The 72089-nt window shown below is 40.4% G+C and overlaps 2 protein-coding genes and 2 pseudogenes across 4 annotated transcripts; 3 read left to right on the top strand and 1 right to left on the bottom strand.

Annotated features, from left to right (window-relative positions):
- The first annotated feature begins 8337 nt into the window (after positions 1-8337).
- Positions 8338-23024, top strand: SRGN (serglycin). Its single transcript, XM_006106757.3, has 3 exons — positions 8338-8477; positions 19121-19268; positions 22086-23024. The coding sequence occupies exons 1-3, from the start codon at positions 8402-8404 to the stop codon at positions 22327-22329; spliced, it is 468 nt and encodes a 155-aa protein (XP_006106819.1). The 5' UTR covers positions 8338-8401; the 3' UTR covers positions 22330-23024.
- Positions 20939-22054, bottom strand: LOC106695151 (annotated as a pseudogene).
- Positions 23025-34900: 11876 nt separating the features above from the next.
- On the top strand, positions 34901-67365 carry VPS26A (VPS26, retromer complex component A). 3 transcript variants are annotated; one of them, XM_006106756.3, is made up of 9 exons: positions 34901-35112; positions 41119-41268; positions 52345-52420; positions 53620-53776; positions 54388-54552; positions 56228-56334; positions 60898-60966; positions 63059-63201; positions 65655-67365. In XM_006106756.3, the coding sequence occupies exons 1-9, from the start codon at positions 35110-35112 to the stop codon at positions 65766-65768; spliced, it is 984 nt and encodes a 327-aa protein (XP_006106818.1). In that variant the 5' UTR covers positions 34901-35109; the 3' UTR covers positions 65769-67365. The 3 variants fall into 3 exon arrangements, with proteins under 3 accessions (XP_006106818.1, XP_023603306.1, XP_023603307.1); XM_023747538.1 differs by lacking the exon at positions 63059-63201 and having other exon boundaries at positions 34969-35112; positions 65655-65815; XM_023747539.1 differs by lacking the exon at positions 52345-52420 and having other exon boundaries at positions 35000-35112.
- LOC111824088 lies at positions 57467-59117 on the top strand (annotated as a pseudogene).
- Positions 67366-72089: the final 4724 nt, after the last annotated feature.

The raw sequence follows: 72089 nt of genomic DNA, 5'->3' as shown, positions 1-72089 counted from the left end.
GGCTCTCTCCTTGGACTGGTTATGCTCCGGACGATGTCACACCTCGGGTGTACACAGGGTCCAAAGCAAGCCGCACTGGGGTCCTCTGCTCCTCAGAGTTTTATTTTAGCTGAATTTATTTTCATATTTTTGAAAATTTAGGAATAAAATAAAAGTGTAAAGAAATAGAAACCCTGGCCAGTGGTTAGAGCGTTGGCCAAACACCAAAGAGTCTCAGATTCCTGGTCAAGGGCCTGTCCCTGGATCCCTGGCCCCGGGTCCAGGGCATGTAGGAGGTAGCTAATCAATGTGTCTCTCTCACATTGATGTTTCTCTCTCTCTCTCTCTCCCCCCCATCCTTCCCTCCCATCCTTCCACACTCTCTAAAATCAATAAAAAAAAATATCCTCAGGTGAGGATTAATTAACACACAAACAGAAAGCAATAAGGAACACATGTTCCCAGGACACTTTATGCATTTTAGAGCTGACACTGAACCCGAGGGCCTGCCTGTGTGCTGGCACTGCGTGAACCGGTGGCAGGGATACAATCCTTGCCCTGAGGTTCTTACAGTCTGAGCTGGTGAGCACTGAGAACAGCTATGAACAATGTCCCTTCCCACCAGTATTTACTGAGCATCTACCGTGACCAGGGATTCTTCTTCGCACTTGGGGTATATCAGGGAACTAACTAGCTTACATTCTAGTGGAGAGGCAGACGGTAAGTTGATAAATGCTATAGGGAGAAGAAAAGGAAGGGGGCTGGGGTACAGGGTATGTCGGGGTAGACTGCAGTATTATTAAATGGGGATCAGGGCCTCCTTAAGGTCAGATTTGAGTCAGGACTTGAAATAGGTGAGGGAGTTAGCCATGGGGTACCTGGGAATAGTGAGTTTCAGGCGGCAGGAATAGCTAAAGCCTCAGAGGAACCAGATCCAACACAAACATCAGGAAGGGGCCACCAGAGATAAGGAGTCTGAGAAGGGCCCGTGGGAGGGAAGAAGGGGGGCTAGCATGCCTATGCTAATTGCATTGTGTGGCTGCCTGCTGGGTGGCGTAATTTACCCAACTCCGAGATCAGGCTCTGCCCAAACCTCTGGGCTAACGGAAATCAGCTCTGATCCAGGCTCTTTCACAACGAAGATAAGGCCTTGAGTAAGCTGCAAACTCCTTGGGCCTCAGTGGTCACGTCTGTAAAAGAAGCCAACATCTGGTCACCTCTGGACTCCTGCCTGCCAGTCCCGAGTGCACTTGGTAATAATAATAGTAGAAGTAATAGTAATAACAATAATAGTAATGCTAATCATGTTACAAATAAGCTGGCAATTGCAGCATCTTTCCAGGGTGAATGCTTTATTTATTCTTATTGAGACTTAAAAATAAAAAGTAAAACCACCTCACTTCTGTGGTTTCTGAGGAAAAGAAAGTCAAGAGCATATCTTTTGATCAGGAAAAAAAAATTAGGTGAAAGAGGCAAAGGCTTCCTCTCCCAGCACTTAACCGTTTCCCCTTTGGGGGAGCTGCTCCGAGGACCCCGGCTGCTCCCTGAGAGTATTTCCTTAGCTGAGCTTCAGAACATCCGCAGGCAGCCAACTGTCAGCTCAGGAACGTTTGGGAAGTATTATGCAAAAGGTGAAAAAAACGGTCTTTGACAAATAACAAAAGATAAAACCTGGCAAAGTTTCCTAGCCTTCAGGCTGTTGGGGCCAGAAATGAAAAATTGTATTCTCGCAATCCACTGAGCTGCTAAAAGGAGGGATTTGAAAGCACCATATTGTCAGACACTTGGTTTTGCCCAGACTCCAGGATTTAGGGTCCTGTGATGCTAGGGAAGGGCTTTCCCTACAGACAGAAGTGGTTGTTTTTTTAGTGCCAGCAGAGAGATAGGATGGGCTGGTTGGGGAAACGGGACTAAGAAAATTTAAAAAACCCAGGAAAGTTCACCCAGAAAGGAAAGCTCATGTGAGGGGCCACAGAACTGGTAAAGGTCAGGGTTGAAAGTACCAAAAATCAAATCTCACTCGCATGTCTACCTCTTTGTGCCTCGGTTTCCTCCTCTGCGCAATAGGTATAGTTCACAGGGCAGTGTGACGATGAGTGAATTAATACACAGGGAGTCCTGAGGATGGTACCTACGTCCTAGTGAAGCAGCCGCGAGTGGTTGCTTTCGCCTTTGCTGGCATCGGTTTTTCCTCACCAACATCTGAATGTTTTGCATTGAGGGCTGCCTATGGAGAGGACGTTTTCAGTCCAAGCACACTGTCCACACTTTCAAGTTGTGCATCTCTCTTCTGTCTAACTAACTAAGGGTTTCCTCACTAAAGGAGCCACTGTTTTCTAAGCCAGCATTGGCCAATAGGAATATAATGCAGGACACAAGTATATCTGCCATATGTGACTTCAAATTTTTGAGTAGCCTCATTTAAAAAGTAAAATGAGCCGGAACCGGTTTGGCTCAGTGGATAGAGGGTCGGCCTGCAGACCGAAAGGTCCCAGGTTCGATTCCGGTCAAGGGCATGTACCTGGGTTGCGGGCACATCCCCAGTGGGAGATGTGCAGGAGGCAGCTGATCGATGTTTCTAGCTCTCTATCTCTCTCCCTGCCTCTCTGTAAAAAATCAATAAAATATATTAATAAAATAAAATAAAATAAAAAGTAAAATGAAACAGATGAAGTGGGTTTTAATGTTTTGACCCAATATATCCAAAATATTATCATTTCAACATACATTCAATAATATAAAAATTGTTAATGAGATTTTATGTCCTTTTCCCTTACTACAGCTTTGAAATCCAATCTATATATTACACACGTAGCACATTTTAATGAACACTAGTGTCATTTCAAGTGCAACAGGCACATGTGGGCAGTGCAGTTATAAATGACGGGAGGAAGGCTCTTAGCTGGGTGAGCGAGTCAGGCTGGGCCCTGACTCTCTCCCAGTCACTCCTATGACAACCAGAAAGGCCTCTGAGGTGGGGGTCTTCTGGTCACACGGAACAAGGAGCATCTTGATGCAAGCCCTACAACTCCAAGAGTGTGGTTTTGAACGGAGATCTATTGAGTAAATGCTTGCTTGCCCCTAACGGTCTTCTCCTCCCTCCCCACAAACCCCATCCTCCATCTCCACTTATCTTGAGGATCAAATTCTGAAATCACTTTATTAATGATTATCATCCTCTGTTAAGATGCAAATGTTTGGGTAATAACTTCGTTGAGTACTCACTGTGACTAATGTAGTTGAGAGAGAGATTAGGATGGGAAGCAGAATGCGCTTTGGGGTTCTATTTGGAATCTTCTTGAAGTCACAGTGTTTGAAAGCCAGTAGTGGGCCCTGGCTGGTGTGGCTCAGCTGGACAGAGCATCATCCTGTACACCAAAAGGTTGTGGGTTCGATTCCCAGTCAGGGCACATACTTGGGTTACCAGTTTGATCCCTAGTCAGGCTGCTTATGGGAGGCAACTGACTGATGTTTCTCTCTCACAAGGATGTCTCTCTCTCTCTCTTTCCCTCCTTCTCCCTTCCCCTCTCTCTAAAAAAATAAAATAAAAAAATTAATAAACATATCCTTGGGTGAGGATTAAAAAAAAAAGCCCTAACCAGTTTGGTTCAGTGGGTGGAGCATCGACCTGCTGACTGGGGGGTCCTGGGTTGGATTCTGGCCAAGGGCATGTACCTTGGTTGTGGGCTCAGTCCCATGGGGGTCCTACAGGAGGCAGCTGATCAATGTTCTCTCTCATTGATGTTTCTAATTCTTTATCCCTTTTCCTTCCTCTCTGTAAACTCAATAAAAAAGATATATATATATATATAATTTTTTTTAAAAGGCCAGTAGTGCTAGGAAAGCCCTGCAGAGCTGCTACTACAGGTTCCGGCCTTTCGTGAGCCTTTTCAGCACAAGTCACAGCTCTAGTGGGAACTTCATTAACTAAAGGCAGCAGCTATGAGGGTAAGAGCAGACACCAACATTCTGGGCACCATGGGTCCATATTTTTCCAGATGAATAAATCCGAATCTAAAAGCTATGAGAAGCCCGTTAAAGTAGGACTTTTCAGGCTTGTCCTGCTTATCTGTTCCCAGCAGCCCCGAACAAGGAGAGGCCACCCCTTTCCTTCTGGGGAAATGCCCTCGATCCTATTCAGGGAGATTTCAATTTGGTCTTTAGAGTAGGATGTGCCTTGGAGAAGGCTGGCTTGATTTTGAGGACAAAGTTTCTCACTTTTCTCTCCCCCTCTTTTCATTCTGTTGTTTTAGGGTGAATTTGCATACCTTTCCTCCAGTTCATTATTATGAGTTTGCTTGAAAGGGGTCTCATTTTCCTATTTCCAAGTTCTTGGGAAGAGTGAAAAGAACTTCTTTTACACCCATGTGCTAGTAGTATTTGTACCGCGTGGATACTAAATGTGAAAAGAAATTCTCTTCTTATTTCATTTGTATAAGACTGGAGTATCTACTTAACTCACATTTTTCCCCTTCAGTCTTCCTTCCTACTACTTTCCCCCAATCTATTTCCCAGCTACATTCCCTTGAGGAAAACTACTTTACCAGGCAGTTCCTAAGCACTGATCTCTGACCCAAGTCCTTTAGTCTCATTGTTTCCAAATGGAGGTTATCCAAAGAATGCTCTCCAGTAATAGTGGTTTTTTAAGTTAAATTTTTGTCAACAATCAATATTTTTATTGAGTTGTCTTTTTTTGATTACTAATATATATATATGCTTTTGTTTATAAATTTGACATAGTCTGGAAAAGATGAAAGAAACATGTCATCTTAAGGTCTAGAAAAGCCACTGTTAACTTTTTGGTAATCAACAGTTATTTAAGCCCATTTTATTCTATACTGATCAAAACTATTCCTCTAGAATAATCTAGGTGTGAAGATAAGACTAGTACATGCAACAAAATAGAAGTGTTCAATACAGAATTCATTCATTCATTCATTCATTCATTGCTTTGGGGGAATGTACAGAAACATGCTAAACTAATCTAGAAGATTAATCCAGTTGGGGATATCATCAAATAAAGGTCATCAGATAGAGACCATGTTATCTAAATCAGAAGAGTGACTGGTACCAGCAGTAGATACTATCTTTTTAGATGGAGGATGGGCAGTTCCTTTCATTCTTTTGGGGTTGGGAGGTGGGGTTAGAAGTTAAGATTTCCCATGAGAAAATTTTTTACTATCTCAATGTAATAATTGTGACCAAATGGTTAAGCTTCTAAATAGCATTTTACTAAGCAATTCTGTTCATTTTCATGTTTGTGACCAAGACCCCCAAAAAAGAGCCTAGAGTTTGACAAAAAATAAGAAATAACTAAAGTGTAGTAATTTAATTGGTAAATATGGGCAGCCTTTTTTTTCTTTCTTTCTTTATTGATTTTAGAGTGAGAGAGAGAAACATCATTGATCGGCTGCCTCCTTCATGGCCCCTACCGGGGATGGACTGGACATGTGACCTGACTGGGAATTAAACCGTGACCTCTTGGTTCCTAGGTCAATGTTCAACACTGGGCCACACCGGCTGGGCAAAGATACCCTTTTAAAAGGTTGATTTTTACTACGGAAATTCTCAAACATATATTAAAGTAGGGAGACTAATATCATGAATCTCCATCTACCCATCACTCAGCCTCAGCAATTATCTATCCACTTTTATACCTCCCTTATCCCCCCTTCCTCAAAATGAATTATTTAGAAGCAAATCCCAGCTGTTTTATCATTTCAAATAGAAATACTTTGGTATGTCCCCCTAAAAAGTAAAACGACTAAAAGGAAGGATTCTGATGATTTATAACTCGTAGTCTTGTTTTCTCATCAGTCTTCGTGTGTCACTGGGCTTTGAATTAGGAAATGAGTTCTAGACCTGGTTTTGCCACTCACCAGCTGTGTGACCAGCAGCAAGTCACATACCTTTCTGGACTTGAATGAAGACGATTTCTAAGGTCTCTTCCGGAGACATATGGATTTGGTACAGGATCTGTCTGCTGTTTGTTGTTTTGGTGCAGTGCCCAGTTCAGTCAAGACCCTCCCAGTCTTCATTTCCCAGAGGCTGCTGAGTGGCAGAATCTTTAACTTGGAGCCTTAAGAAGGAAATGAGCCTTGAGGCGTTCCTTAGAGCCATTTTGTGTGGCCATCAGTATCTCACAACCTCAATTCTGACAACCTCAATTCATCTTGTCAAGTGTTCTGCTGAGTTGTGATGCTGGGAAGGTTCAAGTGTTCCAGACAGGTCCTCCTCTTTAAAAGGCCACCCTGAAGCCAATAGCTATGGAAAAGTGATGTTTACATTGTTTGGGGGGAGTGGGGGGTAAGTTATTCTCTTATGCAAGGAACGGATTGGTGTCCTGGTGCAGGGTGATTGTAAAGACATAAAGATACCCATTTTATAGGCAAACCAATGGAGTGTGAAATCGGGTAGGTGCACCTAAGGTTGCCTGGTAAATGCAGGATTAAGTCAAAAATAGAATTTGTCTTGAAATTATGGAAAGCATGCGTATTGTAGAGGCAGAGGTTTAGGGGAAGCTGGGGGTCCTCTTTGGCTAATGGAGGAAACTTTGGGTGAGAAGAAGGTACCCAGCCCGGAGCAGCAGTGCCACTGGGACCCTCACAGTGTGTGCCCTAAGCCTCCATGGGTGTCCTCCCATGGGTTTCACATATCAATATCAGAACTAGGACCCTGGGAGTGTGAAGAGTAGGGGGCCCAGCATCTCTGATCTGGGCAGTGAGGGAGACAAGCTCTGACCCAGGTTTCTGGCTACTGCAGGCATCTGACCTGCTCCTCCACAGCTTGAAGAGAACCAGGGAAATGAAACTGGAGGAAGGCTATTTGAAAAAAGAAACCGTTGATTGTCAGGGAACCGGTAGAAGAATGCTCACAAATGCTGCAAATTAAAAAAAACAAACCGCCACGACCCTAAGAAGAAGAAAAAGAAGTACCCAAATGGAAAAAGCCTCCAACATCGCCATTATAAACACAGGCTCTAATCAGCTCTGACATGTGGCAGGGAATTCATTGGAGCTGTTGACAGGGATTATGGTTTTGGTGCCAGGGTTTAAACTGGGGAGGAGGATTAAAAAGGACCAAAGATGAGGGCTGGTATTTCAAGCTGAAACCAATGGTCCGTGGCGGGGAATTCACTGGGTTTGGGAGTTTGGGGCTGGTTACTGTACTCAGAAGAGTGCCTTCCAGCGGGTTCGGAGGAGGATCACAATGGGCATTCTTTGTAGCCCTGGTGGACGTGCACACACCAGTCAGCGATTAGATTCTGAGGCCTGTCCTTAGCAGGAAATGGTAAAGGAATCTGCAGGAAGCCGAGGCCCAGGGAAGGGAAACCCCTCCCTCCTGTCAAAGGCCAGGCCCGAGTGAAGATGAAATGGCAAGTGGAGCCGTAGGGACGGACGCGTTGAAAGGGAGCGTGGCTGACCCGCAGATGGAAGTAAGGGAAAGGCAGGTGGCTCTGGTTTATTGTGTGACCAGCCTGTGCCTGGTGTTCCTCAGTCTGGAACCTGGGAAAATGCTGTTGCTTCATTTCCAGGGCCAGTGGGTTGTGTGTTTCCTGAGGTCCAGTAAGCAGCCCACTGAGGGGACAACCTCCCCTTGTTTCAGACTTTCAGCTTACTCAAGGCCCAAACCCAAAACTTAAGTTGAAAAATATTACCAGGAGAAAAGATGACAATGTAAATGCCATCCAATCATAAGAAATACTCAGTGTGAAGGAGCAGAGGAATGCAAAAGCATCTTTGTTTCACCCAGTTCTTTATAACAGAAAATACGCTGTTCTTGAGGTAGAGGGAGAGTCCGTGGTCCAACGGGAGAAACGGAGTCCAAGAAGAAGGAACCGGTCATCTGAAATCTGACAACATTTTCTTGTCGTTGAGAACTCAGCTTTGAAGTTTCTCTTCTTGAGCTGGGCTCAGCGAATTATGCTACCCCTGAAGAAAAAGAAAATTAAGAATATTTTATGTGGAAGATGCTCAGTGATTAAAAAAAAAAAAAAAAGCAGTACTTAGCTCCCTTATCTCATCAACAGTGCACTGGACTCAATGCTAGCAATTTTGTGTTCTGATTGTTACTTGAAGAAAGAAAAAAAAAACAAACTCTACTCAATGCTGATTCTACAGGTTTAGTGGAAAAAATTTTTCTAACAGGCAAGTGGCAAACAACAAAGCTTTTGAAAAGCCAGACCTGGGAGAGAAATGCTGTTTCATAATGGGTATGAATAGTTATTTGGCTGCCTTTTTTTTTTCAATCTCTCTGGTTTTTTGATGTGGATCTCCTTCTATTCGTTCAGGAAGTTATGACGTGAGCTCTGGGCAGGGCCTGAGGTTTTAGAACCCTTTCTAAAAGGGACAGAGAGTGCCTTCTGCATTTCCTCACGGTGGGGTTGACGTGCAGGCGGCAGAGCTTTGGGAGGCTGGTCACGATGCAGGTGCTTCTCCCACGCAGCCGGCTGGTCCTGGCTCTCGCCCTCATCCTGACTTTGGACTCTTCAGTTCAAGGTAAGGCCCAGGACTCTCGCTCTCCTGTCATCTTCCGTGTAAGCCCCAGGGTCCACACCAATGATTATATTCACTTTAAAGTACAGGATGCATTATATTGTGGGAAAGTAGGCAAAGGAAAAGGAATTTTGGCGACTGAACTTCTTAGTGTGTGTTTGGTTAAGTTTGATACCAAGAAAAATTAAACTCTCAGACTTGTAAACTCTTTACATTGATTGAAATGCACCATTTTATTTTTGGATGAAAATGTATGGGTTATAAAATTGTTAAAGCTCAGAAAGGAATGACAACCTGTTGCAGGGAGGAGGTGGCACTGTTGGGTGTTTTGGAGGATCTACCCACCCCTGCATGTCCACATCTCTCCCAAGTTTTAATGGATTCCAGTGGTGTCATAATTATTGTAACGCTGGGAAGTGCTAGTTTTTAATCAGAGTAAATTTGACCACGTGTATTTTTCATCTTTCTAAACTTGGTTCTTAGTGAAAATTCAATTATGGGTAAGCCTAGTTCATGAAAACCCTCTTAGACTTTAAAGAGAGACCAAAGAATTTTAGTATCTGTGCTGTTGGTCAGAGAAACATCACATCTGAAAATTTCTTGTTAGGTTTCTCTGTCATTTATGGTTGTTTAGTAAGACTGAATTAAGGTAAAACCTTGAATCACTAAGAAAACAAAAATGTTTGTAAGAAATATACAATAGCTGCTCCTTTGGTAAATAAGGGATCCTGTCTAAATCAGGCAGAGGTCATGGTAGAATTTATAGTAGAAAAACATGAAGTTCCCCTAAACTGTAAAGGAAATATTGAGTCATGGTGACACACATGTCCCAGGTTTGCTTCTTTGCATCTTGTTTTTACTTCTGATGGAAAGGAAGTCATATCGCTGATCTCAGTTACATTACTTATGTATTGGATATTTATAAGATCATTTTTCTTGTGATGCAATTATGGAGAACAAACAGCAAGCAATGTTGCTGAAGCTTTCCCACTGATCTATTGATTTTTTTAAAAGTGTTAAACATTGTTAGTTGTAGGGTACAGGCTTTGACTTGGGTCTTTCAGGGAATATCTTTAGCTTGATGAATAATTCCATGTGTTCTCGCAAGATCCAGAGCAGAAAGGTCCATGTTTGTTGCACAGTGATCAGTGGTGCTGGGTCTTCCCTGGCCAGAGCTATAGACGTCTTTACATCTTCAAAATTTCCCAGAAATGGCATGTTCCCCACCAAGGTTCACCAGGTAAACTAGAATTAAGACAAAAATGTTCCATGTAGTAGGTATTCATCAAAAAGAAGTGAAGAAAGAAAGAAACCATTATGAGATTGTATAGAGTACTAGCATTTATGTCATCACCTGGTAGGTTTAGCTCTTTGCTGGAAAAGAAACCACAAGAGAGACAATGAATGAATTGAAAAACTAGGGTGTTTCCAAAGGAGAAGTTGGAATGAAGGGTTTGTGCTCAATTTTGAATAAGAACAGAAATAGATGCCCACCCATGGCGACATGGTGAGTGACCCACGTGATGCCAGATATGATTCGATAGCATCCTTTCCCCACTTAACCCATCGGTTTGACTGAACTGATCAAATTAACTAGCCTTTTGGCTTGCTCTTACTGAACATTTTCAAAACATCTTAGGTTACTGTATTCCTGTGCGAGGGCTGCCATAACAAAGCACCACAGACTGGTGGTTTAAACAACAGAAATTTATTTCCCCACAGCCCTGGAGGCCGGAAGTCCAAGATCAAGGTGCCGGCAGGTTGACTTCATTCTGAAGCCTCTGTCCTGGGGTTCTGGCTGGCTGTCTTCACTCTGTACCTTTATATGGTCCTTTGTATATGTCTGTGTCCCAATCTCCTCTTCTTTTTAGGACACCAGCCATATTGGATTAGGGATCATCCAAATGACCTCATTTTTCTTTACCTCCTTTTATGGCCTTATCTCCAAAGCCAGTCTCATTCTGAGGTCCTGGGAGTTAGGACTTCAACAGATGAATTGTGGGGGAGAGACACAATTCAGCCCGTATCAGTTACTATGCGTCAAACCCAAGTAAAGACATGGTGTACAAATGTCTACAGAGTCAAAGCAATGGAAGCTTGGCAATGTGTGGGAGATCCAGGAGGGCACAGACGGCTCTCCAGGGTCTTTCACACATTTTAATGTCGAGCTTCCAGGGGCTTATTGATGAGGCCTGTGAATCCTAAGCTCTCTTATTGCCTCTCTTCTTCAAAGATGCCCATAAAGAGAGAACCTGGAAAATCCATGAGCAGGTATGGCCAACGGGGTCAGGGCCAGACCATGTGTCCACTCCATACTGTTTCCTAGATCACAGTAAAGATACTGATTCCACTCATGTGTGCTGCTGTTTGCTTGTAATGGGGTTTCCCATCCATTCTCTGGTACATGATCATCACAGTCCCTGTGAGGAGGAACTAACACCAATTTAAGGAGGAGAAAACTGGATCTTATACTTGTCATCTCATTTGCTCTTTACATCAACCTTTTGCAAATAACTTATGAGTCTTGCTCAAGGCCCCTTACAACTAATTAATAGCAGAACTGCTCGTCTGATTTTAAGATCAGCTAACTTTCTACTGCAACTTGGCTATCTTCTTGGTGTATTAGAGATCTTATTTATTTTAAACAAAAAACCTTGCTTGGACTATAGCCCTTGCTTTAAAGTTCGCCGCTGAGTTGAGGGACAGAGAGGGAGAAATTGAAAGTAAACTTGATACTTGTATAGCTTGTCAAACCATTCAAGGGTGGAGTCTCCTCTCCATATTGTACAGTTGACGGGCCAGTAGGAAGCAACTTCAACTTAGATAGTGAGGTCTGTTTGAGTGCTGCCAAACAGTGAATCTAATGGTCTTTTCTCCTTCCTCCCGTGGCAGTTTCTGCTTAAGTTTTTCTAACACACCTGCTGCAGCAAGTCCCCATTAAGAAGAGGAAATTAGTAAATTGTGATGATGTTGGGGGGAAATTGGTATTACAGTATAAAAGGACAGAGGTTACTGCAGTAAGCTATTTGCTCTGGTAATGTTTATTTATAGAAAGTATTTTTGGTAAAGCAGGAGAGAGAGAGAGAGAGAGAGAGAGAGAGAGAGGAGAAAGGAAGTGGTGGGCAGTGAAGGAAAGGGATTCTAAAGAAAAATCATTCTTCTCCCTGGAATCTATGACAAAATCAACCATCAGATCCAGTAAGTGGGGCCTTTTAGGAAGATAATCTTTCGGTACAAGAGCATACTTCCTTTTATTTTATTTTATTTATTTTTTTACCTTTTATTATTTTTTTGTTTTTATTTTATTTTTAATTGAAATACAATTTGACACAGAACATTGTGTAAATGTAAGGTATACATGTTGATTTGATACATTTATATATTATAGATTGTTGCTATTGTAGTGATAAAACATCTATTACATCATATAATTCTCATTTATTTTATTTTATTTATTTTTATTATTTTTTAAAAATTTCTTTATTGATTAAGGTATTACATTCCTTTTATTTTTTTTAAATATGGTACTCATAAAATATTTCTCTCAAGCAAGAGAGAGTCAAGATACTCCTACACCATCAGGGGCTGAATCTGTCAAATTTTCACATCCTGCCAACTCCTTTGAATAGACATGCGAGGAACTACGGTCTGTAACCACGTTCCTTGTTTTAAAAACACCAGTCCCAACTCAGATCAACTTTGGAGTGGGGGGGAGGGTGACTGCCATCTTTGATTTCTTTATAAATGTTTAAACAGATTTATTGAGATCAAGTTCACATACATACAATTCACCTGTTTAAAGTGTACAGTTCCGTGGTTTTTAGTGTATTCACAGATACAGGCAATCATCACCATAGTCAATTTTAGAACATCTTGTCATCCCCCTCAAAAGAAACCCCCTTTATAAATTTTAAAAGCTGGATTCTGAACTTTGGGGAAAATTTTGTACTTTAGATTTCTTTTTTTTACTAGTTTACCAAAGTTGTATTTGTTATACCAGTGAAAAGATGCCGTCAATCACCTGACTTCTTCCTCATAAAGTGTCAGTTTAACTTTTCTGTTTAACTTCCTACCTATGCAAATATTTCTTTGGCTTGATATTCAATGCATTAGCCACATGTAGAGGACACTGCCTAGACCTGCTCTGTCCAAAATGGTAACCACCAGCCACTTGGGGCTTTTTTTTTTAATTTGTTTTTTTTGGGGGGGGGGGGCTTCTTGAAATGTGTTTAATGTGGCGAGTCCAAATTGAGACCTGCTTTCAGTGCAAAATACACACCGGATTTGAAGGCTTAGTATTAAAAAAATCAGTAACTTTTATATTACGTTAAGTAATAACATTTGAATTTGTTGGCTTAAATAAAATGCATTTAAATGAATTTCACTTATTTCTTTTTACTCTTTAAAATATGGCTGCTGCACCTTGGTTGCAGGTTCATCCCTCCCCAGGTCGGGGTGTATTCAGGAGGCAACCAATCAAGGTGTCTCTCTCACATCGAGGTCTCTCTCTCTCTCTCTCTCTTCCGCCCTTCCTCCCTTCCTCCCACTCTTTCTCTAAAAGTCAATAGAGGAGGTATCCTTGGGTGAGGATTAAGAAATAAATAAGTAAAACATGGCTGCTATAACATTGAAAATTCCATAGGTGGTTTTGTCTTCTGTTACTATTGCACAGTGTTTGTCTAGGCCAGCGATTTCAACCTTTTTCATCTCTTGGCATACAAAACTAATCACTGAAATTCTGTGGCACACAAAAAACATATATTCTATTTTTTGCTAATCTGACCAAAAATGGGTGTAATTTTAATTCATTCACACTGAACAGCTATTGTTGTGTTGGCTGTTGTTTTAAAATATGACAATCTAAGGGAACAGAGGTCAGTGTCCCTGACTAAACAGTCAGGAATTGCATGTTTAAAAAATTCTTGGCCCTGGCCGGGTAGCTCTTTTGGTTGGAGCATCGACCAGATGCACCAAAGATTCACCAAGGTTTCAGGTTTGATCCCCAAGTAGGGGCACATGCAGGAGATAACCAGTGAATGCATGAACGAGTAGAAGAACAGATCAATGTTTCTCTCTCTCTGCCTCTCTCTCCCTTCCTCTCTCTCTTTCTAAAGTAAAGTAAAGTAAAGTAAAGTAAAGTAAAGTAAAAGTTAAAAAAATAATCTTGCTGCACAGCAGTGTGCGTGCTGCTACAGTGGTTGAAAAATCACTGGTCTGACAACATAGGGTGTGAAGACAGCACCCTCTGCTGGAGAAGATGTTGATTTTTAATTTTTACCCCACCTGAAAGCTTAAGACTTCTAAGTAGTACATAATTAGATTCCAAACTTAGGCTGCTTTAGGAAAGAAGCAGAGGAGAAAGAAAGAGCTAAAATGTATTAACTACCTACCATATGCAAAGGCTTGTGGTAGATATTTAACATACATTTACCTTACTTAAACAGGAACTCTTTGGGACACTATTCACACTTGAAAGATGAGAAATTGAGAATCAGAGAGGCATTAAACGATAGAACAGTAATTTAAATTCTGGTCTCTCTACAAGCTATTCTCTATCAGAGCTCGGTCTTTGTTGTTCTCCTAAACAGAGAAACTAGCACTTAAAGAGCTCTGACCATGTGCTATCCTAAACACTTAATATTTATATCTCATTATTAGATTTACTACTTTCCCCCATTTTGTGCATGAGGCAATTGAGGCATAGGGAGGTTAGTAGGTCAAGGTCACACAGCTGGTAAGGGGCGGACATTGTGATGTCATCTTGCCACCTGACCCCCAGCCTCCAGGCAGTGACAGAGCTAACCCTTATTTATTTATTTATTTATTTATTTAAAAATCTTTATTGTTGAAAGTATTACATATGTCCCCTTCTTCCCTCCAACCCATTTTAAATGATTAGCTGTCCCAGACCAGACATTGTATTGAGGAACCATGGGAAAGATTGTGATAGACTAGCAGTTCAGAAGGAAGAGAGGAAGGAAGGGAAAGAAAGAAAAAGAGAAAAGAGAATATTTAGGTTTTTTCTAAATTAAAGTCTTTCTTTTGTTTATAATTTTAAAGAAATATTGTTTATTACAGCAATTTAGAAAATTAAATGAGGGAAAAAATCACCAGAGTCTACTACTAGCTATTTTTGTGTATTTTCTCCCATCTCCCCCCATATCTGTTTCTATGGTTTCCTTAACTGTTATGCATATAAACAACTATTATGCATCACAGTGGCATTCTGCTTTTTTCACTTATTTTAAAACTAGTGGCCCGGTGCACGAAATTCGTGCACGGGAGGAGGGTGTCCCTCAGCCCAGCCTGCACCCTCTGCAATCTCGGACCCTTTGGGGGATGTCGACTACTGGTTTAGGCCTGATCCCAGGATGTCCAACTGCCGGGATCGGGTCTAAACCAGCAGTTGGACATCCCTTTCACAATCCTGGACCGCTGTCTCCTAACCACTCACCTGCGTGCCTGCCTGATTGCCCCTAATTCGTGCACAGGAGCGGGGAGTTCCTCAGCCTGGCCTGCACCCTCTCCAATTCGGGACCCCTCAGGGCTGCTGGCACCTAACTGCTCACCTGCCTGCTGGCCTGATCCCCTAACTGCTCTCCCCTGATGGTCTGATACCCTTAACTGCTCTCCCCTGCCATCCTGATCCTCCTAACTGCTCTCCCCTGCCTGCCTGATCACCTCTAACCGCCTCTGCCTCAGCCCTGCCACCATGGCTTTGTCTGGAAGGACGTCCGGAACCTCGTCTGGAAGATGTTTATTCTAATTAGCATATTACCTTTTTATTAGTATAGATGCCACCTTGCCTAAAAATTCAGGTTGTTAGCAGGTTTTCCCATCATGGAAGGAGAGCCCGCAGTAGCATCCTGGGTTCTGACTAGGGCTTAAGCACTGTACCTTGAACATTTCTATCGATTTTGCCAAATCATCCTCCAAAAATGTTGAATCACTTTAAACTCCCACCAGCAACCATGCGTGTGCCCTCTGTCCTACTTTGATGCCAGTATCATTGATTTCCCCCTAGAAGCTTCCCTCCCCTCAGCCGGGACTGCTTGGCACTTGAGCCAAACTCACTGTTCAGCCCAGGACTTGATTTCCCGAGATAGAATTATGGAGGAGGAAAAATAGTTTTCCTCTACCCTTCTGAGTTCTTAGCGGAGGCCCTTGTAATGAAAGACAGATTACCAAGAGAAAAACTAAAGTTCATTAACATGTGTACCTCGTGTATATGTGGGAGATCCCAGGGAAAAATGAATAACTTCCCAAAGTGGCTTAGAATCCAGATTTAAATACCTTCTTTCTAGGGAAAGGGGACGGGATATATAGGCCTCTTAGAGGAGAGTACATGATTTTTAGGAAAGATGAATGGGGGTGGGGGAGATAGTTTGTAACAAAGTTTGGATGTGATGTCAACTTCTAGTCTCCTGTCCTGTGACAGGAGTCAGTCTTCACTGGCTGATGGCACTTTTCCCATCAAGGGAACCTTTTGGGGGGTCCGATTTTAGGCAGAGAAGGAGACTTCAGTGAAAACCTCTCCTTGCATTTGCTATTTTTCAAGCATCTGCAGGTCAAGATCGTCAATATAACAACATGGCATATGTTGGGGTGGTCTGTTCTCTGACCTTCAGAATAAACCCAACAAAAGCTTGTTTCCTCTCTTAGATAATTTGCCACAGTAGCGTTATTCCCTGGAAACAGTATTCTGACCAGTATTCTGATCACTTCCTGGGAGTGATCATAACATACCCTGTGCTTGTAGAAAGGTGTGGGCCATATCACTAAATAATCAGGGTCAGTTTTCTCATCTTGTGGAAAGGGAGATAAAGTTATGATAGTTTATCTCCCTTTCCACAGGTTTCCTGCAGGTTTGTGTCTCTGCTGCAGCCCCAGTGGCCCCAGTGCCTCTGCGGCCTTGGGGTTAGGGGCTGCTGGGTGCCGGCCCCCCTGCGGCCTGTGTCTCTGCTCCCCCAACCCTAGCGCTGAGGTGGGGCTTGGGGCTTCTGGGTGCCGGCCCCCCTGTGGGCTGTGTCTCTGCTCCCCCAACCCTAGCACTGAGGTGGGGCTTGGGGCTTCTGGGTGCGGGCCCTGTGCGGGCTGTGTCTCTGCTCTCCCAACCCCGCTGCCGAGGCAGGGCTTGGGGTGGCTGGGTGCCGGCCCCTCTGCTGGCCCCCCTGCGGCCTGTGTCTCTGCTCCCCCAACCCTAGCACTGAGGCGGGGCTTGGGGCTTCTGGGTGCCGGCCCCCCTGTGGGCTGTGTCTCTGCTCCCCCAACCCCAGTGCCAAGGCGGGGCTTGGGGCGGCTGGGTGCCGGCCCCCCTGCGGGCTGTGCCTCTGCTCCTCTGACCCCAGCACCAAGGCGGGGTTAGGGGCCACTGGCTGCAGGGACCCCTGCGGGCTGTATCTCTGCTCCTCCAACCCCAGCGCTGAGGAGGGGCTTGGGGCTGCTTGGTGCCGGCCCCCCTGTGGGCTGTGTCTCTGCTCCTCCATCCCCCCAGCAGTGCTGACCAAGCAGGCCCAGAGGCCCTCCACCAGCGTGTTGAGGCAGAACGCCTGCATTGTCACCAGGCTTTGCTCTGCCACTTGGAGCCTACATATGCAAATTAGCCGCCATCTTTGTTGGCAGTTGATTTGCATATCGCGCTAATTAGCCAATGGGAAGGGTAGCGGTCGTATGCTAATTACCATGTTTCTCTTTTATTAGATAGGATAGAGGTTTTCCAATGATGTTACATAGTCTCTTCCCTAACTAACTACTTTTTTACCATTTGGTTAACATTCTTTCATATGAATGCCAAATAATTTATTTGAGCATTTTCTATTGTTTTGATTATATTTTCCTATTTTGAATAATACTAAAGTGGACAGTTTCATGTATCTTTTGTATTTTACCTATTCCTCTATTTCCCTATTGATACATATAAGTATGTATCATGTATATCTTAATGATATAATAACTTGGCAGTGTTGTATTTATAAAATGAATCAGAAAAACTAGCTAGAAAAAAGTTGAGGATAGAGATAATAGTCATGAGAAAGGGGCCATAATGATGAAGAGGATGTTTCGAAAGCGTTCAGTGGTTCTGCAGTCTTTTAAGAACAGAGTTCTTGGCCATCCCATTGAGATGTAAGGGGAACTTGACCTCAGAAGAGGCTCCACTTTCCAACCTCTGAGAGTTGCTGTCAGAAGAGAATGGGACACAACTTGTGCATATGCTCCTAGAAACACAGATACCCAGGAGGAAGAAAAGCAGAACTCCAAAATCCACCATCTCTGGGGAGTTGGGTAATGAGATTAGCAGTAATTTCCCTTTCTTTTGTTTGCTACATTTAAAAAAAATGATTTCAGAGAGGAAGGGAGAGGGAGAGAGAGAGAGATAGAAACATCAATGATGAGAGAGAATCATTGATCGGCTGCCTCCTGCACACCCCACCCTGGGGATCGAGCCTACAACCTGGGGATGTGTCCTGACCGGGAATTGAACCAGCAACCTTTCAGTGCACAGGATGACACCCAAGCAACTGAGCTACACTAGCCAGGGCATCCCATCTTTTGCTATTGCAAAAAATGCTGCAGCGATTGTCCATAGCACTATATATTTTTTTAGTAGTTGTTGTTATGATCTGTACAGGACAACAATGTGCTGGGCTTTAAAACCACCTTTCCTGCTTTTCAAGAATTGCATATGTCAACTATAATTTAAAAAAAAAAAGAATTTTAGGCATGCCCCGTCTTGCTAGGTGATTACTAGTTGCACTCATGTGAATAAACTATGTGCTTGGGGTGGGGAGGAGATGAACCTTTTGAAGGGTCAAGTATTTCTCACCACTGGGCCTCCATCCTTGCTAAATGGAGGAATGAAGACTTTATTTCATGGATTCATTAGAGATCTCCTATATAATCTCATAACATTTTCATAGAAATTAAACTCAAAGGAAGCGATGACAGACTAGGATAGTCCAGCCCGCCTGTCCCTCTGTGGGGAGGAGCCTTGTGGTTTTGAAATCTCTGACTAGGTCGAAGGGCAAAAAAAGAGGCCACGTTTTTAACTGCTTGCATTCCTAAGGGCGCTCGATGGCCCTAAAGAAATAGGACCCTGTAATATGTCTGGTACATGCAATATATTCCTAACCTTTGTGAACGTGATGGGACTCATCTCTATAAGAAGAGCCGGGCAGCACCTGTATGGCCTCAGTTTTCCTTGTGTAAAACGAAGAGAGTAGTACAAGCATAATGCTAGTTAATATTATCAGGTGTTTACTGTGTGCCCGGCACTATGTTAAGGTCTTTACATGCATTTCTCATCTAATTTTTGTGACCAGCTTATGAAAAAGAGACACTGTTAAGATCTTTGTTTTGCAGTGAGGGCTCAGGGAAGAGAAGGTTTCACAGGCCATCAGCAGCAGAGCTCCGACTTCACTCCAGGCAGCTGGTCACCAAGTCCTATTTTAACCTTCAACTCTGGCTACTTTGTAAGGGAGTTGTGAGGACAAACGGTACACGTGTAAAAGGCTGGTACCCAGTGTGTGCTCTGTCCACACCTTACCTGCTACCAGATTTAGACTCTATTTAATTTCTTAGTGACAGAGAATAGATTAGAAGCTGTGTACGAGGTACTTATTAACCACGTGGGTTGCTTGTTTGGGCAGGTTTACCTGTGCGGAGAGCCAGGTACCAGAGGGTCCGCTGTAATCCCGACAGTACTTCTGCAAACTGCATTGAGGAAAAGGGACCACTGTTCGACCTACTTCCAGGCGAATCCAACAGAATCCTCCCGCCAAGGACTGACCCTTTTTTGTAAGTGGTCTTGCTCTACTTTTCCTTTCACCAGTCTCTCTTGAGATCTTGGCATGGAGGTGGGAGGGTCGTCTAGAGTGTTTTTCGTCAGGCTCTTGCTTTGGGGGTTTGATGTCCACTGCACAGTACATGGTAAAATGTATTTACTGGTAGATGAGATGTGCAAGAATACATGGTTCACGTATTCTTTTGCAAAGTCTTTTTATTTTGGCAGAGACAAAAATTGAGTAAAAAATTTGTGAAAATAATTGGTGAGAATATTTTTCACCAACAAGTATTGAAAATGATTGAACATTATTCTATTTATGTAAATAGGACACAATAGATACTAAAATCTAATAAAAGTCCATCAACCTCATAGTTTAAACAAAATGATATATCCCTAAAGTGTAATATAACTTAATCATAAGAAGAGATGAAGTACTGACACAGGCTACATCGTGGATGAATCCTGAAAACATTATGCAAAGTGACAGAAAGGAGACACAAAAAGCCACATATTATATGACTCTATTTATAGGAAATGCCCAGAATAGATAAATACATAGAGGCAGAAAATAGATTAGTGGTTGCCAGGGGCTGGAGAGAAGGGAGGAATAGAGAGTGGCTAATAGGTATAGGATTCTTGAGGGTTCAAAAAAATGTTCTGGAATTAGATAGTGGTGATAAGAAGTCAGGAAAGGAAGAATAAATAGACATGACTTACAAAAGAAAACCATGGCCTTGTCTGCCTTGTCTGGCTAGCTCAGTTGGTTAGAGTGTCGTCCCAGTACGCCAAGGTTGCGGGTTTGATCCCTGGTCAGGGCACATATAATGCATAAATAGGTAGAACAACAAATCAATGTCTCTCTCTCTCTCTCTCTCTCTCTCTCTCCAATAACATAAAAAAAACCAAACCTCTTCTTGATCAAGTAAAACCTGCTTTAAACTTGCAAAAAAGATTCAATAAGAACTCATAAGTAACAAAAGATTGAATTGCACTAGAATCCGTTATTTCATTGAATATCAAAGTTATATAACATACAGCAAAAATGAATTATTAAAAGGATTTTCATAAAAGTTTTAGTCCTCAGAGCTACACCTAGAAAACCACTCTCCTCAAAGCCAGGTAAATCATCATGCCCAAACCAGCTAAGTCCATCATGACTTGGGGGATCCTGGCGACCCTCTTCATCACTGCCTTCACTGTGTAGGAGATGACATCATCGCCACCCTCTGCAGTCCCGTCCTGTGCTTTGACTTGTGTGTTTTTGTCCCTTGAGGCCTTTTATTTACACACTAGAGGCCCAGTGCACAAAATTTGTGCGCGAGGGGGTGGTCCCTCAGCCTGGCCTGCATCCTCTTACAGTCTGGGACCCCCCAGGATCGGGCCTAAGCCAGCAGTCAGACATCCCTCTGGCAGTCTGGGACCCCTTGTTCCTAACCGCCTGCCTGCTCACTGCTCCTTACCACTCAGCTCGCTGCTCCTTAGTGCTGCCGCAGAGGCGGGAGAGGCTCCCGACACTGCTGCTGTGCTCACCAGCCGTGAGCCTGGCTTTTGGCTGAGCAGTGCTCCCCCTGTGGGAGTGCACTACCACCAGGAGGCAGCTCCTGTGTTGAGCATCTGCCCCCTCATGGTCAATGCGCATCATAGCGACTGGTTGTTCTGATCATTCTGCCGTAATGGTCGCTTAGGCTTTTATTATATAGATATGTAATACACACCTAGAAAAAGAATCCCGGATTTCCCCTCCTGGGAGATTTTGTCTTGCTCCTTCACGGTCCATGGTGCCTGTTGAGGTTGTCAGTGCAATGAAACCGAAGTGACGGCACAGAAGTAGGTTGTTCTGCCAGTTTTCCAGACCTTTGAGCTGCACATCAAATCTGGGGCTGATTACTCCACACTTGTCCAACCTGCCGGTGAGGTTCACAACAATTTTCCCAGCTCTGTGGTCATCAGTAATTTCCAATTCCCCAGTGTAACCATCCTTCACTATCACAGTTGGAAACCAGATGGTGACTTTGGAGCATGGCCTAACAAGAACCGGGGCGTTGCCTCTCTCCAGCATTGTTGATACTCTTGGGAGCATCAGCCAGGACAGTCATGCGCCCCGTAAGGCATCACAGGAAGATGGAGGAAAGAGCCCTTATGCTTTTGCTTTAAGTCCACGGCACTAACCTTGAACTGGTATTACAGCATCCTCCATCATTTTAGGTCTTAGGTTTCAATAGCGATTTATTTAAATCTAAAATATTAGAGGAATAACTCAAGTTCTTCAAAACACTTACTTTACACCATTTCTTCTCTCCTCAAATCTCAATGATTTTCCCTCTCCACAGCCAGTAACTTTCCTTCTCACACTTACGAGTGGGTTTTGTCAAAGCACTGTGAATTATTAGAAGTTTTGTCGAAATTTTAAATTAGGGAAGAATGTCATCTATCTAGGCTGCCTTGTTTATCCTTTTTTTTTTTAGTGGGAGAAAATAGATAAAAGGGTCTTTTTATTTTTAATAAATGATCCCGTAAGCCTATTTCAAGTATAGGATTCTTATGCTAGCAATAAGAAAATTAGCATTGTTTATACGAGTTTGCAATGGATAGATGTGGAGTAGATAAGTGCAATGAGTTACATAAAACAAGTGTAGGCAAACATGTGAAAAGGCCTGACTTACTTTTTGTTTTAAAGCATTGAATATGGGAAATTTTAACTTTTAATTTGATCAACTAATTAACTGGGTGGCTGCATTTATTTTCTTACCTTAAAAATGTATTGCAATTATCTTCCTTATGTCTCCAACTTTACTGTGGTTTTTTTTCATTTTTCTGTCTTACTTCAGAATGATGAGATTCCAGAACTTGAATGATGTCTTCCCTCTTTCTGAGGACGATTCTGGATCAGGCTCTGGCTCCGGCTCCGGATCTGGAAGTGGCTCTGGAGATGGCTTCCTCACTGGAACGGAGAGTGAATACCAACCATCATTTGTAGATACAAATGATGCTTTTTATTACAACTTTAAGCCTGTGCCCACAGATGACCAGGACTTGGGTCAAGATGGACCGGAAGAGAATTTTATTATGTAGAAGAGAGGGTTTCCCACCTTGATACCAGCCAATGCATTCAGAATATTTTGTGTCTCACAGTCAAATGATTAATTTTGGGACAAAAAGTTTTATAGAAATTTTAAAACATCTGAAAAAGAAGTTTGTTTTAGCAACTTTTTTTCTCATGAATTATTAAATACTCCTTTACCTATTACTATTGTCCTAGAAAATATTTGCACTTTCTTTATATCATATTCAATCAATATTGCTATGAATTTTTCTAGATTCCCCATGTCTATAAAATGGCTTTACAGAATAAATTATACTGTTTTTCTTTTTTAAAATGAATTTGAGAAGCAAATTGACAGGCAATATTTCATACCTAAGTCTTCAGGAACCTGACTTTGATTGTGAATTATAGATATGCCCTTTTTTAAAGTGAAAAAACAAACAAACCAACAACAAACAGATGAAACACAGTGAATTATAGAGTGGGTATTTGACATGTTTTACAGTGTAAAGTGTGCAGCTCTAGTATTACCATTGGATGTGTTTGCAGAGCTACTGGACATGGAGTGTTTAGATATATGATTGCTATTTCAATTACAAACTTAAGACCCAAAGTAAAGCACAGTTGTGCTCTCCATACCTCATACTGCTTTACCTTTTTTCCTGGATATCTGTGTATTTTCAAATGTTGTTCTATTAAAGCAGAAGTATAATCAAAGGGTTAAGCTGTCTGGGATCTCTTGTCCTAAGTTCAGGATAATAATTATTTTTGCTCAGATATTTTATTAACAGAATAGAAGTCTTATTAACAAAATATACATTTTTTATAGTGAGATCAAACTATGTTTCTAGAATCAAGTCCTATTAAGTAGTAGATGAAGAAAACACTCCTACCACAGCAAGAGGGTTCTTCTTGTCCGAGCACTTCCTCTTTTTGGAGGCCACTCCCGTTTCTGTTCCTCCTGGTTCTGTGAAGCCTGTTGTCATCATTGTCATGGATCCTGTTCTGCACCGTCCAGATCTCCTGAGAACTGAGGACTTAATCTCTGCTGGAGAGAGCCACCTTGCCCAAGGCTAACCCTTCTTCCCAGGGCAGCCTGTACCCCGTGACTGGTTGAGGAAGTGGCCCACACCTGGAGTCACAGATATCAAAGACCTGGCTTCCCAGTGGCTTCTAGGGGATGGGTTAATCATGGTAACTAAGGGAGATCAGGGCCGTGGTCTCTACTGATTGGTCAGCACTAGGGTAGGAGGTAGTTGATCTGGGTCTGATGTCAGCCATGGCATCGCTTCATCTGGTTTCACCGCTTTTCTGGGTCTGGGGCTGAAACACAACTGAGGTCTAGATGTTATCTCTAGTTTGATTGAAACGCTGTCTCTGTGGTCAGCAGACCCCAGGCTTTGTTCGTAAGATTATTTGATGCCAACCTAGGCCTCTCTGTCCCGGGGGCTTAATGATTAAGGGCGTGGATGTGCGAGGGAGAAGGAAGCTGGTGAGTTGAATAAAGGTGTTGACTGAGGCCAATTTGAATCAAAAGGAAAGAAAGGAGAAAAAGTAATATTAAAGAAATAAAGTTTCTGCGTGGTTACACCAATATTGAAGTACACGTTTGGGATACAGGTTTTAATACCCAGGAGAAGGTGCTGACATGCTGCTAGAACAGCTCTTAGAAGTTTGGAAAGAGTAACATCCCTTTTAAGTGAAGTAGAAATGCTAGAACTGCCTTGGCAGGCAGTGGAAGAAGGGAGTCAAAAGGTTTAAGGAAGTGAGAACGCTAGAAGGAACAGACAGTGTAAACCTTGAAAACCCACCAGATGACTGTCCTTCAGGGAGGCCAAAGCAATGAAGAGTATGCGGTGAGAGAGACGGCACCTCTGAGCTATCAGTGGTAGCTCTCCTGTGAAGGGCAGGACTGATGGTAGAAATGTTACAGAACTGGATTCTCTAATAGCAATGGAATGATAAGGTCCCCAAATAATAGAGGCCAGGTGGTAGTCCTCAGCCATTAGAAGCCAGTGGGGGCAATTATCATAATAAACAGCAAAATTAGAATGAAATCCAGGAGAGCTTACTGGATTGGGCATCTCTAGAGGTAAGATAATGGGTAAGAGTCCCGCATCAAATTCCAATGTGTGTTGAAGAGGGTGGGGTGTTCCCCACATCCACCAGGTGTTACCATTTTTTTGGGGGGGGGGTGTTACAATTCAACTCAATTCTGAACTATCTACCTAGAGATAGCATCAGATTCCACAGGTGAAGGGCTCAGCCCCATTAAGCTGCTCTCCACTTCAGATGCCAATCACAATGGTAATTTTTCCAGTCTCCACATTATAATTAGAGTGGACATACCTGGTAGTTAGCACAACTTCCACATTGCTTTCTTGACCTGTGTGACAGGAGCTACTGTAATGAGGAAGACCCAGTGAAAACTTGTAAAGCTAGCCTACTACCCATCCACCATAAATAAACATTTCATCCTGGGGGGAATGTCAGAGGATAATAGTGGACGATCATAAATTTAAACAACTAGTAGTTCTAATTGCAGCAGCTTCAGGTAGGTGGTAGGCCAGCAATGTCAAGAGGAAGACCAGAAACAGTACTGGATTGGACAGCAGTATATACGTACAGTCTTCCCAGTGCCAGGTGAACTTCTCTATTGTCTGTCATAATATAATACAAAGAGACCTGGACTGTTTGGACATTTCACAGAATATCATATAGGTCCACTGTATCTCTGGATCATGAGCCTGCGACCAGACCTTCCATGTCTTGTACCACTGATGCCCTGACATTTCTCCCTCAGCTCACATCTATGGCCATATAGCGGCGGGGGGCGGGGGGGGGCGGTGTTCCTTATGACCAAATGACAGAATAGGAATAAGATCAAGTTTGGCTCACAGAGGGATTGGCTTGGTATATGGGTGCAAGTAAAAAATGCATGGCAGTGCCAATCAGGAGTGGCCTTGGAAATAGCTATGAAAGCAAGCCTCCCAGTGTGCAGAGCTTCCGAAGGTGTGCCTGGTCACATAGTCTGTGTGGCAGGAGAAGTAATCCAGGTTAGAACACATAGTTTTATGGATAGTGGTAAATGTATGGGTCAGTTGGTTAGGGGTATGAAATGGGAAGATGGATTGGGGTCTATGAAATCTGGGGTAAAGACATGTGAATGGACCAGTGACAGAAGATACAAAATGTGAAAATTTTTTTTTCTTTTTTTTTTTTAATTAATTAATTAATTTATTTATTTTTTTTTATTTTTTTTTAAATCTTTATTGTTCAGATTATTACATTTGTTCCTCTTTTTTCCCCCCATAACTCCCCTCCTTCCAGCTCCCACCCCACCCTCCGCCCTCACTCCCCACCCACTGTGTTCATCCATAGGTGCATGATTTTTGTCCAGTCACTTCCCGCATCTCCCACACCCCTTTCCCCCCAAAGAATAGTCAGTCCATTCCCTTTCCATGTCCCTGATTCTATTATAATCACCAGTTCATTCTGTACATCAGGTTATCCATTCACTTGATTCTTAGATTCATTTGTTGATAGATGCATATTTGTTGTTCATAATTTGTATCTTTACCTTTTTCTTCTTCTTCCTCTTCTTAAAGGATACCTTTCAGCATTTCATATAATACTGGTTTGGTGGTGATGAACTCCTTTAGCTTTTCCTTATCTGTGAAGCTCTTTATCTGACCTTCAATTCTGAATGATAGCTTTGCTGGATAAAGTAATCTTGGTTGTAGGTTCTTGCTATTCATCACTTTGAATATTTCTTGCCACTCCCTTCTGGCCTGCAAAGTTTCTGTTGAGAAATCAGCTGACAGTCGTATGGGTATTCCCTTGTAGGTAGTTGAGCCTCTTTCTCTTGCTGCTTTTAAGATTTTCTCTTTGTCTTTTGCTCTTGGCATTTTAATGATGATGTGTCTTGGTGTGGTCCTCTTTGGATTCCTTTTGTTTGGGGTTCTCTGCGCTTCTTGGACCTGTAAGTCCATTTCTTTCACCAGGTGGGGGAAGTTTTCTGCCATTATTTCTTGAAATAGGTTTTCAATATCTTGCTGTCTCTCATCTTCTGGCACTCCAATAATTCTGAAATTAGTCCGCTAGAAGCTGTCCCAGAGCTCCTTACACTATCTTCACACTTTCGGATTCTTTTTTCATTTTGCTTTTCCAGTTGGGTGTTTTTTGTCGAATCTTTGGTTTGATTCTTGTGCTCCTCTGGTCTGCTATTGGGTATAATATTCTTTATTTCAGTCGTGTATGCTTACTTTCTAATTTCTTTATCGTAGCATCGAGGGTCTCATTAGTTTTCGTGAGGCTCTGTTCAAATTTATAGCAAGCCCTCAAAATTGCGATTCTTAGCTCCATATCCTCCATTTCTGTCATGTTTTTTTGTCTCCGCATCTTTTATGCTTTCTTGGTGCACCCCCTTGTGGTCTTTGTGCGCAGTCTTGTTCTAGCCAAGCCTTAGTTGTTGTAGTTAACACTAGAGGGATTTGACCACCAGGCCGACTGGCTGTAGGAATCAGCTGTATGGAAAACGTCTGTCCTCTGGGGAGGCGCTAATCCAGCCTTTGCCTGAGGCGATCGGCAAATGGCTGTGCGCAGGGCTTGGGCGGGGCGGGCTCAACAGGGCGGGGGGAGGGAGCAGCTATGGCTGCTCTCAGTCCGTCCCCAGGGGCTCTGCCTCTCTGTCCCGGCAACCGCTGCAAACCTCGGAGGGACCGTAGCCAGACAGTCCCGCTTCTCCCGTTTGAGTCTGGGTCCCTAGAGACTCGCTCCGATCTGTAGCCCAGAGTCTGAGATTCACTCCTGATTGAAAACGACAACCGCGCCCTCAGCCACCAGCCCGCTTTGCGCGCGCACCACCTCACCACCGCACCACTGTACCTTTAAATTTTCCACACTGCGCCTCCTCTGAGCGTCGGAATGCTGCTGTTTTTCCTTCTAGTTGAAGAGTCTCTCCTCAGCCAGCCCTCCTGTGGTTCTGGTTGATGTCCGTTCTGTCTTTTAGTTGTATTTTTGAAGTGGTTGTTTACGGCGGCAGTCTCCGTTGTTTACCTATGCCGCCATCTTCGATTCTCCAAGAGCAATTTTCCAAGTGTGAAAATTTTTATCGAATGATAATACCCGCCCTGGTTGGTGTGGCTCAGTGGATAGAGCATTGGCCTGCGGAGTGAAAGGTCCTGGGCTCGATTCCTGGTCAGGGCACATGACTGGGTTGTGGGCTCGGCCCCCCAGTGTGGGGCATGCAGAAGGCAGCCGATTGATGATTCTCTCTCTCATCATTGATCTGTCTTTCTCCCTTTCTCTCTGAAATAAGTAAAAACATCTTTTTTTAAAAAAATGATAATACCCATCAAAAAGCATCCATCACTGAGGAGGCACTAAACAACCAGGTGTACAAAATGACTTGGGCAATGTCAGTCATTGTCATGGGCCACCTTAATGCCAGCCCACTGAACTCATGGAGGAGCAGCCATAATGGCAGGAAGGAGGCTATACAAGAGCTCCCGCTAACCAAGGCTGATCCAGCTACTGATGTTGCCAAATGTCCCAAATGCTAGCAACAACGTTCATTTCTGAACCACTGAGGTGGCATTATCCTTCAAGAAGACCTTGGTGGCAAGTTGCCAATGAGGCTCCTTCCTCCTGGAGGGACCAGACATGTATTCTGGGTATGGATTTGCTGTTCCTACCCATGGGGCCTTCAGTAGCATCAATATTGAAGGGCTTACAGAATGTTTGATCCGCCAATATAATTTCATATGTAACATTGCATCAGACCAAAGCACCCTCTTCTTTACAGTAAGGAGATTCGCCAGTGGCACATGACCATGGGATTCACTTGTCTCACACATCATATCATAGATGCCACCAGCATGATAGAAGGACCTGCTGAAGCCACAGCTGAGACACCAGCTTGGGTATGATACACTGAGATTGGGATATCAACTTCCAGGATGCAGTATCATGCTAAATCAATAACTTTTATATGGTGCTGTGTCTTTAATATGTGGAACACATGGTTCTAGGAACCAAGGAGAGAAGTAGGATAAAACACATTTAACATCAAACTTACTTGGGGAATTGGTGTTTCCTATGCCTGTTAACTCTGTGTTTTGCAGATTTAGATGTCACGGTTCCCCCAGGGGAACTTTTCCACCAGGAGACACAGTAAGAATCCTATTGATATGTGGGCTGTAGTTATCATCATTCAGGCACTTTAAGCCATTCGTGCCATTTGTTTTAAAAAAAAATATTTTTTTGCCCTAGCCAGTTTGGCTCAGTGGATAGAGCCTTGGCCTGTGGACTACAGGTTCCCAGATTTGATTCCAGTCAAGGGCACATGCCCGGGTTGTGGGCTCAATCCCAAGTTGGGGGTGGGTGGGTGCGTGCAGAAGGCAGCCGATCAATGATCTCTCTCATCATTGATGTTTCTATCTCTCTCTCCCTCTCCATTCCTTTCTGAAACCAATAAAAAACATATTTATGAGAGGAAGGGAGAGGGAAATGGAAACATCAATGATGAGAGAGAATGCCTCCCGCAGGCCCCCTACTGGGGACCAATGCTCAACCACTGAGCCACAGCAGCCTGGCAGCATTGTACATCTTGATAGAGGCATGGGTTAAATGAATTTTGATCAAAACTGATCAAACTGAACACTTAAGATTTGTACATTGTAAGATGTAAATTATATCTTTATTATGTAAATTATACCTCAATAAAAAGGGGAACAGTGAGATAAAGCATTAAGTATGGGTGCATTAAAAAAGAACTGTATATTGTGAAAGAAAGATTTGTCATTTACAATGGTAACTAAAAAATGAAACAAGAACATTTACCATGATTACAGCAGCACTGGCTGAAGCTGGTAAGCAGGATGTATTCTATCTGGTCTGGGAGGTTAAGAGAAAAAAGTGTTTTTCTACTTGTTCACATGCTTTAAATTCAATTTTCATTTTTTTGAGGGAGCATATTTGTATTTGATTATTTTTTCTTAACCTTGGCTGTCAACTCTGGTAGGGAAGACAGCAAATAGCTGCTCCTTGACACTGTCGCAATTATTAATCTGACATTTTATTTAGTCTTCATGAATTTGGATGGATGGCCGATTTTCTCCTATTTCCTGATAGATAGAGGCTCAAATTATATTCTCACCTAATACTTTTTAACCTGAACCTGGTACTTATTTGTGTGTGAAAATAAACATCTGTTAGTCACATTTCCCACAACCTCTTATTTTGCAAAGGGCAAACGTAGAGATGCCACAGTCCTTGGCTGGCAAGACGATGTACATCTCACAATCTAGCTTTAACTTCTGGCTTAAATAGGTAAGTAGACAGAGAACTCACTCAGCAGTTCTGTGGCTCCTTGCATCTATTACAATAGCACAGTTATTGGGTTTTGATCAGTAGAATAAATATTTAGTACAAATTGGCCTGTGGTGTAATCTTCTTTGCCAGCTCTTATTTATACTTGGCTTCCCCAGTATGTTTTTGCTGCTGCTACTTTTATTTATTCTCTTTGATGTGGTGAAATTTAAGCCCCCAGACTTAGAGTGGGTAGGAACTAGAATAGCTGTCAAGGTAATAGGCAAATCTTCTAAGTAAAAATAAATCATCTTCCTTTTTCATTGATAATGTCTTATTTCATGAAGATTTGCATTGTTTTTACTCTTTTTTTCTCACAGTTTAAATGACAACATTGCCAGTGTAATTACAGTTATGAATAAAATGCTAGTGCCTAATACAACTTTTAAATAGTTTTTAGAAATCACTGTACCCCATCCAGATTCTATCTGGCTTATTAAATGTGCTTTGACTATAGTCTTATTCAGTGATTTTCAACTGGTGTGCCTCAAGATTTTTTAAAACATGCAATACCTGACTATTTAGACAGGGGCACTGACCTCTTTTCCCTTAGATTGTAAAATAAAAAAATGACAGCAGCTAACACAACGTAATAGCTATCTGGTGTGAATGCCCTGTCTTGAACCATAAATCTCTCTCTATATATATAAAACCCTAAGTGACCGGTTGATCATTCAACCAGTCAACCATTTGAGCAGTCGCTATGATGTGCACTGACCACCAGGGGGCAGATGCTCAATACAGGAGCTGCCCCCTGGTGGTCAGTGCGCTCCCACAGCAGGAGTGCCGCTCAGCTTACTGATGGGTGCCAGACACAGGGCTCATGGCTGGTGAGCTGCTGGGCGAGCCTCTCCGCCTCTGTGATAGTGCTACTGAGCAGCAGCGGCAGCAGCAGGTGCAGCAGGGCTGGGATGAGCAGGAGTGGCACCGTGCCTTCGGGCTCCTCCCCGGCAGCCTGTCGCTTCACGCACTACTACATCCCTCGGGGGGATGTCGGATTGCTGGTTTTGGCCCGGCAGTCCAACATCCCCTGAGTGGTCCTGGATTGTGAGAGGGTGCAGGCTAAGGGACCCCACCAGTGCACGAATGCGTGCACTGGGACTCTAGTAGTTCATACAATAGAATTGCATCTTATCGGTCACGTCACATGATGACGTTACACCTAATTGATTAATTAATTCTTGGTACCAGAAATCCTCATATATGATTTTTAAAAAAAGTTCTTTGGCCAAAAAGGGTAGGTAATTACTATTACTAATTTTTATGTGAATCAATAAAAATTATACCTATTTTTTCAGATTGGCAAAAATACATTTTTTGTTGTGCCACAGAATTTTAGTTTATGTGTGCCATGAAGTGAAAAAGGTTGAAAATCGCTGGTCTTATTTATGTATGTCAAGTGGGCAGTCTCATAGAGTTAAAAAAAAAACTGTACTGGGAGTCAGGACATCAGCGTTCTACACTAATCAGTTGTATGATCTTAATCCTAATAAAACAAAAAAGTAGTTGATCTCCAATTAGGTCTACAGCTCTAATTAAAAAACAAAATAAAATACTTCTTGTGGGTTTACTGAATTTTAGGTGTTATGGTTGGTCTAAGAGGTGTCGGTAGCTTGTAGCTCCTTCCCTAAGTCTGGTAGGAAAGACAGCCTATATTCAAAGGGCATAAACAAATGCTCTGTTGGAATGAGGATGGACGATAACAGTTCTTCTCATGGTTGTGAAGAGATACTCAGGCAACATCAGAATGTGTTGCTTTAAAATTCTGACCCAACAATCCTCCTGAATCTGGAGGTAAGTAAAAGAGCAACATCTATGGACCTCCTCGTACTCAACTGTTCTCTAATTGCCCCTCATTCGGTGTTACTAAACTGTCCTTGTTATCAGTTAGCTTCAGTTACGCTGTCTTTCCATTCCTGGAAAGAGCCAGGCCTTTTCCTAGTTCAGGACTTTTACATTAGCGGTTCAGGAAGAACTGGACTTCTTCCTTCAGTTCTTCTAATAGGCGACTCATCCTTTCAGATTTGTTTAGATGTCACTTTCCTACCACCTACCTAAAAATAGCTCTTTCAACCCATCATGTCCCCAGGTCTATTTCTTTTTAGTGCTTCCCCCCAACTGAATACATTTATTTAATTCCCTGTCTCTTGACCATTTCCTAGACTAAAGTTTAAGTTCCTTGGGGGCAAGAACATTATTATTATTATTTTTATCATCATCACCACTAAATGGCTCTATCTGCACAGCCTACAACACCCGACATTTAATGTGCACTCAATAAATGTATGTTTAATGAATGAATGTCAGGATCCCTGAATGCAAATACAGTGGGGCCTTGACTTACGAGTTTAAATCGTTCGGAGACCGAGCTCGGGAAAACACGAAACATTCTTTCTCCTTTGATTTATCCTTGTTTCCTTTACAGTCTTAGATGAAAGGGCTCTGTGGTTGTTTCATTTCACATTTTATCTATTTATTATATACTAGAGGCCCGGTGCATGAAATTTGTGCACGGGTAGGGTCCCTAGGCCTGGCCAGCAATCAGGGCTGATCTGTGGGGGACCAGTGAGGCGATCTAGGAGCCCCTGCTAGCACCCATCTTGACCGGCCTGGCACCGCCTGCTCGCTTGCCCCACTCCCCGCCGCCACCACCAGTCTCCTCCATCTGCAGGGCAACCAGTGGGGTGATGGGGGGGTGGGTGGGTGCTGGCAACCGCCTTGGCTGGCCTGGGGCCTGTGGGCAGCTCCTGCATTGAGCATCTGCCCCCTGGTGGTCAGTGTGCATCATAGTGACCAGTCATTCCACTGGTTGTTCTGCTGTTCGGTTGATTTTCATATTAGGCTTTTATTATATAGGATATAACACTTTTTAAAAATATATATATTTTATTAATTTTTTACAGAGAGGAAGGGAAAGGGATAGAGAGTTAGAAACATTGATGAGAGAGGAACATTGACCAGCTGCCTCCTGCACACCTCCTACTGGGGGTATACCCGCAGCCAAGGTACATGCCCTTGACCGGAATCGAACCCGGGACCCTTCAGTCCGCAGGCCGACGCTCTATCCACTGAGCCAAATTGGTCAGGGCGGATATAACACTTTTTAAAAAATAGTAATCAATCTAATTGGTGTGAGGTGATATCTTGTGGGTTTTATTTGCATTTCTCTGATGATTAGTGATGTTGAAAATCTTTCCAGGTGTTTGTTGGACATTTGTGTATAATCTTTGGAGAAATGCCTATCCAAGTCCTTTGTTTTGTCAGATTATTTGATGTTTTGTTATTGAATTGTAGGAGTTCTTTATATATTCTGAATACCTCATCAGATAAATGATTTACAAATATTTTCTCCCATTCCATAGGTTACCTTTTCACTCTGTTTATCCTTTGATGCACACATTATATGATGTAGTTCCATTTGTCTATCTTTGGTTTTGTTGCCTGGGTTTTTAGTTTCATATTCAAGAAATCACTGCCAAGTCCAATGTGGTGAAGATTTCCCTCATGTTTTCTTCTAGGTGGTTTATAGTTTTAGGGCTTATGTTTAGGTCTTGACTCTATTTTGGGGTACTTTTGTATATGGTGTAAGAGAAGGGTCCACATTCATTCTTTTGCATGTGGATATCCAGTTTTCCCAGCACTATTTGTTTTTAAATATGTTTTTATTGATTTGAGAGAGGAAGGGAGAGATAGGAACATCGATGAGAGACATCGATGGGCTGCCTCCTGCACACACCCCTACTGGGGACTGAGCCTGCGACCCAGGCATTTGCCCTCACTGGTGACTGAACTGATGAACTCTTGGTCCACGCTGAACCACTGAACCATACCCGCCCGGCCCCAACACTATTTGTAGAAGAGACCGCCCTTTCTCATTGAGTCACCATGGCACCTTTATCGAAGATCATTTGATCATATTTGTGAGGGCTTTTTATTTAATAGACTTTATTTTTTACAGCAGTTTTAAGTTCACAGCAAAATTAAGCAGAAAGTGCAGTTCCCATATACCCCTTGCTCCCTCCACATGCTAATATGCTTTTTAAAATCTTCCTCATGTGAACTTACATTGCTGACTTTAAATCTGTCTTCTTTACAACTATGCTCATTTAAAGCTATGGATCTCCCTCTAATACTACTTCAACTGCATCCTGTAAATTATGTTGTACTTCCATTTAATTGAAACTATTTTTAAACTTATGTCTTCTTGACACAGGGGTTTAGAATTAATTACGTTGCTGAGTTTCCAAGTATTTGTGGACTTTCTGGCTATATCTTTTTGTTATTTCTAGTTTAATTCTATCGTGGCTAGTGGCCATACTCTAATGTCAAGCCTCTTAAACTTGATACTTGCTTTATGGCCAAACTTGATTTTGTTTTGTTATGATGGATTCCCGCGGTGCATGCAGACTCTTCCTGCTTTGGTAACGTATAGAGTGCATTGCGGTGGCTAAAGGCGAAGTTTTGAAATACTACAACAGGACTCCATCGTCTGCAGGTCCATCATCGGACTTTTAAATTACATATATCTTTTTAGTGATTCCAGGGAGGAAGAGAGAAAGAAACATCAATGATGAGAGCCATTGATTGGCTGACTCCTGCACGCCCGGGGACCGGACCGGACCTGGGACCCTTGGGTCCGCAGGGCTGCGCTCTAGCCGCTGAGCAGCCAGCGGGGCGGCGCCGTCGGGCTTCCCGGGAAGCCTTCCCACCCACGGGATGGCCGGGGCGGCACCCCTGGCGAGAGCCCCCTACAGTTCACGGTCCGTGTCCGTCAGGAAGCAACCTATATGGTACTCCTTTTTCCACTGGTCGTCTCTTCAGAGGCAACAAAGTTAACAAGTTCGCAAAACCAAGAAGTTTCCGGAGGGAGAGCGAGCTGGGTAGAGAGCTGGAGAAAGTTGGAAGAATGCCTCATCTCTGGATTAGCGAGCACGGCTCTTGCGAGGCCCGAGGAAGCAGGACCTCGAGTAACAGCTTCCCTTCCCCTCGGGGGGCCAGTGACCCCCGGGCGGACAGCGCCCCCCGAACAAACCCTCCCACCCTCCCTCCTTCCCCAGCTACTCAAACAGGGAGGAGGAACCGGCTGGGGCACAGAAGCCGGTCAGCCACCGACCGTCACGTGACGGAAAGGAGCGCGAGGGGGAACCCGGGGAGCCTCCGGCCGCCCAGGCCCCGCCCAGTTTACGACAACTCAGGCCCCGCCCCCTCCGCCGTAGGGTGGAGCGCGAAGCCCCGCCCCCCAGCGGCCTTTCTCGCACCACACACGCCGGCCGGTAGGGCGGGGCGAGAGACCAGTAGGAAGTCGGTGCCGAGGGAGGGGAGGAAGGAAGGGGTCACGTGCAGTCGGCGGCCCGGGGTCACGTGACGGAGTGCGGGTCTGGGAGTTCTCCCGAGGGAGGAAGAGTGGAGCGCGGGGGACGCGGCGGGCGGCGCTGACAATGGTGAGTGCGCGGCGCCCCGCGCGCTTGCCTCCAGCCCTCGCTCGGGAGTGCGCGGTGGGAAGGCCAACCGCGGGCCCGGCGTCGCGGGAGGAGCCGCGGGGGACGGCAGGCTAGCGGGGCGGGAAGCCGGGTTAGGCCCGTCGGGCCACGGCGGGGTCTGGGAAGGGCGGGCGACGCGGTCTCTTCCCACCCTCGGCGTGGCCCGAGCACCTGCGGCCGGCGGCGGCGCGCTCTCCCGGCCATGTCGGAGCCTCAGCCCTCGTTCCTCGGTCGGCTGTGGGGGCCCTGGCTGGGTCCTCGGACCCCGCCTCTGCGGGGACTCGCCGCCGCCTCCCCTTCCAAGGTAGCCGGTCCCTCCTCTCTTCCCTGGCAGCTTCGGTCTCTTTCACGTGGGGGGACCCTTGAGTCCCCCGGTTCTGGACTCGGGGGAGGAGGACGTGGTCCACCTTCCCCAGAGGGTCACTGGTTCGATGACTCTGACTCCGTGGTCTTTCGAAACCTGGGTCTGGTGACATTCCGCGATTCCTTGCCCCTCGTTGTGGTTGATGCTGACACTTGTAGAATGAGAGGCAGAGAGAAGGGCGTGGGAAGGGGGCGTCCCTAACGCGGAGGACGTTGGAGCGCTGGTTGAGCGCCGGCTTTCGTTTCCTTCCCGGAGCCGTTCCTGGACGCTTAGTGCTGGGATGCTGAACCGGCCTCGGGAGCAGAGGGAGGAAGACCGAGGACTCCGGACACAGGGGGAAGCAGCGTTAGCGTGGGCACGATGGCGGCTAACTCCGTGTGTGCCGGCAGTCTCCGGATTTGACCTCGTTTGGCTCATGGGATGGTCGTATTTATTCGTTTCACGTCGCAAGCATATTGTTGAGCGCCTACTGTGTGTTCTCCTAATACTACCTGCTTTCCCGAAGCTCAGCGGTTCACTACACTGCATGACACTTTGGCAAAAGACCAACCTCGGTTTATTTTTATTTTTTATTTTTTAAATGGTTAGGGCTCTTTTTAAAAATATACTTCTTTATTGATTTCAGAGAGGACAGAGAGGAAGAGAGAAGCACAGAGAGAGAACTATCAGTGATGAGAGAGAATCATTGATTGACTGCCTCCTGCACTCTCCACACTGGGAATCGAGCCCGCAACCCAGGCCTGCATCCCGGGCATGTGCCCTTGGTCGGAATTGAACCTGGAACCTTTCAGTCCGCAGGCTGACGCTCTATCCACTGAGCCAAGCCGGCCAGGGCTCGGTTTATTTTTAAAAGTTACTTTGAATAAATACAAGTGAAGACGGACATGTTCATTCTTAAGCTTGGAACCTTTTCCCCTTTCATTCAGCAAATGATTAGGTGAGCCCAGGAGCCGTGAGCAAGACTGAGCCAGCCCGTGCCCTCGTGAGGCTTACGGTCCAGAGGGGAACACACGTTTGTGTAATGACTTGTTTAATGTGGGCATTACAGTTGTGATAAATACTAAGAAGGAGGTGTTGGGGGACCTTGCCTCGTCAGGTGTTAGGGGAGTCTTCTTTAGTTGAACATTATTTGCAAAAAAAAACTTAAAAGGCCCTCCTACTTTTTGCTTACATTTAAAATGGTTACTTCTAATAAGCTTTTGAGTTATGTTCATGAGCAGTTTATTTTTATTTTCAACTTAGTCGTCAAACTAAATTCTAAGGTTTTATAACCGTGAAATGGGCACATATGTGTGAAAATTTGCTGTTTCATTGCTGTGTATGGGCTAAATGAATAAATTTTGAGAGCCTCCTTTCCACTCACCTTGAGTTGCATTCCTTTACATCCACTGGACCTAGTGAAATTTCTTCAGTGAGAGCTAGAAAGTTTGGTTTTTAATGTAGCTACATGTAATTTTGCTAGATGGTAATAATATTGGATTTATAAATTATATGAACAATCTTAAAGTCAGTGATATGAGGTTTAGGCCTAAAAACAAAAAAAAACAATTTCTATATTGTTTTAATTGTCATATATTGCAGTCTAGTTATTTAAAGGCTACCTATGAGTTTTCACTTGTATATTAAGTGCCTAGTATTGCTCCTGAAATTCTCATATTCTAAATGTTTACTTGAAGATAACTTTTCCAGAAGAATTGAGTAGTCTTTCACTTTAAAGATCTCAAAACTGCCTTCTATAATTTCAGCAGAAGTCTGTATTAATGCATCCTAACCTTTTTTTTTTTTTAAATTTTTATTCCCGTTTCTTCTTCAAGTCTTCACCATTCTGACAATTCTGTATTTTGTTTCCTTTTTATATATTGGGAGAAGTATTTTTTAATTTGATTTTGCGTGAATAAAATTATTTTTTAGATATTTTTAAATCTTCACCTGAGGATATGTTTTTATTGATTTTAGAGAGAGAGAGAGAGAGATGATGGGAGAGAGAAAGAGAAAGAGAAACATCAATAGGTTGTCCCTGTACTCACCCTGACCAGGGATCGAACACAGAACCTTTTGGTGTACGGGATGGTGACCCTCCAACCAACCAAGCCACCATCCAAGGCTGAAATATTTTAATTTTGTGACTTTTTGTTTGAAATAACAGAAGATGCACACCTTGTAATAAAAACTTCAAAAGCAAAACTTTGGGTAGAGAATCCTTTCTTTCAACTCCTTTTAGAAAAAAAGACAATTTTTTCTCAGATATTTTTTCTCTCTGTTGTCTACTTGTTAAATGTAAGACATCCACAATTTTCTGGAGGCTTTTAGTAAGACTAATTAATTTTTGATATATCCTAGTGTAAAAAAACTGGATGTTAACCCAGTGCTAAATTCTCATGGCATCATTAATTAAACATTGTTAAAAGTGTTGTAGTTTTATTTTTCAACCTGTTGTTATTTTGCAAATGCAATACTGGGTTTTTAAAATATCTTCTGATCTCTCCCAATCTTAGTTTTTTGATTGTGTTGAAAATTAAGTCTACATTTTAATTTTTAATTATGAAATACTTAATGCATTACAGGAAATAAAGGATGACATAGTTTATACATATTTTTAATTTTTATGTATTGTGTAAAAATAATACTTATTGTTTAATTATAATGTTAGTTAATTGGGAAGTTTTATAAGACTCAAGTTTATTTTGCATTTTAATTAGTGGCAATTTTGATATTTTATTTTTGATTACTTGATCTTTTAATATCAGCCTTCAAATTCAGTGTTCAGATCTATGTGTTAAATATATGTATGTGGAAAAAATGTTACCATTGTATTTCCTTTTTATCTATAAGATAATTTTTATAGTTTTCAAATTCATTTTTTCTGGAAGCAGCTCTGGGGAAATATTAAGGGGGAATAAGAAAATTAAATGTTATGTCCTGCTTCTATTTTATAACTCAAATGAGGCCATTGTCTTCTACCCTCTCATAATTGCTACACATACACACACACACACACACACACACACACACACACTCTTGGCTCAGTGCTTTACACATTGTTGATAAATAGTAAATATCAGTCATCTGAGCTGTTGAACATTCTCATATCTGTAGTGCTTTGGAGAAAATACACTATTTTGAGCAAGTTTTGAAAGCTTCAGGTATAAAAGCTAACTAGGAGCCCTAGCTGGTTTGGTTCAGTAGATAGAGCGTCGGCCTGTGGACTGAAGGGTCCCAGGTTTGATTCCGGCCAAGGGCACATGCCTGGGTTGCGGGCTCGATCCCCAGGAGGGGGCGTGCAGGAGGCAGCTGATCAATGGTTCTCTCTCCTCATTGATGTTTCTATCTCTCTCTCCCTCTCTGAAATCAATAAAAGAAATATATATAAAAGCTAAGTAGAAGCCCTGGCCGGTGTGGCTCAGTTGGTTGGGTGTCGTCGCCTCAGTTCCCTGTCAGCACATGCCTGGGTTTCATGCTGGATCCCCAGTAGGGGGCCTGCGGGGAGCAGCCGATCCATGTTCATCTCTCACACCCATGTTTCTCTTCCTCTCCCTTCTCTCTCTAAAAATCAATAAAACATACATATTTTCTTTAAAAGAAAGCAGATAAGAATCTCAATTCACATTAGCTAACAATATGGCATTGGGGGATACAGCGTGAAGAAAGTAGATAAAAACCCCCTCTCACATGAGCTAACAACACAGTAAGAAAAAGTACAGAATCAAAAGTAGGTGTTGTGAGATCTAAATTTGGAGAATCCAATTTTGATTAGGAAGTTAGGGAAAGTCTCTTTATGGACATGAGTCAAACAGACTCAAAAGATGAATTAGTTAGGTGAAGGATACTTGGTCTAGATCAAGAAGGAGAGTGGCAAATTTGATGAACTTGGATTGTTTGAGGCATGTGTGGCTGGAGAGATGGATAGAGCCAAATAAAATGTAGGCCATGTTAGGAAATAGTGTGTGTGTTTAAAATAACATTTTAGTCCAGCCAGTGTGTCTCAGTGGTTGAGCATGGACCTATGAACCAGGAGGTCATGGTTCGATTCCCTGGTCAGGGCACATGCCCAGATTCCGGGCTCGATCCCCCATAGGGGGGGGGGGGGGTGCAGGAGGCAGTCAATGAATGATTCTCATCATTGATGTTTCTACGAAACTCTCCTTCTCCCTTCCTACCAAATCAATAAAGATATATTAAAAAAATAACATTTCACTGAAGTAAACATTAGCTATATAAAAGTGCACAAATATGTGTATAGCTGGATGAATTTTCACAAAGTGAACATACCTGTGTATAAAGCACTCAGCTAAAAACAAACAGAACACGACTAGCAGCACCCAGAAGTTCTCTTTATGCTTTCTCCAACCAGTTCCTGACTTGTAGAACTATAATGTATGTTGCATGTTTTTTACTTAATAAATGGAATCATACAGTGTGTATTCTTTTTGTGTCTGGCCTCTTTCACTTGACGTTATATGTGTGAGATTCATGCTTGTTTGTGGCTGTATCTCATTCCATTGCTCATTGTATGAATATAGACTAAAATTTATCCATTCTCTTGATGTATATTTGGATTGTTAACTATTTGGCGCTATTGTGAACAGTGATGGTTGTGAACATTCTTACACAGTCTCCTGGTTCATGTGTTTAAGGGTTTCTGTTTGGGTAGATACCTAGGGGTGTAATTGGTGGGTCATGGGATATGTTTAGCTTTTCCACACAATGTCATCTATTTTTTAAATAGGTGTTCCCATTTATACTATCACCAGCACACTAAAGGATTTTAAACAGAATGATGATCAGATTTATGTTTTTAAGAGATCATTCTGGTTGTTAGGGCAGAGTTAAAAGGGATATAGGACAACAGGATAGGAGATTGTTCTCTGTAAATTTTTTAAAAGAACAGAAAACTGGCTTTTGTAAATGACAAAAATAATCCACAACTAAATCTGATATTGGAGTTACTAATGGATTTTGTATTAGTAGTATGCTTTGACAGTCAAAAGCAATTGATCTTTGTCTCTTACAGTCTGTCATATTCAGGATTTACAGAACAAGGCTTATACATTTTCTTTGAAAAATTCACAGAAATTTAATTTCTCTCTTCCACTAGACCCAGTTTTATTCCAAGGGCTTACACAGTGTAACACTTCTTGTTTAGTCTTATATAGCAGTAGATTTTACAGAAAGTAGTTAGTACACCATAATAACTCATCTGGATTTGTACAAGTAATTTGGATTTATGGGTTCTGCTATAATGAAAGAACCTTATAGAAGTATAACTACGAAAAGGTAACTTTTCAATCCAGATTTTTAGATTTCTGGTATATGTATTTGATTATTTATAGTGGTTATGTATGTAAATGATTGAAATTATAGCATGTTTAAATTTGTAGTTTTTGTCTTTTTATTGTAAAAAATTTAACATGAATTTATCCTCTCAAATTATTTAGTGTACAGTATTAACAGTATTTACATTGTTGTATTAAATTTAAATTATTTCCTAGAAATTCACAGATTTACAGTCTCTTTAACTGTAGGTCATAGGTAATTAAATTTGAATTATAAAACATAGCAACTGACAAAACATGATCATTATGAGCATTTTTCTTTTATTTCAGAGTTTTCTTGGCGGCTTTTTTGGTCCCATTTGTGAGATTGATGTTATCCTTAATGATGGGGAAACCAGGAAAATGGCGGAAATGAAAACTGAAGATGGCAAAGTAGAAAAACACTATCTTTTCTATGATGGGGAATCTGTTTCAGGAAAGGTAAATCATTTGTTTGTAGGATGCTAGAATTAGTCATCAAAGTGGTATCTGCTGTTTCTAAATGTGAATGATCTTTTTTTCGGAGGGTCAGCTAAAAACCTTGCTTATTAGAACATTTACAGGAAAGATTCTTAAACTGAAAGAGTTACAGGGACAGAGTTTAAATTAAATTGTGTGCAAAATTTTGTGTTTGTGACTATCTGCTTCTGACAGTTTCTCTAATGGGGCTGCAATCCATGCAAAATTTGTTGAGTTATAGAGATTAAGGATAATTCCCTAGTATACCTTTCTAAACGTTACTTTCTCATTCTTTGTAGCTTATCTCTCTGTACTACTACATTGTATCTCTCATTTCTTGGTACCCTGTGGAGGAGTATGTTTGGAATGTGTCTCTGCATGGTCAGAAACGTTTATGATACCTTTTGTAAGGTTTCACTTTCTCTCCTTTTCCTTATCAAGTGATATATAAGATTCTTTTTTTTTTTATGTATAGGATTCTTATACCTTAGGGAATCAATAGTCATTAGTCTAGGAATGGTAATACCATAGACAAAGTCAAGCCATAAAACATTTGAAATAGTTTTTTTTAGTATAAAATATGAGAGTTTTTCTTCCCTGCTTATTAAAGTAATATAGACACATATTAAACAATTTGGAAAATAAATAACTATAATGCCATCATCTGGAAAGAATTCACTGTTAAAATTTGAGTGTGCTTCTTCCTAGTCTCTGCATTAATTAATGTTTATGTATACATAGTATATTAAGCATACTTTTTTCTTTTTAATATGTTTTTATTGATTTCAGAGAGGAAAGGAGAGGGAGAAAGAGATGGAAACATCAATGATGAGAGATAATCATTGATTGGCTGCCTCTGCATGCCCCACACTGGGGATCCAGCCCACAGCCTGGGGATGTGCCCTGACCAGGAATTGATCCATGACCTCCTGCTTCATAGGTTGATACTCAACCACTGAGCCATGCCAGCCGGGCACTTTTTTCCTATTTTTGGATATTTAAGTAGTTTTTCTTTTTTTTCCTTATTTTATTTTTTCATATGGCTTGTAATGTGTCACCATATCTTTGGTAATACAGACGTCTATATACATAAATTTTTCTCAAATTTTGTAGGATAAGATTATTTCCTTTTTAAAAAAAATATTTTTTTAATTGATTTTAGAGAGAGAGAAACATCAATCTGAGGAAGAAACATTGGTTGTCTCCTGCACCCCGACCGGGGACCCAACCATCAACCTGGGCATATGCCCTGACTGGGAATCCAACCAGCAGGGGACGAGGCACAACCAACTGAGCCACAATGGCCAGGGCAAAATTATTTCTTTAGAATGAATTCCTGGAAGTGAATTGTTGGACCAGAATACATGAATATTTGAAGGGTGTTGACATATTAATCTGAAATATTTGCATCAAATCACATGTCTCCTTATAATGTCTTGTTTCACCCAGAGTAGCATTGAATATGATCACTTTAATCTTTGCTATTTTATAATTAGCATTTCTTTGATTACTAGATAGGTTGAACTTAGGCTTATTAGCCATTTTACTGCATTGTCTATTCTGATCTTTGACAAATTACTTTTATTGCTGTCTTAGGGTTATATCTGAAATAAATGTTTTGGCTTTCAACTTTACTTTTCTGGTCCTCTTCCTTTAAAAATATGGAGAAGGCCCTAGCCAGTTTGGCTCAGTGGATAGAGCATTGGTCCGCAGACTGAAGGGTCTTGGGTTTGATTCCGGTGAAGGGCACGTGTCACCGTTGTAGGCTTGATTCCTGGCCCTGGTTGGGGTCTGTGGGGGAAGAAACCAATTGATGTGTCTCTCACATCAATTTTCTCTCTCTCTCTTTCTCTCCTTCTCTCCCTCTCTTTCTCTCTCTCCTTCCCTCTCTCTCTCTCTCTCTTCCCCTCTCTCCTTCTCCCTCTCCTTAACACTCTCTCTAAAAATCAATGGAAAAATATCCTCTGGTGAGGATTAACAACAACAACAAAAATATTGTTGGAGAAGAAGAGAAAAGGCCCTAAAAAAGAGCAGACAAAATTGAAAAGGATGGGACATATCAAATGAAAGAAAAGTAAAGGAGATAGTGTTCGGCCTATAGGAAAGGAGACAATATGGTGGTGTTGGAGAGGTAGGGATACCAATCTAGTCTTTCTAAGGGGAGATTGAACCCACTAATATCTCGGATATTTAATTTATAGGTATAACAAGTAAATAAATATCTCTCTTGCTAGGTTAAAAGCTTTTTCAGATCCAGGGAATCAGTGTGTGCTTCTGTATTTTCTATAAGGTACATTATAGTTTACTTATATAATAGGCTCTCACTAAATATTTATTTGGTTTGTTTATTTACTGTTTTTAAATCTAGTAGGGAACATTCCCTGTCAGGTTTAAAGTAACCTTATGTTATCTGGGCCAATTAGACTAATGTTTATAGGATAAATAAAGGAAAAATGGAATATTTAAGGAAATAAAGCTACCACAGTGTGATTAAAAAAAAAATAGCTGGCATTCGGATTACATTTTTGGAATTGCTATGGATCATATGTAGGCCTAATCAATAGCTATAGAGTACATTTTTAAAAATGCTAAACCCCAGTGAGGGCATGTGCTTGCGGGGGAGGGAGTAAGGGAGACTGGGGGAAGGTTAATGGGGAAAAAAGAAGACATATGTACTATTTGTAATACTTTAAATGATAAAATAACATTTAAAAAATGCTAAACCTCTTACAGGTAAATATTTTGGTCAAAGAATATTATATCTGGAATCTGATTATTAATTTACCTGAGCTTTTAAATTTTTAACCTTTTTATTATGAAATACAACATGTTTACAAACCACATAAAACAAAAATAAATTATTATAAGGCATATTTTCTTGTAATCACCATTCAAGTCAAGAAGAACTTTGCCAACAACCCTGTATGTTCCATCCCAAACACAATCTTTTTCCCTCAAAAGTAACCCTATGCCAGCGGTTCTCAACCTGTGGGTCTCGACCCCTGTCGCCTAAGACCATCCTGCATATCAGATATTTACATTACGATTCATAACAGTAGCAACATTACAGTTACGAAGTAGCAACGAAAATAATTTTATGGTTGGGTCACAGCATGAGGAACTGTTGGGTCACAGCATGAGGAACTGTATTTAAAGGGCCAGAAGGTTGAGAACCACTGCCCTATGCTGACTTTGGCATGGCTCAGTGAACCAAGAGGTCACTGGTTCGATTCCCGGTCAGGGCTTGTACCCGAGTTGTGGGCTCCATCCCCAGTAGGGGGCGTGCAGAAAGCAGCCAGTCAATGATTCTTATCATTGATGTTTCTCTCTCTCCCTTCCTCCTGAAATTAATAAAAATATATTTAATAAAATAAAATAATAAACTGTTTCTTAATTGTTTAGTCTTGCTCTTTAAAAAAAATTGATAGGATGTTTAAATCTCTTAATCTCAGATTCCCTGTTAATGCCTTTCTTTCCCTTATAATTTATCTGTTGAAGAATCTGGGCCATTTGAACTGTAAAGTTCTCTCTGCATACTCATGATAACAGTTATTGTCTGTTAATTGCCAGCTGGATCAAAAGGTTTGATCAAATTCAAGTTTGATTCTTTTGGCAAGAATACAGGTGATTGGTGTGTTTTTTCATCAGGGAGGACATATGCCTGGTTTTCTCTTTCTTTTTTACAACTCTTGTAAAAATTGTTAATATTTATTCCTGGCATACTTTAGAACAGGTTACTAAATATGATTTATGAGCACTTTGAAAAGAAAGTTTAATGGAAAAAGAAGAAAATAAGCATTGGTCACTAAGAACATGTCTTACCACACCAATCTAGGCTTTCTTAAATGTCAATATAATAAAAAGATCATTGGGGTAGAGTTGGGAGATCTAACCTTGACTTTACCACTGTCTTAGTAGATAACTCTTAAGTCATTTAACTTTCTGGACCTCCCTTGTAAATTGAGAATGTTGGACTGGTCATTGGTTTCCAAACTTGACTTTGCATTGTAGGATTCTCTGCATAAAAATCCTTCATATCTCTACATATAAAAGCCTAAGTGACTGTTTGACCGTCCGACCAATAGCTATGATGCGCAATGACCACCAGGGGGCAGACTGTTTGACTGGTAGCTATGATGCACACTGACCACCAGGGGGCAGATGCTCAGTGTTGGAGCTGCTGAGCTGTGGTGACTTGGCAGCTGCAGTTCTTGGGTGATGTACCTGGAATCAGAGAGGAGAGAGCCCGATTCCCTGAAGCATCACCTGAGAACCGCCCTCTCGCAATCCAGGGCCCCTTGGGGGATGTTGGAGAGCTGGTTTTTGCCCAATCCCCACAGGCTAGGCCGAGGGACGCCACCGGTGCACGGGCCTCTAGTATTAGATATAATGTTGGAGACCTGGGAGGTCTGACATCCCACCCAAAGTATGAATAAATTCCTGTTATGATATTTCTGGGATATGAGCTTCTGTAAGCCCAATTTTTCCCCAGGTTTTTAAAAAGACTTATTTTTTTTAAGAACAGTTTTAGGTTTACATCAAAACTGAGAGGGAGGTACAGAGATATCCCATTTACCCCTACTTCCACACATGCATAGTCTCCCCACACATCAATTCCCAGAATAGTATATATTTTTTTATCAAGGATGAAACACTGACACATCATAATCATTTGTTCTTGGTGTTGTATCTGTGGGTTTGGACATGTATAACATTTCCATCATTATAATACCATACAGGGTACTTTCATTCTAAAAATTCTTTCTTCTGCCTATTTGTCTCTCTCCTGGCCACAAATCCGCTGATCTTTTTAATTATCATCATAGTTTTGCCTTTTCCAGAATGTCATATAGTTGAAATCATATAGCATATGCCCTTTACAGATTGTCTTCTTTCAAAAACATAATTTAAGGTTCCTCTATGTCCGTTCGTGGCTTATTAGCTCATATCTTTTCAGTGCTGAATAGTATTCCATTGTCTGGATGTACCACATTTTATTCATTCACCTACTGAAGGACATCTTGGTTGCTTCCAAGTTTTGGCAGTTGTGAATAAAGCTACTGTGAACATCTCTGTGCCGGTTTTTGTATGGACAAAACTTTTCAACTCATTGGGATAAATAACCACCTTCAAATGCACTATAACACATTTGCTGTCATATGTTAAAGCCTGTTTAGCTGTGTAAAAAACTGTCAAACTGTCTTCCAAAGTAGTGTTACCATTTTGCCTTTCTACCAGTAATTTATGAGAGTTCCTGTTGTTCCATGTTCTTGTTAGCATTTGGTGTTGTCAGTGTTTTAGAATTTGTCTAATAGGTGTATAGTGGCATCTTATTGTTTCAATTTGCAATTCTCTAATGTTGATCATCTTTTTTAAAAAATTATTATTTTTTTATTGATTTCAGAGAGGAAGGGAGAGGAAGAGAGAGATAGAAATATAAATGATGAGAGAGTAATTAATTGGCTGCCTCCTGCACACCCCACACTGGGGATTGAGTCTGTAACTCAGGCATGTGCCCCCATCCAGGAATCCAACCGTGATCTTCTGGTTCATAGGTCAATCCTTAACCACTGAGCCACGCTGGCTGGCTGTTGGCCATCTTTTTATATATATTTGCCAAACATATCTTTGGTAAGATGCCTGTTCAAATCTTCTGCCTAATATTTAATTGGGTTGTTTGTTTTTTTCTTGTTGAGTCTTAAGAGTTCTGAGACTATTTTGGATAAAAATCCTTTATCAGATGTGTTGTTTGCAAATATTTTTTCCCCCATCTGTGGCTTGTCTTATCATTATCTCCCCCGCCCCCTTTTTTTAAATCCTCACTCGAGGATATTTTTTTCATTGATTTTAGAGAGAGTGGAAGGGAGGAAGGAAGGGGGAGAGAAGGAAAGAGAATCATCAGTGTAAGAGAGATACATCAATTGGTTGCCTCCTGCACAGGCCCCAAGTGGGGCCTGGGATTGAACCCGTGACCCTTTGGTGCTCGGGCCAACACTCCAACCATGGAGCCACACTAGTCGGGCATCTTTTTACTTTCTTGATGGTGTCTTTTGAAGCACTACAGTTTTAAATTTTGAAGAAATCCAGTTATTTTTTTCTTTTGCTGTCATCTAAGATATGCTTTTGGTGTCATCTAAGAAAGCATTGTCTATCTAAGGTTAATGAAAATTTACACCTAAATTTTCTTCTAAGACTTTCGTAATTGTAGCTTGTACATGCAGGTCTTTGATCCATTTTGAGTTAATATTTGTATATGGTGTGAGGTAGGGATCCAACTGCATTCTTTTGTATGTTGATATTTAGTTGTTCCAGCACTATTTCCTGAAAAGAATATTCTTTCCACATTGAATTGTCTTGGGACTGTTGTAGCATATCCTTTTTAGAGTTAAAATTAATTGCTGTCTGTCAGATGTTTTGGGGAGTTTTTGAGGTATTCCTTAAGACAGCTGGAAATACTTAATTATCACAATATAAGTAGGGAGATTCTTTTTTTAAAATATATTTTTATTGATTTGAGAGGAAGGGAGAGGGAGAGAGATAGGAAACATCAGTGATGAGAGAGAATCATTGACCGGCTTCCTCCTGCACGCCTCCCACTGGAGATTGAGCCTGTAACCCGGGCATGTGCCCTTGACTGGAATCAAACCTGGGACCCTTTAGTCCGCAGGCTGATGCTCCATCCACTGAGCCAAACCAGCCAGGGCCAAATAGGGAAATTATTAAAAGCTACTCACTCAGGTTCTTTTTATCCTTAGTTAGAATATATACTGCTTTGGCTCAGGTGACAACTCTTAAATCTAGAATAGTTCGACTGTATTACTGTACCTACTAATTTGAGAGTTTTGCTGTGTATTTAAATTATTGAAGTTCTCTCTCTCTTTTTTTAATTGTGAAAAGTTTGACTAGTAATTTATCTGGTGATTTTTGGGAAGGGAGAGAACATAAGTTATAATTTCTTAACTGGGATGTTCTTCTAGATTTTTTAAAAAAAATTGTGCTCCTTATAGTTTCTGTCTGTTGGGTCCTGCCATGCCCTTTGAGGCAAGAGAATAAGAAAGATTTTTTCCCCCTCTTTGACAAACTGTTCATTGAATTTTGTGTCAGTATGGGATATCTCTTATTGTATCCTAGAATCCCAGGATTCAGGGGGGTGGTAAAGTGGAGTGGTGATGAGTAAATTGTCTTGAAGAGGTGATACCAGGTCCAAGACACATGCGGTGAACTCTATCTAAAAATGAACAGTGTCTGAGATTATAGAAGTTTATATTTTAGATCTCCTCTCCCAGCAAGGAATATTATTGTAGTATCTCATGTCAACATGACATGGACCATGTTCTTCTAGCAGCAGTTGGAAACTAATCTTGGATAACCACAATCTCCAGCATTTACTATAAATGACCCTATAAATGGAATATAGTAAGTACACTGATATATATTTGTCTTAAATACAATATAGATGAATTTCACTCCTGAAATAGATCCTGAAGACAGCATTATTTGAGACATCTGTAGAATATTATATACTGAAGAATGAGTTTTAAGATTGGCTTGTTAGAGTAATGAATGTGTTGTATGTATAGTTTCCCTACATTTTGTTTTCATGACCTTTTAAACATATATACACTAGAGGCCCAGATTTGTGCACCAGTGGGGTCCCTTGGCCTGGCCTGCGGGGATTGGGCCGAAACTGGCTCTCCGACATTCCCTGAGGGGTCCCGGATTGTGAGAAGACTCAGGTCAGGCCGAGGGACCCCACGATGGGGGCCGGGGAGGGATCACGGAGAGCTCCAGGGCGTGTCCGGCCTGTCTCGCCCTGTCCTGATCAGCCAGATCCCAGCAGCAAGCTAACCTATCGATTGGAGTGTCTGCCCCCTGGTGGTCAGTGCATGTCATAGCTACTGGTCGAACAGTCGCTTAGGCTTTTATATATATAGATATATATATAGATAGTCTCAAGTTTCTCTACTGTGATTACTTACTCATAGCAAAAGGAAAAATAGTAACTTTAAATTGGAGAAACTTAGAGGGTTACCTTGACCAAGTGATCATAGTTAACATCACCAGTATTAGAACAAACTGGCATTATGTGCTTCCTAATAAGATACCCTGAGAAGGACACAGTTTCACTTCTGTGGTGTTCTTGCCAAAAATGCAAAAGCTGTGTCTGTGATAAAACATCAAACAAGCCTAAATTGAGGGACATTCTATACGGTAACTAACCTGTATCCTTAAAAAACATGAAGGTCAGGAAAGGCAATGACTGAGGAATGTTTTAGATTAAGGGAGACTGAAGAGACATAACTATATGTAATGTGTGAAACTGGATTGGAGCCTGGGCAGCAGGAAAAAAGGATATAAAGTACATTATTGGGATAGTTGATGGAATTTGAATATAGACTATGGAATGTTAAACTTTCCTGGTTTTGATAATTGCACTGTAATTATGTAAGAGAAAGTTCATTTTCTTAGCAGGTGCACATGAAGCTTTTTGGGATAGAGGGACATGATGTCTCCAATTCTTGGTTATAAAGAAAAGTATGTATGTATGCATGCATATGTGTACACATAGGGAAGATGATAAAGCATATGGGACCAAATATAACCACATCTGACGGGTCTGAGTAAAGGTTATGTGAGATTTCCTGGTGCTGTTCTTGCAACTTTTCTGTCAGTTTGAAATTATAATAAACGTTACAAAAGTATCACTGAGTTGGTGTTAAAATTCTTTTTTTTTTTTAAATATATTTTATTGATTTTTCACAGAGAGGAAGGGAGAGGGATAGAGAGTTAGAAACATCAATGAGAGAGAAACATCGATCAGCTGCCTCCTGCACACCCTCCACCTGGGATGTGCCCACAACCAAGGTACATGCCCTTGGCTGGAATCGAACCTGGGACCCTTCAGTCCACAGGCTGACGCTCTATCCACTGAGCCAAACTGGTCAGGGCGGTGTTAAAATTCTTTAGGCCAGTTCACCATCATAATTTCACTTATTTTTCTATGCTCCATTGCAGAATAGCTTTTAAACCAGTATACATAATTATGCCTTCCTATTCTGGGATTCTTCAGATTCCCCAGTAGCTTGAATTAGGCTTAAAATCCTATATAATAAAAGCATAATATGCAAATTGACTGAACAGCGGAATGACCTACAGAATGACCGGTTTCTATGATGCGCACTGACCACCAGGAGGCAGACGCTCAATGCTGGAGCTCCCCCCTGGTGGTCAGTGGGCTCCCACAGGGGGAGCGCTCCTAAGCCAGAAGCCAGGCTCATGGCTGGCGAGCACAGTGGCAGTGGTGGGAGCCTCGCCTGCCTCCACTGCCTGCACTGCAGGTGGGCGGTAAAGAGCGAGGGGTCCTGGACTGGGAGAGCCCCGGACTGCGAGAGGGATGTCTTTGACTGCCAGGACATCTGGCAGGTGGACATCCCCCCAGGAGTCCCGGACTGGGGAGGGCGCAGACTGGGCTGAGGCCTCCCCCCCCTCAGTGCACAAATTTCATGCACTGGACCTCTAGTCAACTATATTTTAACATCAGTGGGAATCGAGGAAAATTTCAGAGGTTAGGCAGTTTGGTGGGAAAATGAAACATTTGCATTTCTACCTTAATGTGGTTTCAAAGTGTTTTTTGAAGAGCTGTAAATTTTAAAATATCAGATACAGCCATGTTCAAACAAAGACATTATTATGAATTGTTGCCAAGTAGACATTGTTTAAAGTATACTGTTTTCTCTGTGCTTTATTAGTGCAAATTAGAGAATAGCTCTAATGACTGCTTGGCATATGAAACAGCTGGGAGTTATGCTTGTTTTATTTGTCATTCAGACGTAAAATTTAACTTGTTAGTAGTGTATGTGAAGCATCTTTAAGTACTACCATTCTGTGATTTCTTAATAAGTATTTTTCTGATTTTGAAAGTATTATTTACCTATTATGTATGTATATATATCTATATATACACTAGTATACATAGATATATATATATACACACACACATATACATGGGAAAAGACTCTTGAGAACTAACAAGAAGAAAACAAAATTACTCATAATTCAAAAGTAGCTGCTGTCAAGAGAATTTGTTTTCTGTAGTTTTAAAAAATATAATTGGCATTATAATTGTATACAGTTTGACCATGCTTCCTTCATGTAACATATCATGCACATCTTCCCACATCATTAAAAATTCTTTGACCATATTATTTTTAAACTTTAATAATATTCCATTATATGATGTACCACAATTTAATTATTCTTTTTCTAAGATATTAATTTGGAAGTCAAGTAACTAACTCATCCTGGTTACAAATATGAAAGATACAGAAGAGTGATTAATTTATATAGTTTATAATAAGTAATTGGACCTCTTTTTTTTTTATTGGTCCTCGATTTCAATTATTTTTTGAGAAGCATTGTTGAGAGAAAAGCATTTAAGAGTCACATTACCAATATTTTCTATAGTAAAGAATATGTTGTTTTTATTAGCTAATCCTTAAACATTTGGAATTTTATTTTAATATGCGTGTACTTTACAGATATTTTATCAAATTAAAATTTTATAAAATTAAGATTTTTAATAGAATGAAAGGTATAACTAACCTGTGTCAGAATTGGGCATGTGTTGGTATGAACTTAGGCTAGTGATATATAGCAAATAATAAAACTATTAAAAATGTGTTTCAATTGTGAAAAAAAATTAAGATTTTCATTGGCAGATATGAATTCAGGGATTTTGAGATTATATATTTTACCTCATAAGTATGTAAGATAAATCATATTCAAAATTTAAATCTTTAGACATTATGTTTTTAGGATGAGTAGCACACACAGAACAGTAAGCATTGCTTTTAAGGTTAGGGATTATAACAAGATAATCTTGGTTACAAAAAGCTGAAAGTGATATGTTCTGTAGTCATCATGATTTAGGTATTTGGTGGTGTCTCAAACTTCAGAAATAAATACCTGAAATTCTTACACATTGCTTTCATCTGGAAGGAATCAACTGGTAGGCCCACTCAAAGGTTTAACATCTCTTACAATTTCATGTTTTGGCAGGTAAACCTAGCCTTTAAGCAACCTGGAAAGAGGCTAGAACATCAAGGAATTAGAATTGAATTTGTAGGTCAAATTGGTGAGTTGTAAAATAGTATTACTTTTTTTCTTTGATAACTGAGTTTGAAGAGGATTGGATTTAGCACTTAAATAATTGAATTAGAATTTAGCTTTGTAGAAGGAATTGATTTTGTATAATAAAAGGAATTATTTTATAAACATTAAACCATGTTTTCTTTGAATTGTTTGACTCATCCTGCTTTTATTGTTAAAATTAATTACTAAACATGAAAGGAGTTATGTAAGCTACCAGCCTTGAAAAATAATTCAGGTAAATTATTTGACTCATTGAAATTTCCATCTGCCTCAATTTTTTTCACCAGCTTTACTCACAATTATATGTCACCTTCATCCATCACTTTCTAATTACCCATGCCATTTGTCTTCCTAATCTAGTGTGTGCCTGTAGCCACTCATCTGTCAACAGAAAATTCGGTGTGAAAAGGAAAGATGTAGTTTCTTACTGACCTAGATCAACTTGTGTACATTTCCATACATGTATTTTAGAGACATTCTTGATTTAGCAGTATAACTGTATAAATTTTTGGTGCTGCAGATTCAGAAAAGAGGAAATAGGTCTTTATAATACTGTATACATAGCTAGATTTTAAATCTAAGTTTTGTATATTTTTAAAGTATCAAAATTGGAATGGATGGGTGCTTTTTTAAAATACATTTTATTGATTTTTTACAGAGAGGAAGGGAGAGAGAGATAGTTAGAAACATCGATGAGAGAGACATCGATCAGCTGCCTCCTGCACATCTCCTACCGGGGATGTGCCCGCAACCCAGGGACATCCCCTTGACCGGAATCGAACCTGGGACCTTTCAGTCCGCAGGCTGACGCTCTATCCACTGAGCCAAACCGGTTTCGGCGTTTTGTATATTTTTAAAGTATCAAAATTGGAATGGATGGGTGCTTATTCACATTATCTATTCTAGATGAGATTATATTGAGCAAATTACAGTAATTAACTGATAGTTGATTTTAGTTTTATCAATTTGCCTAACAAAGCAAAGGAATAAAACACTTTTTGCCTCGAAGGGAGGAAGTTCAAATAATTGCTGGAAATGTGTCTTAAATTAGCTTCATATTGGGCAAACCCTCACTACATTAAAGGAATGAATTTATTTTTACTTGCTTTGGAGGAAGAAGTGTGGGTTTTAATGAAATGATATTAAATATAATTGGTCTTTTTGCTTTTTAAAATTTCTTAGAACTTTTCAATGACAAGAGTAATACTCACGAATTTGTAAACCTAGTGAAAGAACTAGCCTTACCTGGAGAACTGACCCAAAGCAGAAGTTATGATTTTGAATTTATGCAAGTTGAAAAGCCATATGAATCTTACATCGGTGCCAATGTCCGCTTGAGGTATGAATTAGGTGTATTAGAAACTGGAGATAGAGTCAAAACTACAGAATAATGGTTGCTGCTGAATGTCTTAATAGAACTTCCGTTATAATTCTGGACTGGAAGACTTAAGGTTTTTAGGAATTTTGTCAAATACTTTGTTTTGTGTGGCTAATGCTGATCTGAGATAATAAGAGCCTTCTATCATTATAGATTTAGAGAACCCCATTATGAGAAGTTTTAGTCATATGATTCCTTTGTATGAATTTTTCCTTAGGTACTTTATTTGTTGTGTAAATGGATTACCCTCTAAATACATTAGTTTCCCAACAGATCTCATTTACTATATGATTAAGGAGTGGTCTAGAGAGATTTCCTTCAGTGGGCTTGATGCTAGCTCTCAAATTTATCTAAAAAGTATGTACACTGGTCTTAAAATTGAACTGTTGTGTTTTTTTTTTTTTCATGGTGGGGGAATTTATTTAAAAATTAGAACTCCTTCATGAAATAAATGAAGTTGATCCCAAAAGAGTTCTATCAAGGAGAAAGCTGAGTAAACAGTTAGTTTGTTTTTTTAAAACACTGAAACTTATCATAGGAGATTTAACTTGACTCTTCTATTAACTTTATAGGTATTTTCTTAAAGTGACAATAGTAAGAAGACTGACAGACTTGGTAAAAGAATATGATCTTATTGTTCACCAGCTTGCTACCTACCCTGATGTTAACAACTCTATTAAGATGGAAGTGGGCATTGAAGATTGTTTACACATAGAATTTGAATATAATAAATCAAAGTAAGTACCTTTCACAAACAGATAGCTTAAATGTTCAGGGAAGATTAAGAAGTAAGCTTTTCAGGTTTTTGTAAATTGGTCAAAATGAGGGTAGAATTGACATTAATCTGCTGTTAACAGACCAACAGAAACTCTGAGCTGAAATAAACTTTAGTAGGAGTTTGTTCTGGCTTCTGAATCAGTGCAAGTGTCTTTCATATTCTATTCCTAATAAATTTCCACTTGGTCATTTTTTATAGAGCATTTTACGATCTCAGAAGGCAGCTAAACCTTATGTCTAAAAATTTATTTTACCGGCCCGACATCACTTTAGCCTGGTCATCTTTTTAAAACTAAACAAAAATACATTTTTTTGACAACATAAACAATAAATATTTTCATTATTGAAAATTTTGATAATGTGGGAAAGTCAAAGGAAATAAAAATATCACAAATTTTCACTTTTACCATTTAACCACAATATATTCTCATATTTTTCCATGTAGAAGAGGTGCATATGTTTATATATGTTGTATTTTTATTGAAATGGGCTCTTTTTAAAAAAAACTGTTTTTATTGATTTCAGAGAGGGAGGGAGAGGGAGAAATAGAAATATCAATGATGAGAATCATTGATTGGCTGCCTACTAGGGATCGAGCCCTCAAGCTAGGCATGTGCCCTTGATCAGAATCGAACCCAGGACCCTTGAGTCTGCAGGCTAACGCTCTATCCACTGAGCCAAACCGGCTAGGGCTGGGCACTTATAGATTAATGCTGTTTTAAGCTTTATTTTTTTTAAGTCAACTTTTAAATTTTGGAAATTTTCAAACACATACCAAAGTATCTGAACAGTATAATGAATCCTCATGTACCCATTGCCCAGCTCCAACTATTCAGATTTGTTTTGTCTGTATTCAGTCCCACACTCCCATTAGATTATATGGGGGGGGGGGGTATCCAGACATAAAATTTCATCCATAAAAATTATGTATCGCCCTGGCTGGTTTTGCTTAATGGATAGAGCGTTGGCCTGTGGATTGAAGGGTCCCAGGTTCGATTCTGGTCAAGGGCACATGCCCAGGGTTGCTGGCTCGATCCCCAGTAGGGGGCGTGCAGGAGATAGCTTATCAATGATTCTCTCTTATCATTGATGTTTCTATCTCTCTCCCTCTGCCTCTCTGAAATCAATAAAAAAATAAGAAAAGGTTTTCCATGCTTAAGTTCTTTGGAAACTAAGTTAATCTCTGGGTAAGGAACAATAATCAGGTTAATTCTTCCTTTTGAGATGTATTGAAGTCAAGTAAAAGTTTGATTTCTTATTTTTATAGTACAGTTATGTGCTGCATAACATTTCGGTCAGCAACACACCTCATATACAACAGTGGTATACCATAAACCTCAGTGTGTAGTAGGCTATACCATCTAGGTTTGTGTAGTGCACACTATGATGTTTGCACAACAGAATTCCCTAACGATGCATTTCTTAGAACATTTGCCCATCATTAAGCAGCGCACACTGTAAAATGATTAATACTTTTTTGAAAAAGAGGAACATTAAACAATATGAATAGTCAAAATGGTATTCTTACATAGCTATTAATCTAAAGATGTCTAATAAAGCCTTTAGGACTTATTTTACTCTTTTTCTTTGTTTTTTAAATATTTGGTATAAGTGAGATATATTCTTTCTCCAAAGGTATCATTTAAAGGATGTGATTGTTGGAAAAATTTACTTCTTATTAGTAAGAATAAAAATCCAACACATGGAGTTACAACTGATCAAAAAAGAGATCACAGGAATTGGTAAGTTGAAAGAGTATTTGAGTGAAAATTCCTGTTTAGTTGAAATTTTAAAATCTTAAAATCTTATTTGAACATAAAATTTATATTAGATATTAACTTTGATACTTAATATTGCTGGCAGTAAGTAGTTTGTTTTTTTAAAATTTGATTTTTGGATACAGTACCTCCTTATCCATGGGTGATACATTTTAACTAATTAATTAACTAGTTAATTATTGTTAATCCTTGCCTGAGGATATTTTCCATTGATTTTTAGAGAGAGTGGAAAGGAGGGAGGGGGGAAAGAGAGGGAGAGAGAAAGAGACATCAGTGGGAGAGAGACAAATTGATTGGTTGCCTTCTGAACATACCCCTGCTGGGGCTGGGGATTGATCCAGCAACCCAGGCATGTACCCTTGACCGGGAATTGAACCCACCACACTCCTTTGGTGCAGGAGTCGACGCTCTAACCAGTGACCAACACTGGCCAGTGGCTAGGGCAGTGATGGCGAACCTATGACATGCGTGTCAGAGGTGACACGCGAACTCATTTTTTTGGTTGATTTTTCTTTGTTAAATGGCATTTAAATATATAAAATAAATATCAAAAATATAAGTCTTTGTTTTCCTATGGTTGCAAATATCAAAAAATTTCTATAAGTGACACGGCACCAGAGTTAAGTTAGGGTTTTTCAAAATGCTGACACTCCGAGCTCAAAAGGTTCGCCATCACTGGGCTAGGGGATACATTTGAAGACCGAAGTGGATGCCTGAAACTACAGATAGTACTGAACCCTATATATACTTTGTTTTTTTTCTATGTGTACAGATTTATGGTAAAGTTTAATTTGTAAGTTAGGCATAGTAAGAGATGAACGATAAAAAAGAACAATGATAACATTATACTAGTACTATATAATAAAGTTATGTGAATGTGTCTCTCTTAGAATGTCTTACTGGACTGTATTTACCTTTCTTGTGGTCATGTGAGATGCTGCAGTGCCTGTGTGATGGGATGAAGTGAGCTGAATGTTGTAGGCATGGTGACATAGTGTTAGGTACTGTAAGGGTTACTTGAATACAAGCACTGCAACACCAAGACTGCAACACCAAGCACTGCCTGTGTGTGTGTATATGTGTACTAAGTGCTTACATAGCGTGGATACAGTGGACAAAAGAATGATTCATGTCCCAGGCAGAATGGAGCGGGACTGCACGAGATTTCATCACGTTACTCAGAACAGCGAGCAATTGAAAACATGAATTGTTTATTTCTGGAATTGTCTATTTAATATTTTTGGACCATGGTTGGCTGCAGGTAACTAAAAACAAAATCACATGGTTCAAAAATAAAGTGTAAGACACTATACAGTAAAAAATGTCCTATTTTTGTACTTCAGCTGCTCATAGGTAATACATTTATAAGTTTTTGAATCCTTCTAGATTTCCTTTTTGCCCAACATTTTATCGTAGCAGCAGTGGTAGCAGCTGCTTTTCTGGTTTTGCTATGCAGCCCAAGGACAAGAAGAAGAAGAAAGATGCTAGAGAGTTGGCCAAGAAAGACAAATCTGGGGGCAAGGCCAAAGGAAATGGTCCAAAGGCAAAGTTCGGGCCAAGCTCAATAATCTAGTCTTGTTTGACAAAGCGACACATGACAAATTCTGTAAGGAAGTTATAAGCCCACTGTTATCTCTTAAAAGACTGAAGATCCAGGGTTCTTTGGCCAGGGCAGCCCTTAAGGAGCTCCTTAGTAAAGGACTTACTAAACTAGTTTCCTGCCCTGGCCAGGCACTCAGAGCATCATCCCAATAAGCAAAGGTTGCAGGTTCAATGTCCCATCAGGGCACATACAAAAAGCAATCAATGAATGCATAAATAAGTAGAACAGCAAATCGATGTCTCAGTCCCCTCCCTCCCTCCCTCCCCCCTCTCCCCTCCTCCCTCCCTTCCTCCTCTCCCTCCCCCCTCTCCTCTTTATAAAAATCAATAGCACAAACAATGAACTAGTTTCAAATCACAGCTCAAGTAGTTTACACCAGAAACACCAAAGGTGGGGATGTCCCAGCTGCTGGTAAAGATGCATGAACAACAGGTCCGTCTCACCAGGTGCGCGTTTTGAAAAATAAAACTTAATTAAATAAATAATTCCTTCTATTTATGCATATATATGTAAGTTCCTCTGTATTATAGCCCCCCTTTTCAGTTAAATGGTTACATACAGTACAGACTTGCTTTTTCACTTAGTAATGTATCTTCGAGATCTTTCATATCAATACATAAGAAAGAACACTTCATCTTTTTTATAGTATTCCATTCGATGTATGTACTAGTATTTAACCACTCTGCTATTGGTATGCATACAGATGGTTTCCAGTCTTATGTTATTACAAAAAGTGCTTCAGTTAATAATGTCATTTTGCCTGTGTGTGTATATGTGTGTGTAAGATAAAATCTTAGAAGTGGTATTGCTATTTCAAAGATTATATTCATTTTTAATTTTGATACACAATACCAGTTTGTCTTCTTTAGGGTTTGTAACAATTTGCATCTACCAGCAATAAATGTAGGGAGTGGCTCTTTTTCCTCTATTCTCACCAGCACAAGGTTATAACATTTTTAGCTGATCTGATAGCTAGGGGGAAGAAGTTTTCCACTGTTATTTGAATTTAACTTTCTCATTCTGGGTGAGGGTGAGCATCTTTTCATGTGTATAAAAGCCTTTTGTATTTTATAAACTGCCTATCCATATCCTTTGCCCCATCTCCTTGGATTACTAGTCTTTTCATATTTATAGAAACTATATATTAGGGAAATCAATATCTTTTTCTGTTAAGAGCAGAAAAAAAAAATTTCCCCAGATTGTCTTGCTATGGTGCTTTATGCCATGTAGAAGTTCTTTTTTTAAATATATTTTTTTTTATTGATTTTTTACAGAGAGGAAGGGAGAGGGATAGAGAGTTAGAAACATCGATGAAAGACGAACATCGATCAGCTGCCTCCTGCACATCGCCTCCTGGGGATGTGCCCGCAACCCAGGTACATGCCCTTGACCAGAATCGAACCTGGGACCCTTCAGTCCGCAGGCCGACGCTCTATCCACTGAGCCAAACCGGTTTCGGCCATGTAGAAGTTCTTGATATTTATTTAGTTTATTAGTTTTTCTTCTTATGGACTCTGGGTTTTGTGACAGTTTGTCCTTTTTCACACTGAGGTTCTAAGAATAATTTTCTTAGCTTGATTTTACTAAAATAATACATTATAGTTTAGGGATTTTGTTTAAATTTTTAAATCATTTGGAATTTGTCTTGATGTAAGATATGAAGTATGGATCCAACTTTACTTTTTCCAGATGGCTGACCAGTTGTCCCCAAATCATTTATTGGTTCATAAACTGCTTTTTAATTTTGTTTAGTATATAGATTTAGTTTGTCCCCTATAGCTCTGTTGGTTTCTTGGCTGAAAATAATTTTAGGTAACACTTTTTAAGAATGTATAATTGGTAATCATAATGATAAACATTTATGATTTCTTAATCTCTATGTTTCACTTGCTAATAAAAGTTACAGTGATTTAAAGACATTAAAACCAAACTTCAGGTTCCCATTTGTTGTTTTAAAAATTGTTTATTGAAACATTTTTTCTGAGTATAAAAATTGTTTGATTCTAGAAAATTTTAAATAAAAAATAATCTATAGTCATAATCCAGAACAAACTTTAGTCTTTACATGTGTGGCTCAGTGGTTGAGGGTCGACCTATGAGCCAGGAGGTCAAGGTTCAATCCCGGGTTTGATTCCTGTCATGCTACGTGCCCGGGTTGCAGGTTGTGGGCTCGATCCCCTGGTGGGGAACGTGCTGGGGGTCATGTAAGAGGCAGCCGATTGATGATTCTCATCATTGATGTTTCTATCCCTCTCCTTTCCTCTCTTTCTAAACAATAAAAAAACGCATATAATTTCAAAACATAAAAGAACTATATGTCAATCAGGTATTCAGTATATTTTGTTTATGTTAAAGTTAACTTTAACTGCAAGGGAAAGACAGTTTGGGTGTTGCAGAGAAAACTAGCAAGTCAATGGTTAGTTCTGATGTGGGTTGCTAGTTTCCAATTTATCAGGTTTTGGAACCTATAGAAGGAACTCTGTGAAGAAGATTCTTGCACTGTATATTATCTTAGGGAAGAAGGGAGTGAAACATTCAGTTGAGTGTTAAGTATGTTACATGTAGAGCAGGAAATAGAAAAGAATGGTCAAGCCTGGCTGGCATGGCTCAGTGGTTGAGCGTCAACTTATGAACTAGGAAGTCACGGTTTGATTCCTGGTCAGGGCACATGTCCCGGGTTGTGGGCTCAATCCCTAGTGTAGTGTGTGCAGGAGGCTGCCGATCAATGACTCTCTCTTATCAGTGATGTTTCTGTCTCTCTCTCCCTCCCTCTCCTTCTCTGAAATCAATTTTAAAAAAAAGAATGGTCAACATTTTCACAAAATAGAAAGATAAATTAGTACTAAAATAATGTAGTAGGAAAATGAGAAGAACTGGAAATTATATTATGGAAATATTTAATATCATTTACATTATTGCACTAGGACCCAGTACCACAACAGAAACAGAAACAATTGCTAAATATGAAATAATGGATGGTGCACCAGTCAAAGGTAACACTTTTCATTTGTTTCTTTTGTGTTATAGGTAGTGCAAACAGCAGTGTTCATGACAGTTTTGTTTGAAAGTATTTATGTAGTATAAGAATCTTTGTGAATTCTTAAAATGATTTTCTTTAATGATGGTTTTTAAGATCATCTTTGTATATATACTGAGAAGACTATAATAGTACTTTGTAGTCTGAAATAAGGTTTAATTTTTTTACTGTTTAAATTTAGAATTTAGAAGGCATGTATAGCTTCTCTGTTTCTGAATTTGTAAATTTTTATTGTATTCTGTTATAATAGTTCATCTCTGTAAATCTTTTTTATTCTTGCTGAACATAAGGTGAAATATAGGTGAGCATTAATTCCTGTGGGATTCTAGAGTCCTTATAGCCCCCAAGAAAATAAGCAGTTCCATTACTAGATAATCTTCAGTGTGTAAAATAATAAAGCCAATGTTTATCATTTTAAATGTATGCCTGTGGCTTTTTCTAACTCTGTTAGTAATTACTTAAAAAAGTAGCTATTGTGCCACCCACTCCCAGGTGCTCTAAAGTTCCATGCCACCTTTGAGTTGGGTGGTGGTATTCCTTATGTCACAGATGAAACCAAGATGCAGAGAGGTTAGAAAAACCTGTTACAGGTGATATAGTGTAGGGGAGGCAGAACTTTACTTCTACCCATCTTAGATTTTTAGCTGGGACTGTTGAACAAAAAGATTACTAAAAGAAGAACAGAGTTTGTTTAATGTATGCAGTGCACATTGTGCAGGAGAAACCTCAGCAAAAGGTAACTCAAAGTGGTGGCTTAGAATTTCAGTGTATATAGCATCTTCAAAAGGACAGTAAATTTGGACAGCAATGACTAGACAAAGAAAAGTAAGTTTCAGGCTTCTAAGGGTGGCAAACTGTGGGAGTGTAAATACATGGGAGGAAACTGATGATTCCTTTGGTGCCATCCCTGGGCTGATGAATCTGTCTCCAGTAAAAGGAAAATTTGTATCCTGCCTTTAGGCAGAAAAAGGGGGAGGCATTTCTGCTTTTGCTGCTTCTTAGCCTTTGGCTCAAAATAACATCAGAGGCATATTTTGTGGTGACATATTCTGGTTTCCTTCAGTAGCTAATCATTGTAGAGTTGGAGTTTGAGCCCAGTCCTTTCTGACTCCAAGCCCCATGTGTGTGCTGTTATATTATGCAATATTCCTTTGTAAAATTCCAGAAGCCACAAATTTTTATGTAAAATGATGGGTTTTATATCTCAGGAAATAGATGTGTACAAGAAATGTATTACATAAAAAGATTCCAAACAATATGCAAACAGTTACCCTAGGAAAAGAGAAGCCATGAGAATCTGAATAGCAACCTTTTTTTTTGTTTGTTTGTTTTTGGTAGTGAAGGAATGTCATCATTCTGAACATATTTGTTGCTTTGGATAAATTAGTAATAAGAATGCAAGAATTTACACACATGACTAGAAATTATGGTAAACTTCGTGAAAGCAGAAGATAACAAAACCACTAAAGCAGCACTTACCTGCTGGCACTGTTCTAAGCCTTTTACATCTAGTGTTAACCCGTATAGTCCTAACAAATTCTCTATAAGATGGGTGTTATTGGTTCCCCATTTCACATATGAGGAACTCAAAACAGAATTGTTAAGTAATTTGATGAAGGTCATGCAGCCAGTAGACTGTAGAGTTGGGATTAGAATTCAGGCATTCTGGCTTCAGAACAGTGGTTCTCACCTAGGGGCAATTTTGCCACTATCACCCCTCCCTACTCATTACCCTCACCCCTAGGAGATTTGCCAATACTTGGAGACATTTTTGGTTGTCACACTTGGGAAATGCTGCTGGAATCTTGTGGGTAGAGGCCAGGGATGCTGCTAAACCTCTTACAGTGCATAGGACCTTACCCACACCAAAGACTTAACAAGCTCAAAATGTTAATAGTGCCAAGGCTGAGAAGCCCTGGTTTAAAGTTTTACTTATGCTGCCCACTCAGGAATGGAAGCATTGGTATCTTCTCTATAAAGATTAGTTCTAGTTATGTGACTATATTTAATAATCTTTTAGAATTCAATGGAAATTGCTTTTCTTTCAGGTGAATCAATTCCAATAAGACTATTTTTAGCGGGATATGACCCAACTCCAACAATGAGAGATGTGAACAAAAAATTTTCAGTAAGGTACTTTTTGAATCTGGTCCTTGTTGATGAGGAAGACAGAAGATACTTCAAGCAGCAGGTATGGTGCTACCCAGGCTGGTATTTTGTTCACTGGCAGTTATAAAAACACCTGGACTAACTCATTTTTCTAAGTTTTATTATACTGAGCAAGTGGGTTAATAACAAGTAACTGAAAAGCTGAGAGTATAAGGAAGTAGCGTGAATGGAATTGTATTGTGGAGAATAGATCTTGTCCCAGTCATTCTGCAAGCCTCTGGAATGGGCTACAGTTTAGCAGGACTTTTTTCTCAGGAGTTTTGTTTTTTATAAAAGCAATACCTGCTATTTGTAAAAATAAAATAAAATGAAATAAAAAAGGCAATAAAGAACAAATTGAAGTAAAGGTCATCAAAAATTCCACATTCGTTGTGGTTAATATTCCAGACAAAATTGTGCATATGTTTAGATCACATAAAGCACGTTCTTTACTTTTTCACTCAGCAGTGTCTTGAATATTTTTTATTAACATTTTTAATGACTGAATTAACTTGATGGATTTTTGGGGTTTCCCTTACTTTCTTATTAATTCTATTATAAATGTCCATGAGATGACGCAAATGTAATACTTTTTTATATAAAATGTTTATCACAAAACTTGTTCTCATTTCAAAATCAAAGCCTTTGGTGGATTTTGAATGAAGATTGTGATTAGAATTTTTTAAAAATATATTTTTATTAATTTCAGAGAGGAAGGGAAAGGGAGAGAGAGATAGAAACATCAATGATGAGAGAGAATCATTGATTGGCTGCCTCCTTCACACCCCCCTTACTGGGGATTGAGCCCGCAACCCGGGCACGTACCCTTGACCAGAATCAAACCTGGGACCCTTCATTCCGAAGGCCGATGATCTATCCACTGAGTCAAACCAGCTAGGACTGTGATTAGAATTTTTAAAAATATATATTTTTATTGATTTCAGAGAGGAAGAGAGAGGAAGACAGATACAGAAACATCAATGATGAGAATCATTGATCAGCTGCCTCCTGCATGCCCCACTGGGGATCAAGCCTGCAATCCCGGCTTGTGCTCTGACTGGGAGTTGAAGAATGACCTCCTGGTTCATAGGTTCAACCACTGAACCACACCGGCGAGGCTAGAATTTTTTTTTTTGTATTCTGAACCAGATTAATAAGTATTCGCCTGTCAGTTGAGTGTTCAAAACTAATTAGAAATTATTTTGTGCTGAGTACTATGAAAAATACAAAAACTACCTTTTATATAAACATGCATTAGCCTCAAGGTTCTTACATTGCACATATATGGAAAAAAATTATGTAAGTTAAATGACAGAAAACTTAATAGTTTGACAGTAATTTAGAAGACAAAATTTATTCCATTCCACATACTGTGTAATTAAACATAGGTAATTTAAATTTTAAAATAGATTACATGAAATTTACAATTTCCAAATCAGTTGTGGCTCTGCTGAATAAGTATATTGCTTCCCATGGGCCTTCCATTTGGATGTTTAAATTCTGATGTTGGTTAAAAAAACAACCCCAAAACAGCCTGTCATGACTTTATGCAGAAAACAATTTTAGGAATTCAGAAGAGAAGAGCTCTCAGGATAGATTGGTTAGGGTATGATTTAGATAGGCTGAGGCATAGAGTGTTGAAGAATATATAGGGGAAGATAAGGGCAAGCTTATTTGGAGTGTGTTGGAGGCAGAGAGTAACTCAGTTTGGCTGGTGGGGGATGGGGATCTAGAGAGGGAGTGATGTTGGTACATTGGATAAAGGTTTTGGAGGACCTTGAAAGCCTGCTTGGAGGTTGTCCTGTAGGCACTGAGAACTATTTTTTTAAAAATATATTTTATATATTTTTTACAGAGAGGAAGGGAGAGAGATAGAGAGTTAGAAACATCGATGAGAGAGAAACATCGATCAGCTGCCTCCTGCGCATCTCCCACTGGGGATGCGCCCGCAACCCAGGTACATGCCCCTAACCGGAATCGAACCTGGGACCTTTCAGTCCGCAGGCCGACGCTCTATCCACTGAGCCAAACCGGTTTCGGCGGCACTGAGAACTATTGAAGAGCAATCCAAGCACTGTTTTAGATTAATCTGATAGTGATAGGAAGGATGAATTAGAAAGGAGCCTCAGGCAAGTGAGGCATTGATCTACCAAAAGGTATTTTAGTATCTAAGATTGAAATGACAGGGCTTGAACTTGGATAAGGACTGTGGAACAGCAAACCAAAGAACAGATTTATTCTTTAAATCAGTAGTAGCTAGAATTTTGTGCCAGATTGGATTGGTGGTGGTGGTGTGCATGCGTGCTGGTGGGGGCAGAGTTGGCAGAAAGGACATTCCAAGATTAGAACTATAAGAAAGTAGGTCAATCAGGGCTTTAGTAGGGACAAATTTCATTTTGTTTTGGTTAAAATAGAAATGGCAGCATTTTCATGATGAAAATTTAAGGCATAATATGAGAACACTGATTTGTTGGCATCTTGTATTTCTTTTACTAGGAGATCATTTTATGGAGAAAAGCTCCTGAAAAACTGAGGAAACAGAGAACAAACTTTCACCAGCGATTTGAATCACCAGAATCACAGGCATCTCCTGAACAGCCTGAAATGTGAACTGAATAGGAGAAAAAAATAAAAATAAAAACTCTTAGAACCGTTGAGATTAAGTTCAGTTGATTAAAGATGGTTGCAGCATGAAGCAGGGGGAAGGCCAAAAGCCCATGTATAATAGTCTTCCTTTATCTTACAGCGCTGCATTTATTTTATGATATAACTAAATATTCTTACATGTACTACATTTAAAAAAGCGCTTTCTTTGAAACACTGGAACTTTCTTAAGCTGCCGTTTTGGTTTTTTTTACTGCACACTTTGATGGTAAGCACTCATATATGCATCAGTATAAACATTAAAGATTTTCATGAGTAGGCTGGTATTTGTAATTTTGCTTTCTTTATGCATAATGTTGATTGTAAACCAATTTCTTCTCCTTTTCATGCCAATAATTACCTCTTATCCTCTAATGCAAAATTAAATATTTTGTGTTCAAATAAAATTGGAAAACCTGAGTGGCCCTTACATCCTACAGAGATTTAAAACATGGCATCTTAATATTTTTGAGTACTACATTTATGTTCTTATATGTGTATTTGAGAAATGCAAATGGAATGTTTCACTGTAGGTGCTTCTGAGTCTACCATTCCAAAGCTTCCTGAATTTTATTCTTTGAAGTCTTCTGTGGTAAGTATTAATTTTTTCCTTGCAGAAATTATGTGGCATGTCATTACAGCCTTTTCTTTTTTTCTGTCATGCGAAGTAACCATTCTGCTACTACTATCCAACAGGTACACTGTATGTTTTCTGCAATGTGGAGTTGAGTCTATGCTGGCATTTAGAATTTGTTAAAACTCTATAATTTTTCTGTTAATACTTTGAAAAAAATTTTTTAATTTAAGGAATCTTTTTACCACATACATGCAAATATAATTTTCTTGACTTCATTAATATTCTCTTCCCTTTGAAGGGGAGAATTTGAGGATGGGGGTGATTCAGGTGGACCTGTTAATAAGCATATAGTTATCCAGATCTGGGACAATATCATTTTTGTTAAATTGGAACTTGGGCTCGTTCAAACTCAATTTTAAATTTCACCCACTCTGTTTAAATTTTAATACTGAATTCAAGTAATTTGTTCAAAGTCTGTAAAAAAGCTGCAGTCATGTGCCTAAGGTCTGATCTCAGACACACTAAATGTGGGGTGTAGGAACTAAAACAACGAAGCCTGTTGTGTGAAACTACTCCACATATGATTCATTGGTTTTTGTACCAATATATTTTATACACTTCAGTGCAAGTCTTGTGAGTTAACCTTACTTTATGAGTAAGCTAATTAATCCAAATTACATTTCTTTAAACTTGTTTTACTACGATGGCACTTTGATAAAATGGTCAGTAACCAGCTTCTTTTCTGGCAAAAGGTTCCATGTACCATGCGCTGGAGCATCTGTTTTAACTGTGGATATATGTAAATGGTCATATTTCCCTTTCATGTAAGTGCCTGTTCAGAGTTTCAAAATTTAAAAATGCCAAATATTCTCATGGTCACTTGCATGAAGTAATCTAGAAAATATTCACAGAAAATTTGAAAACCAATTGTATTTATCCAGCCTCAAATCATGTGACCATGATGTATAATAAAGAATTTGAAACAGATACTGAACTTGCTTTAAATGATTAAAATAATTATTTTCTCAGATCTCTTCTCATTGTCAGATTGCTCAACAGTTCAGGAAGCTATAATTATGAAAATTTAAATTTTTTATAAATACTGCCGGTTTCCATTTTATTTTATTTATTTTTTATTTTTTTGGCATTTTATTTTTTTAAATAATTAAATCTTTATTGTTCAGATTATTACATTTGTTCCTCTTTTTTCCCCCCATAACTCCCCTCCTCCCAGTTCCCACCCCACCCTCTGCCCTCACTCCCCACCCACTGTCCTCATCCATAGGTGCATGATGTTTGTCCAGTCTCTTCCCGCATCTCCCACACCCATTTCCCCCCCAAGCATAGTCAGTCCATTCCCTTTCTATGTCCCTGATTCTATTATAATCACCAGTTCATTCTGTTCATCAGATTATTTATTCACTTGATTCTTAGATTCACTTGTTGATAGATGCGTATTTGTTGTTCATAATTTGTATCTTTACCTTTTTCTTCTTCTTCCTCTTCTTAAAGGATACCTTTCAGCATTTCATATAATACTGGTTTGGTGGTGATGAACTCCTTTAGCTTTTCCTTACCTGTGAAGCTCTTTATCTGACCTTCAATTCTGAATGATAGCTTTGCTGGATAAAGTACTCTTGGTTGTAGGTTCTTGGTATTCATCACTTTGAATATTTCTTGCCACTCCCTTCTGGCCTGCAAAGTTTCTGTTGAGAAATCAGCTGACAGTCTTATGGGTATTCCCTTGTAGGTAACTGAGTTTCTTTCTCTTGCTGCTTTTAAGATTCTCTCTTTGTCTTTTGCTCTTGGCATTTTAATTATGATGTGTCTTGGTGTGGTCCTCTTTGGAATCCTTTTGTTTGGGGTTCTCTGCGCTTCCTGGACTTGTAAGTCTATTTCTTTTACCAAGTAGGGGAAGTTTTCTGTCATTATTTCTTCAAATAGGTTGTCAATATCTTGCTGTCTCTCATCTTCTGGCACCCCTATAATTCTGATGTTGGTATGTTTGTAGCTGTCCCAGAGGCTCCTTACACTATCTTCACACTTTCGGATTCTTTTTTCATTTTGCTTTTCCGGTATCCTCGCATTTCAAATCTTTGACTTGATTCTTGCGCTCCTCTGGTCTGCTGTTGGGAGTCTGTATAATATTCTTTATTTCAGTCAGTGTATGCTTACTTTCTAGTTGGTCCTTTATCACACCATCGAGGGTCTCATTAGATTTCCTGTACATCTCATCAAGTTTATCGACAGACTCTAGAAGCCTCTTGAGAGACCTCAAAAGTGTGGTTTTGAATTCTATATCCAGTAGCCTGCTTTCCTCCGGTTCTGTCCTTTGTGGCCTGTTTCTTTGTCTTGGCATTTTTTTATGCTTCGCTGTGTCGATAGAGTGGCTTTCCGTGTTAAGTGTCCCAGTTACCTGAGGTAGACACTCTTGGTGCACCCCCTTGTGGTCTCTGTGAGCAGTCTTGTTGTAGTCAAGCCTTGATTGTTGTAGGTAATTACTACTTGACCTCCAGGCCAACTGGCTGTGAGAATCAGCTGTGTTTGCAGTGGGAGAACTTCTGTCCTCTAGGGAGGTGCTAATCTAGCCTTTGTCTGAGGCTATCCGGCAAATGGCTCTGTGCAGGGCTTGGGCGGGGCGGTTCCCACGGGATCAACAGGGCGGAGGAGGGAGCAGTTATGGCTGCTCTCAGTCTGTCCCCAGGGGCTCTGCCTCTCTGTCCCAGCAACCGCTGCAAACCTCGGAGGGACTGAAGCCAGACAGTCCCGCTTCTCCCGTTGGAGTCTGGGTCCCTAGAGACTCGCCCGGATCTGGAGCTCAGAGTCTGAGGCTCCCTCCGGATTGAAACAGACAACCGCGCCCTCAGCCACCAGCCCGCGCTGCGCGCACTCCGCACCTTAGTATTTTACTTCAGCACTGCGCCTCCTCTGATTCTCGGTTCCTCCTAGTTGCAGAACTTCCACTCAGCCAGCCTTCCTGTGGTTCTGGATGATGTCCGTTCCGTCTTTTAGTTGTATTTTTGAAGTGGTTGTTCGAGGCAGCAAACTCCAGCATTAACCTATGCCGCCATCTTGGTTTCTCTCGGTTTCCATTTTAAATAGCTACATAAAGTTGTTAATTAGGTGGCTTAAAACACTGTCAGATGGAGAAACTGGATAACCAATGGGTCCAGGCTGCCTCCACTACTTGAGCCAATTAAGCAGAGACAGGGTTGAATCATATATGAGCGTTTATTCCAATAATGCTGGCACGTACAAAAGTCTGCTCTACCCCTCCCCATAAGCCAGCTACTTATATTGGGTAGAAGGACAAAGATTTCTTGGAAAAGTAGAAATCACAGGATGGGAAGTAGGCAAGGTATAATGGTTACAGGGTGTACAACTTTCAGCCAGGTTAGAATGTGCTTTCTTTAATCAAAACAGGACAATCACAGTTAACAGCATGATTAACATTTCTTACAGCTAGTCTCCACTATTCTGTTTCTGCCCCTAACAATAGGATGCTTACTCACTTTGCTTGACTTTGTAGCAGAACCAATTTGAAAAATAAAAATTTGAATTTAGGACTTGGTGAATTGAGTAAAAAGCTGGCCAGTTAATCTGAGGTAAACTGGAAAAGAAATTTGTGTTTTCATAGAGTACAATCTCTAATCCAGAGGTTCTCAATCCTGGCTGCATGTTTGTTTTTAAATATATTTTTATTGATTTTAGATAGGGAGGGAGAGGAAGAAATAGAAACATCAATGATGAAAGAGAAACATTGATCAGCTGCCTCCCGCCACCCCCGGCTACTGGGGACTGAGTCTGCAAACCTGCCCATGTGCCCTGACTGGAATAGAAACCCGGCAGGCCGATGCACTATCCACTGATCCAAACCCGCTTAGGGCAGGGGTGGGCAAACTTTTTGACTCGAGGGCCACAATGGGTTCTTAAACTGGACCGGAGGGGCCGGAACAAAAGCATGGATGGAGTGTTTGTGTGAACTAATATAAATTCAAAGTAAACATCATTACATAAAAGGGTACGGTCTTTTTTTTTTTTTTAGTTTTATTCATTTCAAACGGGCCGGATCCGGTCCGAGGTCCGTAGTTTCCCACGGCTGGGCTAGGGTCTGGCTGCATGTTTAAATCACTTAAGTAGTTTTTGAAAATAACCATACCAGATCCTACCCAGACCACTAATATCAGAATTTCAGGGGCCTGGACATAAGCATTAAAAACAGCTACCCAGACCATTGTCTGAACCATTTAAATAGTTATTTTTCTCACAAGTGAAGAATTTTCATTGTTTTGAATTGGGGAGGAAAACCTTTAACATCTGTTTGGGAGCCTGCTAATGAAACTGACAGACAAATTAGCAGGAAAAAAACAGATTTGAGTATAAGGGAATTTATGAAAATGTGACTTAAAGGGGTTAAATTTGGGGCTTAAATATCTAATTGATAAGGGAAAAGGGGGGTAAAGGACACTTACAAATAATTTCTTAGTATTTGGAGGGAGAAAGGACATGGAAAAGCAAATGACTTTAGGAAAAATACATGGGTTCTTAGGAAAATAGATGGTAGATAGGATAGTTTTGTGCCAGTCTATTTAGGTCTGTCTGGTGCTGAGTTAATCTCCCCTGCTTGCTCCCCAAAGAGATTTATGATAGAGTCTTTTGGGAGGCTCTGCTTTTAGGCAGATAGGGACTTCAGAAACTCAAATATTTAAAACTTTTATGCTACAGTGGCATATTCTGGAACCCTTTAGTATGGATGAAGTAGTTGGAATACTCAATTCTAATTACTATGTGAGTCAGTAGTCTTCTATTATGTTCCTTTTATATTCAGCTGAATCTGTTGAATATAATATATAAAGGAAATCTTCAGGGGCTTTTACTAGTCTGGATTGGAATGTAACATTTTTTAAGTTTCCAATTACACAAAGGCATAGTGAAGAAAATGCATCATTAAATATGTATAATGCATCCTTTCTTAGGCTCTCCAATGAGCATAATTTTTACGTCACTCCCCTACCTAAAATCAGTGATTTGATTCCAGGATGAAGTTTAAATTCCCTATTACAAACACCTTCAGCTCCAGTTTTGCCAGACTCTAGAGAATTACCCACCTTCCGTGCACTCCCGCTAACTTCTAGTAAGGCTCTCCTGGCCAAGCGGGCTTGACCATCTCCATCCATCAGGCAAACATGTCCGTTGTTGTGCGGCCAGGGCGTGCTGTGCACACCTCCAGGACTCTGCTTTACCGCACTTAAAAGACTTGAACTCGATGGATTTAAGCCTCTTAAGGGCTCAGTCTGTTTTGTTTGGTATACTTTGTGCTTATCATGCACACTCAATATCTGAATAAACTGCTAAACCTATTTTCTCCTAGTGATTATAAAATTAAAGATGTCCTTTAGAAAAATGTATGGGTCCAAATGTAATACTCGTGTCACACTGTTTAAAAAGTATTCTATGAATCAAAGGCACATAACCAGTTATTGGAATTTTACTTGACACAATATTCACATTACACGACCCATTCCTTCAAGTTGCAAGATCCTAATTTTTTAAGTATAATTGAAAGGTGGAAAATCTTAACAGCATATTTTGAATTTAGTATGTTGCCACCTCATATGACAGTATCCAGCCAATGCAAATGAAACTAAACTTTGGCCGGGGTGCAGAGGACATATTTTTGCTACGCAGTTGTGACATACCGGCTGCTTGGA

The sequence above is a fragment of the Myotis lucifugus genome, unplaced genomic scaffold (genome assembly GCF_000147115.1).
Source record: "Myotis lucifugus unplaced genomic scaffold, Myoluc2.0 scaffold_901, whole genome shotgun sequence".
Classification (NCBI taxonomy): Eukaryota; Metazoa; Chordata; class Mammalia; order Chiroptera; family Vespertilionidae; genus Myotis; species Myotis lucifugus.
Note: the sequence above shows the minus strand (reverse complement) of the source record. Positions and strands in the feature narration are given on the sequence as shown.

Excerpts from the sequence above, each read along its gene's own strand:
- SRGN (XM_006106757.3), top strand. The coding sequence starts at position 8,402 with ATGCAGGTGCTTCTCCCACGCAGCCGGCTGGTCCTGGCTCTCGCCCTC. Across the intron at positions 8,478-19,120 it reads TTTGGACTCTTCAGTTCAAG|GTTTACCTGTGCGGAGAGCC; the intron begins GTAAGGCCCAGG and ends TTGTTTGGGCAG. Across the intron at positions 19,269-22,085 it reads CCAAGGACTGACCCTTTTTT|AATGATGAGATTCCAGAACT; the intron begins GTAAGTGGTCTT and ends GTCTTACTTCAG.
- VPS26A (XM_006106756.3), top strand. Across the intron at positions 52,421-53,619 it reads TGAATTTGTAGGTCAAATTG|AACTTTTCAATGACAAGAGT; the intron begins GTGAGTTGTAAA and ends AAAATTTCTTAG. Across the intron at positions 60,967-63,058 it reads GGATGGTGCACCAGTCAAAG|GTGAATCAATTCCAATAAGA; the intron begins GTAACACTTTTC and ends CTTTTCTTTCAG.